We start from the raw sequence: 60716 nt of genomic DNA on the forward strand, positions 1-60716 counted from the left end.
TAGCCTAGTAGGTGATGTGCCCTCTATCTTTTTAGTCGTGCTCCTCCATCACTAATTTCTGATGTGAGACTAAATCCAACAATCCCATTAATTCAATCGACCGGCTATTAGTTCCAGTTCCAATTCCAATTATTCCGATTAATTCATCCATCTCCAGTGTTGCATTATATTACATTACATGCATCGTCCAGTGACAGACCCATAACAAAAATGATCGGGTATCCTGAGCTGGTCTGCTAGGGGTCCAGATATCGTACTTGTTAGGCTAGAGGATGTCCCACTTATTAGGGTAGACGATGTCCCACTTATTGATGCATAATCCCAATACCTCTTAATCTCCATTCCCCAATCCTCCCAGCCCAATCCTCCCAGCCCCACATGTCTTAGTGTGGAACAATGATGCTTGCTGTAGCCTCTAGGAACTTTGATGCAATGATGCTTGCTGACTGTTGTCGGAACTTTGATGAACAATATATTAGCTCGGGACTCGCCAGCTCGATTAAACCCTTTGATGCTTGCTGTGGCCTCTAGGAAACAATGATGCTTGCTAACTTGCTGTAGGGACTTTGTAGCGAACATGTCCTTAGGGAGATTGTAGCGAAACATCGTTAGAGCATATATGTGCTTTCAGTAATTAATGATAGCATAGCTAATGGGACTAACATGTTTATCAAGTATATATTTTAGTATGTCTCAGGGATGCAACAAAGAGAAGCCACTGAAGCCGGGATAAAGAGATGAATGAATTGGATTTGTCTTAGGACTTTTTACAGGATAAAATGGGATGGATTTCTGTACAATCATGTAGAGCACTTCACAAGCTTTCAAAAGAGCTTAAGATCATCAAAATCGGAGTTCGGAGCGGGAAGTTATGCTTGAAATACGAATCGTTTATCGGCTGAAAATTGTACATGCCGGACCTTCTGGCATTCACAATTAAAATACTCCGATGTCGGTGAATCAGGAACCAGGAGTCCCCGAATCCCGAGGCCAGGCCAGCAGTTTGCCACGTGGCACCCTCCCGCGGGGATCATCTCCGCGAGGTACGAAAAGACTAAGTCCCGGGAGGGGGTGCTCGGGGCCATGAACAGTGGTCCCCGAGTACCCAAGTTCCCCGATGATCTGCGAAGACCAAGTGTCGGGAAGGGAGTGCTTGGGGTCATGAACAGTAGCCCCCGAGCACCCAAGTCACCCGACGACCAGAAAAGCCGAGTACCGGGAAGGGTGTGCTCGGGGCTGCGAACAATTGCCCCCGAGCATCCGAGTACCCCGAGGACCCAAGGAAGTTAGTTCCAGGAGAGAGTGCTCGGAGCCGTGAACAGTGGCCCCTAAGCACTCGGTTCCCCGAAGACCAAGAGAGGGCGTTTCCGGGAGAGAGTACTCGGGGATATGAATAGTGACCCCCGAGCATTCGGTTCCCCGACGGCCCAAGAAGTCCTTCGTCGGTGGCCCCCTCAGGGGTCCAATGGTGAGGTGTCAGCCTGTGAAAGGCCCGATGCCGTATTTAAGAGGGCGCGTGGCCTGTCACCTCCAACTGCTCCTGCCACGCTCGGTGTCAGTCCCTGCAACATCCTGGCAGAAGGGCGTGGGGACATTTAATGCACGGGTCCCATCCTGCGTCATCCAACGCGCCTCGGGATAGCATCGCGAGGCCCAAGGTGCCCCGCCTGCCGCCCTGCTATGTCAGACAAACAAGACCAGGCGGGCACGCCGGGCCGCTCTGTGGCTGCCCAGTGGGCCCTCCCCACGGCGCCCGTTGCCAACGCCATCATGGCGATCGACACCAGGCGGGGGGGGGGGGCATTTTCAACCCCGCCGTTACTTGCGCAGTAGCCCATAATGACCGCTTTTCTATTTATGGCGCCTTTGAACTCGTGCCCTCCCTTTCAAGGCATGCTACCGCTGGCGGGTATTTAAGAGAGCCGGCGGGCACGGACAAAAAGAGGGATTTTTTAGGCTATCAGAGGCTCAGATACACATTCTCAGAGATTGAGGAACTCTGGAACACAGACTCTCAAGAGCACTCAGTACAAGCACAGAAGCTGAGACCACCGAAGAGTAAGGAGCCCGAAGCTCTAGGATAGACAAACATTCTTGTAACCAGCAACATCCCTGATGGACATTCCCAGGGCATTTATAGCATCCACACAGGAGTAGGGTATTACGCTCAGTGCGGCCCGAACCTGTCTAAAAATCCCTCCAGTGCATTTACTGCATTCTGCATTAGATCATTCCATCCCACCTGCCATCGCATTTACACCCATTTATTTCTCCCGCAAACATATTCAGAATCATCCCCCTGGCCGAATCTCAAAAAGGGGTCCCTCCGGATCCCTGCGATAGGAGTTCACCCTCCGACATCCGACGTTCATAAAAATGAACACGTCGGATGTTCCGGCGTTCACAAGAAGTTTTTAGCGGTTTGTTTTGTGTAGAGAGCTTCCAAATGGGGTCTAATACACGCCGGATGTTTCGGTGTTCACAAAATGAACACGGCGAACTATTTTGTGCAGAGAGGTTGCAGATGGCTCGGTTGGCATCGTATGCACGCCGGATATTTCAGCGTTCAAAGAGGACATTACGCTGGACCTTCCGGTGTTCATAAAAAAAGGTGGAGTTTCAACGGCTAGTTTTTAGGAAGTACATGCCGGATAGTCCAGCGCTTGTAATGTTGCACACGTCAGATCATCCGGTGAGTATAACAAAATATGATCATTGGAGCAATGGCTAGTCTGCGAGGTTGAGGCTATAAATACCCCTCCACTCAATCATATAATAAAGTCTGAGTGTGCTGGAGCCCTTGGACACTTGTGAAGACATCCAAGCCATAAAAGGTGCTTAAAGTCAGCATCCAAGGCAATTAAGCATAAGATTAGAGAGTGATAAGTGCTTATAGGCCTAGAGAGAGTTGTAGCTAGGTGCTGAGGCTTTGAGAGGGGATCAAAGAGTGATCCTAGCTTGTACTAAGAGGTACGTCGGCGTCTTGAAGTCTTAGTGACTCGCTGGCAACTTGAGTCGAAGTTGCTCAAGCTTGTTGACCCTCTCACTTGGTGTAGAGCGGCGGTAATGTACATGTACGGGAAAACAAAGACCCTTGCCTTGGTAGCTCAAGCTCCGAAATGATCACATCGGCAAGAGACCGGAAGAGAGGCTAGAAGTGAGATATTGTTTTGGTGGTTTGGTGGCTCATCCAGCTTAAGACCTTGTCTTGGTGGCTCAAGAGACATGATCGGGCATCGACCAGAAGCATATTGTTGATGAAGCTCTAACGTGAACTAAAGGTGGCATTCATGTCATTGATACCACAGAATATAAATCTCTTGTACCGAGTTTGCTCTTTGTACCGTCTTTATGCTTCTGTATTTACATGCTTGCAATTTACCTTTGCGCATTTATCTTCCTATAGTAGTTTGTTAGGATTGGTTATAGATTGTAAATATCTTTGTTCGGTAAAGTAGACGCACTAGAGAAATCTATAGCACATTTAGATAGAAATCAATATAAATTTATCTTGTAAAGTTTTTTAAGCCAATTAGTTTAGGTTAGTTTTTTAAGTATCCTAATTCATGCTACTCTCTTAGAACGTCACTGATCCCTTCAGCCTTTGATGGTTGCTAAGTGCTGTAGGAACTTTGATGAACAACAGAAATGTATAATTCTCAATTTCGATGTCAACTTTGAATCTTTGATGCTTGCTGTGGCCTGTAGGAAACAATGATGCTTGTTGACTTGTTGTAGGTACTTTGATGCTTGCTGACTGCTGTAGGAACTCTGATGAACAGCAGAAATGTATAATTCTCAATTTCGATGTCAACTTTGAATCTTTGATGCTTGCTGTAGGAGCTTCACAACAAAACGTAGCCATTGAATTTTTATTTTGGAATTGCTGTCTCTATGTCGTGTGCTATGTTTTTGATATTTTTTACCTATATCTTGTGAATTTAAATCTGATTTGAACCGTTACTTATGTTGAATGTTGAGTGCATCATGCGCTCTAATTTTTAAGTTAAAAAGTTCGCCGTCGATAACTTAAAATCTTGAATCCGCCACTCATGTCAAGCATGAAAGAAGATTAACATATGCCCCGGCCGGCCATTAATCGGTCGCTACTCACTAGCTACTAGTGCATGCAGTGGCGGAGCTTCAAGAAGATAGCAGGTGGCTAAGTTAATGGATAAACCCAAATTCACACAAGATTCGGTGCTTTTGTTACTATGTAGCTGATGAAGATTAGTATTTTCTAAAGAGAAGTTCCTAGCCTAGGGGGGGCCATGGCCACCTCTGGCCACAAGGAAGCTCCGTCCCTGAGTGCATGCCACCGCCGCTCTCCGCATAGACCAATTGAGGTAGGATTAAGTCCGAGCCATGCATGCAACGCATATGCTTACACATGTAATGGTCGATGCGCATGCACTAACTGAGACTCGATAGATATAGGCATGTAGTAGTAGATCGGATCGGAGACTTTTCTATCCTTCTTCTTTCTGAGTGGGAAACTGGTAGCGATAGACACAATAAGCTGTTCGATCGGATTGAAAGGTACCCGGCCGGCCTCTTTGCATGCAACAACTGCTGTTCATCAGCCTGTTGTAACCACTTAACTTTGGTATCGAAACCAAAACCAACTCCATCTCCTATACATGCTTGAAAAGGCTGTCGAGATGCCGGAAGCTTGACACGTGAAATAATTCGATCCCAACGTAACACGTCCGATCCTCTCCTTCTTGCTAGCTACTACAAAAAAGAAAGAAAGAAAAAAGAGAGAGAAACCATGCATGCATGATGGAGTAAATTGAAGGCCACTGCCTTCCTCAAGAGAAGTCGACTAATCAACGAGCTGAGGAAGCAAAGCAAGCAAGCAGCATCTCGGTGACGGTGATATATGCATGCACCGATGGATCGCACGGTCACGTCGTCGTCGTTCCGATTCCGATAGATGGATATATGGATAGGACTGTCGAATCGGTCGTTGTCTAGGATCATGCATGTATGCATGCATCAGTAGTGAGTGATTTCATGTATACTGCATGCGCGGCCATTGGCGAAACAAGGAAGCTAAGAGCCAAATGAACTGGCGTCCGGGACCCAGACACGCGCGCGTGGGCGTCCTTTCGTCTTGTGATCTTGTCGCCAAACCTCAGCGCCCCGCGCAGCACGACGGTAACGGGCCACCGTGAAGTCACACGGTAAGCCGTAAGCCGTTGGATCATATACGGATGAATAAGATTTGATGGTACAGAGCATTGTAAACAGTACATGCATGGTAGGATAGGAGTATATAGCTCTCCACTCCATTTGTGTTCTTTCGCATTAATATTGTATCTCCCTCCTCCTCCTTCTACATGCAAACTCTATCGTTTAGTGAACCATGCGAGATTACAAAGGCGCATTCTTTTTTGCAATCGAAAAAGAAAAAGAAAGAATTATGTGGGATTACATGCCAGAGGGGAAAATTAAAAGGGGTTGGCACCAAGAGGGCCCAAGAATCTGTCGCATGGATGGAGAGCCCAATCTGTAAAGACCAGAATGGCCCATGAATATAAGTCATGGTTGGGTCGATGGTGTGGCCGCACGGCGCAGGGAAGGCTCCGCTGCAATAATAGGAGCAATGGTTGGGCCTCTTTCCTCTTTCCCGTGTCCTCCCTCGTTCCTGAAGGCATACAAGTCGTGATCAACGTTCTCCAGCTGCTCCAGCGCCTCGTCCACCGCCAGCGGGGGCATTTCCAGCACCTTGGTGTGCACGATGGCCCCAACAAGGTCCTGCTCGGCCTCATCATCGGCTCTCTTCCTGCTCGGCATCCAAGGTCCACTCTTTCATGTGCCGCACCGCAACAGGGGGTTCCAGCTAGCACAACATCATCACCTTACTGGAGGTGTACTCCACACTTGTGGCTACTACAAGAAGATGCGCCAGTGAAAAGATTCATTATTCGCAAATTGCCACGCCACAACATCCAACCATCTCATCTACAGCAGTGAGCAGTTCGGAGCAGACGCTTGGGATTACATTTGGTCCGACAAAATGTTCGGAAACCTAAAATCGAATACCAAGGACCAAATTTCTCCTTCCATGCTGCCCACCGAATACGGTTGCCGACCTGTCCAAACCAACACACCTAATCCTACTGAATCAATTTTGGAACGTCCAGGTCCAATCCCCACCTCTGATTCTTCTTCTCTTTGATGCTAGCAAGTCTTTAGCAGCACTATATGTCGAGCTACCACCTTCTTCCTCGGGGGCTCAGAAACCGAGCAAGCATGGAAAACAATCCAATAAATAAAAATCACCGCATATTTGGGTAACAGAGGGACAGAAAGAAAAAAGGAACTTTACAGACCCTGAATGGCCATTATCTGCAAAGACAGCCACCAATCCTGTCTTACCCAAAAGCCAGAGAGATCCATGGCGGCTTGACACCTGTTTGCTACTGTTAACTCTGGCACTTGTCACAACAAAATAGAGATCATGATGACCACTTGGCATTCTCACAAGCTCAGCAAGAACTTGAAAATATCACTCAGTGATATTATGCCTTCCACACGTTTGCTACCAGCTTCCACAATGAAGACTCGCCGCACCCCTAGCAAAGAAAAAATAAAACAAAAGGTCAAGTTATTAACTGAGGACATATCCAGGCAGTAGTAGCATCTACGGTCACACAAACTTACCAGGATTAGCCAATCGCTCCATCACTTTCAGCAAAGGATCAGACCGGAGGCACATCTGGCATCTCTGCCCGTTAAAAAATCCAAAAGGTGTACTTGCATCTTGTCCAAGCTGCAATGCCTGAAATTGACAAAAGAAGAGGTTCAGACACAAATCAAACCATCTGGATTGTGAAGAAATAGGCATTATTCATGAGCCGGCCCAAATTGGAATCACATCGCAGAACCAGTTCTCTCCCTTCCATGTTATTTCACTAATCTGTTCAAATTTAGCTAGTTTAAATTTTACCAGCATTGGGCTGTTATCAATAAATCTGTTTAATACACACCAAAAAAAAAGAGAGAAAACAGCAATCGGACAAAGTGGTAGACGAATATTTTTAGATAGAACAGAAGAGGCTACATCCTACATGGTAGCACCTGTTGCTACAGGCTTCTGAGACTACAGTACTAAACGCTGAGGACAGTAGGACACTACAAACACGCATGTGTGTGCACACACAAAGTCTTTGGTCACCTATCAATCACAGAATTGCCTATCAGATCCCGAACTATTTTCAATGCCTGCTTACAGCATATATGCGTACTGCAAGTATTGACATGCATATTCTCATGCGTACACAGAACACTGAACTAAACATAGTTCCAAAGAAACATTCTAGTCAACAATTTTGTTCATCTTCCAAATTACCAACTCTTCCCAAAACAGTTCCTCTAACCAAGTGAACATATTATTGGACAAAGGCCAACTAACCCCAACTATAGGTTTCAGGCTTTCAACCAAAAACTTCATCAAGACAGGTATGATATGTACTAGCATACCTGATGAATGGTCATCTCATCCAGGCGAACATGTGTGTAGACCTTGTCTTTTGCTAGAGCTGTTATGTCACTACAAGATGGAATGAACTCAATGAATACATGGACAAAGGATCACAAACACAGACAAAGAAAAATATATATCTGTGCGGGTTAAAATGGCATACCTTCTGGAATATGTGTCAAGCAGTGAATCATCTTCATCCACAATCGGTATTGAGCTAACTCCAGCTGCAGGAGACAGTGAGTAGATAACAAGCGTAAGAGATTAGTTTCGCAACATAATAGAGCCAATAGTTTCAAGTAATACGGAGTTTCAGAGAACTGGTGTTGAACTTCAGTTGTTAAACGAGAGCTGTCTCGGGAAATGCAATTGCAAGAGCACCTTAATGACTTCTGCATTTTCCAGTTGTAGTTTTTAGTTACAAGAAAAATGAACAGAGAACATACCTTGTACCAACATGTTTAGGGCAGAGCTAAGTGATGCATTAGGTCGCAACATAGCCAACGGACGGCCATTCGGATCACCAATTTTTGGAACCCAGGAACCCAGCGGAATTGTACACACTGGTTGGTTTAGAATAGGCAAATTACCAGTAGAGTTTTTAAAATATCTGCAAATACCTGAAAAGATAAACGTTGTTAGGATATATTGCAACAAGTTGTTTAGAGTATTCCACTCTTCATACAGATACATGGGGGGGCTTACATTTCAAAATTCCAGAAAGGGATGCAAGATGCAACAGCTGAGGACACGATCCATCTGAAGATGGTGAATAAATAACTGGAACTGTCGAAATGCCGTTTTGCAATATCTTTAGAGCAATGTCCCTCAAGGACTCGTAAGGGGTGACCTAGACAACAGATCCAATCCAGCATTAGTACAGTAAAACTGACCTTGGCGTAGTGAATCAGGGATGGAAACAAGGGGGTGAGGGGAGGGGAAATGAACACTGGAAAAATTTCAAAGCAATAGGCATCATCAACAATTTGCGACGATGGCAGAAAACTCGACATTGAAGGAATTCACAACAAACTTCATATAAAAATGTTGACTTGTAATTCTGCAAATCAATTATGAGTAAGCATAAACGATGGAAATAGGAAAAGGGAAAAGGACCCCTAGACCTACTCAGCCCACTGCTCCCAGGCACTCAGCCCAATGCCCACCAGACATCAGCCCATATTTCCACCCTGTCCCTTCTCACTTACCCTATCCAACCAGAAGACCCACCATTGGTTCTCCTCCCACATGTTCACCCTTAGTGCATAATCCACTCCTGATCTCCTGCACTCCACCTCCCTCAAAGTCTCTCATAGTCTCATGCCAACTCATCTCAAGCTGCTGCTGCTGCTCTACTTCCTCAAGCTGCAATCAGCAACAACAGTGCACTAATGGCAAGGTCTGGCAGCAGCAGCCACCCTAACTGTCACCCACATCAATACCCTCCCTCCCCATTTGAGTTGAGGAGTGATTGCACCCATCCTGCAGCGTTGAGAAAATAAGCGACTAGGTGAAATCGTGACAACTAGAATATGTGAAACGATGGGTGGCAGAAACGGATCTCACACACTCGCACATCACTATTGTTAAACATGACCTGCCATACGCAATCAAATCATTGAGTGATATAATTTCATCCTTATATATGCAAAGGTCGGATTGCCAATTTCGTGATAATATAACTAGTTCTCAACTCAAGATGTAAGCCGTCTGATTCAAATTGCACACAGATTCATAATTCAATTGTCAACCACAAACGGTCACCAACTTACATGCACTAGATGCTGATGTGGATGCCACTGACCATCATTTCTTCCATAAGTTTGTCGCTTGGCCTCTTTCCACGCAGATATAGTGTGTGTTTCAAGCTGCTCCTCTGTCAAGTTCGAACCATGAGTTTCTAGCTGCAACAAAAACAAGATATTATAAAACAACGGAACTAAATCAACATCCAAAAATTATTTCAGAAGAATCTGACAGTTACAGTCTGTAACAGTTTCATAAAATGAATAATAACCAAACTATAATACAAATAAACCAAGCTAAGATTGGGACACTACTACATCTTGCACTGGCCCATATAAAACTAACATATATATTAGCAAAAGGATATGCCTTTTCTGTAACATACTTATTTTGCTGTCAAAAGGTTTGGCACCACAAACCCAAAACAATGATACTGGTTAATACACTATTGTCATGCATATCTTCGGTTTACCAGCATGCTCACTTCTGTCCTCCAAAGCCCACCTTTTAACAATGGTTGCCAACCTTTTTCACTAACTTTATTTCCATATTTGAGGTCTACCACCAACCATTTTGAATGTAAAAAAATGATTTTAGTATGCATGATGACAATCCAATCCGATTTAGCAAGTTCTGCAGCATATAACACATCATAAAATTCTAGAATTCCAGTATCCTATAAAATGAAAAAACATGCTCAAGTTTCCAACATCTCGAAATTGACATCCATATTTATATAGTTCATTTGAGTTCCTACAAAGCGGGCACATTTCTGTTCATTTCCCAAACTATATTTAATTAAAAATAGTGACAAAATCCTCTGAGCTGACCTGTGAGATCTTCTCAGCTATATATTTCTACATCTAGTTGAGTATACGGATGACAGAAGAAAACCAAGCACAAGTATAAATTTTTTTTGAAGAAAACTAAGAGCAAAGAGTGAGTTAAAATAAGGTACCTCTCTCAATATAAGTATGAAATCCAATGGACTCAGAAGGCCAACAAACTGACCTCTGAATGAATCCCACAGAGGAGCTACAGGAACTCCCTGCAAAGTGCACCACAAAATGAACATTTTTCCAACTTCACGAATATTGGTAGTGAGTATAATATACAACAAAATCAACAATGAAGTCGCCACTAATAGATACGCAGACAATAATAACTTAACTTTATTTGCATCTAAATGACAGCTAAGAAAGCATCATAAGTATGCTGTGCCTTTTGATAAGCTACACATATGGAAATTCTAAAATGCGAAAAGGTACAAATATCCTATAATGTCCAACCACTAGGGCCTGAACACAGCTCTCACCTAGGGAAACAAACAGAAATAAAAGCAGGAAGCGATAGGAGACACTAATAATTGAGATCACTTTCTTTGACTTGTACTACTGGCACAGGATAGCTGTACACCTAAGAATTGAACGGTACAATTTCCAGTTTCCATTCAATTCCAGTTGCATCTCAGCTTAGATGAATTAAAGCTGCCCATGAAACTAAATATGACGCTTCTCCTAAACTTAGAGCCGAAGCCAGCTAAGAACAGAGTCTAAAATGCAGGTTAAGCATCGTACGCTTATGAATGTTGTATTATAAGACACAGACAGAATAAATAATGGAAGTATTGCAAACTCCAGCCAAAAACACAGAAATAGAAGAGTGAAATCAGGTAAGATTGAATACCTGTTCATGCAGAATATGAAAAGATTGCTTCACGGGTAAATTGACGTCCAGAGCAATGACCTGAATTGGAAAACAATAATAAATCAATAAGAATAAACCTTACACCAATAAAAATCCGTACAAGAGCAGCTGGTTTTCCATACCTTGCCCGAGTCCGGAAGTAAATCATAGCCAGTATGCAAACTCAGATACTCAGAAACACGACACCTAGAGATCTGTATAGAAGCCTCTGAAACTCTCTGATGACCTTCCTGAAGGGCACCATCCGACAATGAAACCTGATTGTGAAAACAAGGAAGGACATTGTCACTAAGATGTTATCTCTCATTACGAAGTCGCCATTTTATTTACCTTCTAATAGAAATGTTGGAAGAATCACTAATAAGAGATTAAACATATGGGGACCACAACATACACACATGGACTTTAGGGTGCAGATAATAAAATATGCTGGAACAATATATGATTCTCCAGCAAAGAACAGAGTGTTTATCTCTTGCACAGAAGCACTGATTATTAAGACACCATCCTCCCCTTCCACAGAGAATATCACTTGTCAAGAGATCACAACGATGAGATGGTTATATGCGTCAAACATAGAATGTTTTAGAAATATGTCATGACAACTACCACTATTATCAGATGACAGCAAGAACAGCTAGACCACAGGATGCGGTCAATCACTCCATGTCGATAAGAGATTAGCAGCTATGTATCAAGTATCATGGAATATCCAGCAACGATAAGTGATCCTTACCGTACGTTGAGAATTTTCATTGTCCACGTCCATGTTCATCCTGCTTCCAGGTGTGCTTGGGCTCAATACTGTGCTTATTTGGTTAATGTCCCTTGTCAAGTATAGAGTGTTAACTACCCCATAGTCTCCTGTTATAGTAGGTTGCCGCTCATCATGCCGCCACTCCCCGTCCACAAAGAACTTGTACTGCATATCGATAATAAAAAGGCAGTTTATACAATAAAAAAACATTTATTGCATGCACACTCTATTAAAAAAGATAGAACTTTATACATGAGAGCATACAGATAAATTTGCATGGTATTCAAATGAGGTAATATATATTCATATAATGCTCCAATAGAGAAGGAAAACGGATATGTGAAATCCATGCAGCGCATAAAAATCACAATGGATAAGAAAAGCTACAGATAGTAGTATCATTACAAGATAAACGGATAAATGTTACACAAGAAAATAAATTAAAAAGTAAACATGATACGACAAAATTTATTAGATGGCACGGTGGGTACAGGACAACCGTAGAATAGCTAGGGATAGATAAAGAAGGGCACCTCGTAAATCCCAGGAGACAGGCTGCAGATAGCTTGAAATACGGTGGGACAGCCTTCAACAGGAGACATCGGCAAATGCTCCGACCACCTACGACAAAAGAGTGGCCGTTAAGTGCAGAGTAGTGACAATTCGCGGACGTTACAAGTCTGTGATTGGCGGGAAGACAGAAAATGAAAATCCATCTTTACAGCATCTGAACAAATAACTACGATAGCCCGCTATTTAAGGAGGCTGCATTGCTTGAGTAAGCCCTAGGGTCCTATCATGCATGGCATCAGGATAGATCACATATATCTATACTCTGACCAGAAATATATCGTGCAGCTTCCAGCAAGGGAGCAGAGAGGTAATAAATCCATCATTTACAGGAAACATAATATTTAACTTTAGAAGGACACCAACCATGTGTAACGACGTCCGGTTCATTTGGAAACTAAACCAGGCGATAGGGCGCCCATCAAACTAGTAGGCACAGTACATGACAGGGGTGAAGAGACTAATAAGCAAGTGCAATAACAAGCAATTACTCCTACAGTAGGTCGATAACAGGGAGGAGAATGATGGCAGTAATGCGTAGGAGCATAAGACATCACACAACCGTATAAATGAGCAGATAAATAAACCAACCTCGTAAAGGAGCCTGATAAGAAGACCCTCTTCCCGCCGTATGGCCAAACGAAGCGCGTTGGGACGGTGGCTCCACCGCTGCTGACGCCGACGCCCCCGGCGTCGTGGGCGGAATCAGCGCCGTGCGAAAACATGGCGGGTGGGCGGAGCAGGCGACGCGCACTGCGAGGGAGCAATCGGAGGGGAGGAGATCGAATCCCCCGAGCAGGAAGGAGCAAACCCTAGAATCGAGCGCGCGCACAGACACAGCGCGAAGGAAAGGGCACCAGCCGCGACGGGATCCTCCAGGTGGGGCGCGAGAGGGCTCCCCGCGAGAGAGAGAGAGAGAGAGAGAGAGAGAGAGAGAGAGAGAGAGATCACCCGCGCAGGCCCCGGCGGCCGCCGCCCCAAGCCATCCCAGCCGCGCGAGACGAATCGGCGGGAGGGGCGCGAGGAATCGAGGCGAGATCGAGGCGGGTGAGGGTCGGTGGCGGGAGGAGGAGGACGCGGAGAAGCGAGAGCGGCGGCGAGGTGAGCGACGGGGATCCGGAGATGCGAATGCGGTGGGCGTGGCGGAGACGCAGGCGAGGCGAGGCGAGGCGGAGACGCAGGAGAGGCGAGGCGAGGCGAGAAAAGAAAGGGGCCCGGCTCTCCCTCTCTCTCTCTCTCTCTCTTCCAATCCAAGGGTTGAAAACGAGTGAGGCCTGGCCACGGGATCTTCTGCGCCGGCCGCCACACGAGGGACAGACAGGTGGTAAAACAGGCAATCCATTTAAGTTGATGGAGCTACTGTTGGTAAAATATAGCCACGGAGATTGGGCGACACAACAAATACTATATTTATGTTTCGAGGACACATGCAAAACGGCTTTTCTAGCTTGTTCCAAAAATGTTTAACAATTCGAGTGAATAGCCCTGATATGTATGGTCAAGATATGTAAAAAAATTCTGACCAAACAAGTTGTGAATGATAATAATAATTTTGATCGGAATTTAGATAATAGAACCACACTTTAAGCCGGTGCATAAACTCCCTTGGTTGAACTTACCATTCTACCTATATATTCGTGAAAATTAAAGCCAAGACTCACATTCCATTTTTCTTAAAAGGCAAGCGTTATGCTCAACCGCCTCTTCTACCAAACGATGTTAGCTTGTTCACGTAACATTATCTCTGGAAGTCGTCTATCTCTGTCACTCTTAATGATTTCTCTTCTAATACTAACCCAACATTTAGGTGGAAGTCACTATCCTATATTAAAGGATATTAGAGGTGTACGAACACACAGTAGTAAGAGTTTGATTTACGCTTACAATTAATATGAAAGGAGCACTTAGATAAAAGGCAAACGAGAACAAGCTCTTATCAATAGTAGCGTATATATAGGACACAAGATATGCTCAATAGTATGTTTTATGTTTTATTAAAATCGTAAAAAGACCGATAACAATGATGATGTTTAGGAGACTTACACTACACGTATTGTACTATCAAGAAAATAATTTAATCTGGTACCTTTAGCAGTGATAATATTCTTATCTTCATTTTGAGCGGTATTTTACTACAACGGAAAAATTAAGTGGTATTTTTTAAAACCCGGTATCAATCTGATATCCTAGTTTTGGTCAAACCACTGTGAAAGCCTTTGCTCGAGTATGTAACGCATAATCCAGGGTTTTATCAGTGGTGCAATAAAAAGCCACTTTTTCCTAGTAAAAATGATATTTTTTCCAGGAGAAAATTCGACTTTGTTTAAGCCCATGACAGACAAGGAAGTGTTCGTCGTTTGCAACCCTTTTGTGAGAGATCTCCCATGATACGGCACAAATGGGGAAATGGTCGTCCCTAAGACGCATCGACACAGCACACTCCTCGCCGTCTCTCTCAGTCGTGCTCGCTTAGCTTGCTGCTGCCGCTGGACTGGAACATGGGAATGAATTCCATCGATACTAACGAGGCGACGCCGCCGCCTCCCGCAATAAAGCACCCGCACCTCCGCTCCCACCCATTCCTCTCTCTCTCGGCCCTTGAACTCATCGCTACTAGCTGGTAGTGTGATTCTTCTCGCTCTCTCCGCTGATCTCCCTTTCCGGTAGACCCCGCGTGCGCCCTTCTTGCAGCCATGGCTGCTCCCATCGCCGCCGCCGCCGCAAGATCGGCCGTCCTCGCCTGCTCCCCTGCCCGCTGGGTCCAGGTCGGGAGCTTTCTTCTAGTATTCCTTCTGTTGCATTTCTTGGTTGCTGCTGTAGAGCTTGGATCTTGATTCGGAGAAGCGGAAGCTTTGATTCCCTGTCACTGTAGGGAATGGATGCAGTGTCGTTTCGAGTATCAGCATCTTTCTCCGGGCAAAGAGCAAGCTTTCTATCACTTCGATTGCAGCGGATTCCAAAGCGCTTTCAGGCGCCATGCTCGGTACGTATTGTGTTATTCCATCCAATGTTCTGTGCAATTTTAGCTCATTCAGAAGCTCTTTAGATGGGTTATGCATTCAATGGTTCTAGACACTCCACCAACCTTCTAGTTTGCCATGCTAAAAGGTGTCTTGAAGTGAAATGCTAACTGCTCTTCCTAGATGCATGCTTGCTGAACACATAGCTCTTTTGCTCGCTGTGTTTTTCTTGCAACGCATTCAATATGTGTTTTGCATTATTCTTGCTACTCTAATCAAACAACAGATTGATTTGTCCATTTTACATGTTTTGAACGTTACGTGAGGAATGGTTTATTGGAAGCCACAAACATGACTTTCACACACACCAAATGGTATCGAGAATTTCAGCTATGCTTTGGTGAGTCATGCCAAGAATCTCGGCATATTTTTCCTTAGTGTAAAAAGGGAAGCAGAGAAGGACGTGAGATATGTACTTGAGTTGCTCCTAGGCTGACCTGATACACTGCTGAACAGTGCCATCATCTTACACCATTTGACCTGAGGCACACAATTACATCAACCTGTGCATTGTCTTCTTTCTTGCAAGGACTGTAATACCGCACAATGTCAGCATAATAAGCATTTTATGATGAACAACTTCATACAACCAGAAAGATGTCATTTGATGGAAATTTTCTTGTGCTGGTGTCCATGAAAGCTTGCCATCTTGATTGTAGACAAATTTAACTTTGGGCTACTATATAGGAGTGCACATAGCTGTACCTTTTACTTCAAACTACATTTAGATATTCTTTTTGAGAACAACTATTTGCAGATTTTCAGAATGTTATTCTGCTATCAGCAACCACATAGGCCTTGTTTTTTAGACACTAATATGATGTAGCTATAATTTAAAGATATTATTCTAGTAGCTTTGGCATTGCTGTTCAGATGGTAAAACAGATATGGCCATGGTGTCATGTAGTTCCCATCTTTAGGCACTTTGCTTGATGTTATCACGTTAGTGTATAGTCAATTTACTGGAGTGTAGTGGGTAGCAGACTACAGCACATGTCAAATGCTACATTTTTGCAAAATTGAAAGTACTTTGCTTGATGACATATTGTTGAACAGGCAAAACATGAAACTATTGATAAAGTTTGCAAAATAGTGAAGAATCAGTTAGCGTTAGCTGAAGACACCACTATAACAGGAGAGACAAAGTTTGGAGACCTTGGGGCTGATTCACTTGACACGGTAATTCCTTTTGACTCATGTGTGGTTGTTTGACATCATCTAACCACTTTGACTACTTGAAAAATGAGTAATCTGTGGTAACTTTTGTGGCCATAATTATCAGAATATGCATCTTCAATTACATATCAGTCCAGGCTTCTACGCCATGTTGATAGGAATACATTTTAACAGATCTGCAACCAAACAAAGTTTATTGTCATTTTGTAGTAGAGCTACCATTGCATAGTGGAATCATGGATCATTACATACCATGTTATTATCTTCTCCCAGAAACGTGGCCTTCTGATCTATGACCAGCACCGTACTTTTCTGGATTTAATGTAGGTTGAAATTGTGATGAGTCTTGAGGAGGCATTCCAAATCACCGTGGACGAATCAAGCGCTCAAGGGATCCAGACCGTGGAGGATGCCGCCGCTCTTATCGATAAGCTTGTGGCAGATAAGGATGCTTAAAACTACGTCAAGGTTTCCTGTATGATCAGTTCTGCGGGCACCGAGTTCACCTACATTGGTTCTGGATGGTGGTTGAGGGGCCATGGTTCCCTGCAATTAGTCAGAATTCTCTTATGCGTGCCTTTTGGGATTAAAATAAAAGAGGGAAATAGTCCTTTTTTCCCCATGAGACAGTTGTTTCCCGGAAATTTGTGACGGACAGAATCCCATTATGATTTCACTCGAAATGTGCTGCAGTCTGTCATAGTGTCATAAATAACTCTGAAGTTTCTATTTTCCTCCTACTCAGGGAGATGGTAAAATTTCTCTAAAACATGCCGTATCTCTTGTCTAAAAAATGCTGAATCTGACTGTGCCCCTAAACCCCAACAGGTGATTAGATCATCTACAACTATATTTTCTTCATTTCATTCCTTTTCTGATTCCTTTTTTCGTTTTTATTCTCTTTATTTTCTCTTATCTTTAACAGCTTCCCTTCGAGGAAATCGCGAAGGGAAAAATAAGATAATTTCGTTCTGAAGGGAATGACACTGAAAATCTTTTTTATAAGAATTACGAAGATAAATTGTTGAAACACTAAAAGAAAATAAATCTTTTTACGATAAGATTTTCACCCCCGACAGAAATCCTTAGGAGTCTTAGGATAGGCTGGTCCCTGACCGGCTGACCCTGAGCCCAGCAGCAAAGCAAAAAGAATTGTGTTGAGCTTGGGCCCTTTCAGTTATGTTAGGTGGGCCGAGGCCTCGTTTTGTTCTCGTCCAGACCGAATAATCTGTGACTCGTCTCCAGCTTCAAAGATATGCCAGATACATGCAGTCTAGAACAAGCAAGAGACGAAGCCACAATAGTTAAACCCATTGTCCAAAATGTTGGCTAAATCTAGACAGTTCAAGATTAGTTCCACCTCCATCCATGAACAAAGCCTCAAAACATGCCAGATACATGCAACGGGCTAAGCTAAGTTTTGTCATCCGGTTTGAGGATCTCCATGCCAAACCGCTTCCAGTTTCTTTCAGCTGCTACTGCGACGCCGCTTCTTGTTTCAGATAGAAACTTCTTGCCATCACGTCACTGCAGACGGATGGAGAAGATCAATGGGAAAGGTTCAAACGAAAACCATATTAAGCAGATTCGTTTTCTCATCTGCAATGAACGCAAGGAGAAAGCTTGCTAAACTTGTCAGGTGCTTCCTCTTTGCTGATAAGTGAAATATTTTTCGAGGAAAGAAGTTCGCAACATCACCCTTTTTCAACCTCTCGGAAATCTTGGTAAGGAATTGGTTAAATTCCTGTGGTTCCTGATCACTAATAACACCCACTGTAAACACTAAACAGAGATAACAAAGTGGGAAATGCAACAACTGTCAAATTTTAAGGGGCTACATTGCTGCCATGTCTATGCAATCAGAAAGCACTTATAAACGATTTACACTTACTGAAGTAAGCAAAACGTTCCAGGTCTACCAATAGTATATGTGTAATAGCTTTTTTTTTTTTAATCAAGTTTGGGTTGCACGGTTTTAATAGCTTACTGCAACAGATGACAAACATGTATGTTCAGTGTTCATATGCGTCAAACGAATGAAGGTAAATAAACAAAAAGGAGAGCAATACTGCGTATGAACAATTTACACCACCATGTAAGGAATACTATCATTTTCTTGCGCAGCATGACAGGTCTCTAAGCAGTGGATGTTTTTACAGATGATGAGAAACACCTGAACAAACATGCTAAACTACCTATGTGGCCTTAAAATGAATCTTAGGACATTGGCTCACCTAACTATTATGCCCTCACGAAAATTACTTTTAAAGTGATTACCTGTTCGATAATGCAGGCCTTCCGCAGAGCAACAAAACATTCAAGTGCCTTTTGGTAAGTATCCCCCTCACGAGAGTTTTCTAACTAGGCTTTTTTTTTCTGAATACGCAAAAGAGCTGCGTATCTTTACATTTAGAAGAAAAAACCCTAAGCAGGTCTTACCCCAAGCGCATCTTTCTAACAAAGCTGTTGTGTATTTCTTCATCTCTTCAATTGACTTCTGAACCCACGTTGAGCTAGATCTCTTTGCTAGCATGACTTCAAAATCTTGCACAGGATTTAAATCTCCGATCTCCCCAACGCTCTCTGTTGGAAGATATAAAACACCAAGAATCCCAACCTTCTCTACAGAAGGCTCTTCTACCGATTTAGCTTGATCATTTGCACCAGTATATGCAAGTCTGTCCCGTGTTCGTGCTTTCTTTTTCTGTAATCAATTAGACAGTTTAAATAATGCAGACGTTTGTCAAATTGAACCAAAGTCGATATAACAAATGTCTACATTTTACATTGGGGTTCTCCTTCAGTTCAAAGGCTTTGCCTAAATTTTGGATTAATGGTGTCTGATTATCAATGACATCAGGATCAGGTTCAGTTATCCTCCATAGGCATATCAAGTGGCAGGACATTTGCATCTGGCTGCTTTGCCTTTAGATTAAGGTAACTGTAGAATCTCTGAAAGGAGACAACAGACAATGTACCATAATAATCAACAAAACAAGCTACATACAAAAAAAAGAGCAGAATAAAAGCCAGAGGGGGAGGGAGAGCAACTGCCAAGTGGTGCATAATCGAATAGTACAACTACTTAGTGAATCAAACAGCTAAATAACCTCCAAACACCGCACAAGATTCAATGGTATTGCAAAAATGTTTGATTATTGTTAAACAAAATGGACTGTAAGTCCTTTTGTATGACAGATAATCCTCTATCCTTCTCAATGTTGTTTAGAGGGGTTGGATGCTGAACAATCAAGAGCTGTCCAGACCCCCTCTTATTCGGCTGGATATTTTGCTTAGGCGTGTAGCCAAAGAGCTTCGGCGTTGGAGCAGCTTGCACATTGGCAACATCAAAGACCAATTGCTCATTGCACGGGAGGTTGTCGGCTGGCTGGATGCTACCTAGGAGAGCCAGAACCTCACACCTGCTGAACATGAACTTCGCAAACACCTTAAATTCCTTTGTTTAGGCTTGGCATCGCTGGAGCGCACAATCGCTCGAAGTCGATCCAAACTGGCATGGATCCGAGATGGTGACACAAATATCAGGCTTTTCCACTCCTTTGCTAATTTCCGTGCGAGGAAGAACACCATCAGCATGTTAACCCCGCCAGACAGCCCGATCTCCACACACTCGGCTACGGAGATGGCATTGTTTGATCATTTCAGCTATGTCCTCGGTGTTGCCCCCTACAGGGACTCTTCCATTGACCTACTGAGCCTCGATATATCACTGTTAGACTTGCTGTCGCTTGAAGCTTCGTTCAGCGAGGAGGAGGTGCTCAGGGCAATCAAGAGTTTGCCTTTCAACAAGGTCCTAGGTCTCGATGGATTCACGGCGGAGTTTTATTGTGATGCTTGCCAATTATTAAGAAGGACGTGACCTTAGCAATTAATGCTTTTGGCAATGGCGACTGCAGGGGTCTTCATCGCCTCAACAATGCGCTCTTCACGCTGTTGCCCAAGAAGGAGGGAGGTCGTCAGAGTTCCGTCCGATTAGCCTTATTCACAGCTTTGGAAAGCTGATCACCAAGACCTTATCTCTACGGCTTGCACCTTGGTCAAGTTCACTAATCACAAACACTCAAAGTGCGTTCATCGCCGGCCGTTCAATCCATGATAGCTTCAAATTGGTCCATTCAATAGCAAGGCTGGTCAAGAGATGGAAGAAGCCTAAGATTCTTTTCAAATTGGACATTGCTAAGGCTTTTGACTCTGTGAATTGGGCTTTCCTCATGGAGATCTTGCGTGCTTGGGTATTTGGTCCCCGTTGGTGTGGTTGGATCGAGGTCATTCTCGGCTCAACTTCAACCTGAATTCTTCTCAACTCCATGCCCAGGCCTTCTCTCAACCACGCCCATGGGTTGCGTCAAGGGGATTCGCTCTCGCATTTCCTCTTTGTGTTTGTCATGAACATCCTTTCTCATATTTTTTCTAAGGCGGGTGAGGAAGGCATCATCGACTCTATGGGGTATGACTCAATCAAGCATCACTGCTCCCTTTACGCAGATGATGCGGTTGTTTTCTTATCTCCAACTCAGCAGGATATCCGATCACACCTTGCTATCCTCCATAGATATGGGGCGGCATCCGATCTCAAGACTAACCTGGACAAGTGTGCTGTTGTCCCTATATCTTGTTCAGAGGATGAAATTACGATTATAAATACCAATCTTCCATGTGCTATGTCTTCCTTCCCCATTCAATACTTAGAAGTACCACTCATGACTGGACGGCTCCGCAAATGCCACTTGCAACCGATTGTTGACAAAGTTACTGCTGAACTTCCAACTTGGCAAGACAAATTGATCTCCAAGCCAGGCCGTGCAACCCTGGTGAAATCCGTGTTGTCTTCGACGCCTCTGCATACACTAATCTCCATTTCTGTCCCCCCATGGGTTATCAAGGAAGTGGATAAGATCCGGAAAGCTTTCCTTTGGACCGGTGAAAAGGAGTTGTCTGGGGGTCACAACGCCCTCGCTTGGCATCGGGTGTGCCGTCCGATGATCTACGGTGGCCTAGGTATCCTGGACCTCCGGTTGACAGGTTTGGCTTTGCGTCTTCGGTGGCTATGGTGGCAACAAGCTAAAAGTCTTCTCTTGGTTGTTATTGATGGACAGACTAAACACAAGAAATCTATTCAAAAGGAAGAATTTCAAAGTAGAAAACGATAATTACAACTGTGTCCTGTGTAGACTCCAAGTTGAAGAAACGGCTCTTCATCTTTTCTTTGATTGTCTTTTCAGCAGAAGATGTTGGAATCATATTGGCATTGATTGGGATTTTACCAAACCCTTCTTTGGTATGATGGAAAAGGCCAAAGAAGACTTCATCCCTTCCTTTTTTATGGAAGTTTTCATTATTGAAACCTGGAAACTTTGGAAGCTACGAAATGCAGTCATCTTTGATCAAAATCTACCAAATTTCCAGTTTTGGCAAAAGAACTTCAAGGAAGAATCCCGGTTGCAATCCCACAGATTTAAAGAAGACAAAAGGCCTGAGTTTTTAGAATGGATATCTTTCTTGTAGCTAGTTCTCCTGTGCTCTTGTTCTTCTCTTGTTGTTTTCCTGTACAGTCAGATGGCTTTCCTACCCTTTCTTTTGGTTCTTTCTTTCTGCTCTTGTATAGTTCCCTCCTTTTAAATATATAATTTTCACAGTAGAGATTTCCTCTACTGTTAACCCCCTTAAAAAAAAGGTACGACCATTCTAGGCCGTGGGCCAATCTGTCCGTGCAGCACGACAAGAAAGTTATCGCACTCTTTGATGCTTCTACCAAATTCGAGGTAGGTAACAGGGAATCAATGATATTCTGGACTGATGCTTGGATTAGAGGCCGTTTTATTTGCTCATTGGCACTGGACCTGTTTGCCTGTGTACCTCCTTCAGCAAGGAGTAGAACTGTCAAGAATGCTTTGGCGGATCAGAGGTGGGTTCGGGATGTTACTGGCCCTTTCTTTGCCCCTGCACTCTGCCAATACTTGCAGTTGTGGCCATTGCTATAATCTTTCACCTTAAGCAGCGAACATAATCGAATAATTTGGAAATGATCCTCTTCTGGAGAGTATTTGGCTCGCTCGACTTATCATCTTTTGTTCCAAGGATCTATCAGATTCGGAGGCGCCAACCTAATTTGGAAGGCTTAGGCGACATCGAAGGTGAAATTTTTCGGTTGACTCATGCTCCATGGGCACCTCTGGACAGCGGCTAGATGGAAGAGGCACGGATTGCAACCGGATTATTAATGCACACACTGCACACAACCGCCTGAATCCATAGATCACCTTCTCCTTCACTACATCCTGGCACATGAAGTTTGGTGGCGAGTCTTGGGCATCCATGCGCCTAATGAGGACATCTCTATTTTACGCTGGTGGTCCGACCTGCTAGGGCGCGTCGCTAGTGACTTGTGCGACGGTCTAGACTCCCTAATCCTCCTTAAATGTTGATGCATTTGGTTGTCACGCAATGACGTTGTTTTCAACAACCTGCACATTTCGTCCGACGCTTTGGTGGCCCTTATCAAGGAGGAGGCCACACGTTGGTGCTCCACCGGAGCGAAGAAGCTTCCTACCCTGTTGGAGTGCCAACGTAGATACAGCTTGATTGTATAACTAGTGCCGATGTTAGCTCATCTCGGTTGTTCCTTTTCTAGCATAAGCACGAAATAGGATGCTCATATATTTGGACCTGCTTTTGATCGTTGTATAAATCTCCTTGATTTTTCTATCTTCGTATTACAAAAGTGCATAACTCTCTTGCGTATTGAGAAAAAAAATCTCCTATGATCCCATTTTGATCTAATTTAGGGAAGCGCCATATCTGCCTCACACGTCTATCAAACATCGCGCTGCAATAAATTAAACTGCAAATGGTTTTGTGCTCCTTATCTTATATACCTGCTGTCCCTGCAAAAACCTCATGTCATCTGACTAGCTGTGTTTGCAGGGTCTGCTCGAGAACACGGAGAAGGACAGAGTCCGGAGGTTGATTAGACTAAAGCCCCTTGTTAAGCCATGATTTTCATGTCTGTATCTTGTGTATTGATGTATTCCAAATCCAGTCTCACTTGGGCAAATGTTTCAGGTTGCTTCTGCCACTATCTGTACTGTATCTACAGTACTGTCACTTCGATCATCTGCTGATTGTGTACATGACATTGCAAAGGATATCACGATGATCTGTGAATTTGTTGTGCAGTTGCCTGACTGTCACTGCGTTGTATTTCTGCCACCCCGGGCATATCCCTAATGCAGATATCATCTTTCTACCTGACGCACTCTGGGTTGCAGATGGATGTCTGGAGTAACGGAGGTTTCAAGTATCATCCAAAGTCAACATAATTACCCGACAGGGCAAGTCTCGAATTTTCACCGTAAGTACTTTCAGTACCTCATCTATATTACTAACTCAATTGTCATCTATTCATCTCTGTGAAAAACAGCACAAACAAAATGAGTTTATTAGACAGACAAAAGTGCAGATAATACATCAACTAGGCATCAGTATGACGGAGTTGAAACACCCCCAATCCTTCAGCTCCTTGTCTACATTTGTTCTGCAGAGAAGAACAGACCAAGTGTGAATAAATAGTGAAAAATATAACACAGTCTGATGGAGATGAATAAGATCTTTGTGTAAGAAATTGTCTTTTGCCAATAAATCATTTCTAAAATTTCTACAGTTTCTAGGCAATATTTTACCAGCCAAATCAACACAATGTGTGCAAGAGAGAAAAACTTGTCCAAAAATATACAATGCCTCCGTCGAGATAATAGCATTCAAGATGTGCATTCAAATTTCAGATACAAAACCATTATTCCAAGCTTGGAGATCTGGACAATTATTTTCAGAGCACCTACTGCCTCCCTGCTAACTTTGTAATTCTTGGAAGAGTTAAGTAACGATATGCATTTCAGCTCTCTTCCTACAAACTATAATGTCAACTAATGAATGGGCATGGAGTGTGCAGAGTACATCATGAATCCAACATCATCCAGTTTGCTCGTTCATCCTTCTTTTGGAGCATTCTGCAACTAAACCCACAGAAACTCTGTTCAGTCATCCGGCAACAATCGCTGACAAACTGCTCATCTGCAACCATGAGACCAGATCATCCCTTGAACTGATGAAGCTGCCGACATGAGACTCGCTTGGATGGAATGGCACCGCCATTTGCTCAAGATGTGCGGCAAAAGCACTTGCCAGCCCCTGCGCGAACTTGTGGGTGCTGGACCCAGTGTACACGCTGAAGGACTCTGGCAAAGCCTTTTGCTGCACCAAGCGCTCCGAGACAGTCTTCATCCAATCGTCAAATGCTGTCTTGGCCGCACCAACTGAGAGCGAACGCAGGTCCAGCGACCACTCTTCATCCTTTCTGCTATGAAGCTTGGAGTACAAACCGTAGGTCTGGGCAAGATGGAACACTTCTCTTGGCCTATGAGGAGGGAAGCCATGGTTCTGGCATATGTCGATCAAACAGTTACAGTAAGGCCGGCGAACTTCAGGGCCTGCAGCGTTCAATACGCCCTTTAACTCCGCCTTAAGGTTGTCAACTGACACCTGGGCATCGCCGAGCATTCTGATCAGCTTCACCAAGTTCTTATTGACTTCTTCCAGGGAAGCAAGCACCATATCCATCTCCTGCCTGCTGCTCAGAGCCACAACGGAGAGCAAGCACCCACACAATCGGTCATCGGGTTTGAGACCTCTCTCCAGCCCTGTCTTAAGAACCTCCACTGCGTGTTGTATCCTCTGTACCTTCCCGAGGCATTGGATCACGATGGTGTAGCTCATTATGTTGGGCTCTATCCCGCTCTCTAGCATTTCCGCAAACAGCTGGAGCGCACGGTCAGCGTCCCCATTGCTCCCGTAGATGTTGATCAAGGCCGTGTAGCTCCACTTGTCTGGCTTCGGGACGTCATGGCATTCTGGATCCTTCATCTCGTTGAACAGCTGCTCGGCCTCGGCCACCAGCCCCACGTCGGCACACATGCTCAGCAGCGTGTTGCACAGGATGTTATCGGCGGGCAGCTTCTTCTCCCTCATCTGCTCCCAGAGCTGGAGAGCGTCACGCCCCCAGCGCGCCCTCCCATAGATCTTGGCTAGAGCGGTGAGCGTGCGAGCGTTGGGCTCGACGCCCTCGGCGGTCATTTCCTCGAACAGGTTGCGTGCGAGGCCGGGCTTGCTGGTTTTGCCCAGTGCCTCGAGCAGCGCGTTGTAGACGAAGATGTTGGGCTTGACCCCCACCTCCCGCATCTCCTTCAAGACGAACTGGATGCCCTCGTAGTCGCCGGCCTCGCCGAACATCTTGGCGAGGATGGCGAAGGCGACGTGGTCGGGCTTCCAGCCGCTGCCCCTCGCGCGGTCGAAGAGGGCGAGCACCTCCTCCTTCATTCCGAGCTGAGCGTATACGTCGAGCACGGCGGAGTAGGTGACCTCGTCGGGGAGGACGCCGTCGGAGGCATACATGCGCTCGAACCACTCGACGGCCTTGGTGAACTGGCGGCATCGGCGGGCAGCGGTGATGAGGGTGGAGTAGGTGATGTTGTCGAGTGGCACGCCGGCGTCGAGCATGTCGAGCGCGAGGCGCTCGGCGTGGGGCCATTGGCGCGCTGCGCGAAGGGACTTGAGGGCGACGTTGAAGAAGATGGTGTCGAGCGGGAAGGCGCCGTCAGGGAGCGCGCGGAGCCAGCGGAGGAGGGAGAGGGACTTGCGCCATGACGGGTGGAGGTAATTGAGGAGGAGGAGGGCGTCGGAGGGGGAGGGCGGGGAGCCCGCAGGGAAGAAGGTGTCGAGGGTGGCAGCGAGGTCGGCGTCCTCGGGGAGCGCGCGGATGGCGCGGATGAGCGGCTGGAGCGGGGCGGAGGAGGGGTGGGCAGAGGGCGAGCGGCGGCGGTGGCGGCGGAGGGAAAGGACGGTGGGCTTGGGCCTGGAGGGGTTGACCCAGGTGGGCTCCGGGGTGGGGCGGTCGTCGGCCGGTGTGGGCTTGTCGTGGAGGAGCGTGCGGGAGAGCGGTTCGAGCTGGTCGGAGAGGGACGGCGTGGAGGTGGGCGAGCCTGGGCCGGCGGTGGCGGAGGAGCAGAGGATGGTAGCGGTTGCCTTGAGCTTGGGCTTGAGGTGGCTACGCCTCCGCGGCGGAGAGAGGAAGAGGAAGGCGGAAGCGGCAGTTGGTGCCGGCAATGGCGCCATGGGCGAGGCGGATGGATAAGATCTCCCTCGCTGGCGGTGGCTGCAACGCAATTTTGGGTTGGAAGGGAGTAGAACACCACAGTCCAGTGCAGACCAGATACTCCGGGCGGCGCCATGTCCAAAATGGGCCCCCGCCCAAACTCGTTTTGTGTGTCCTGGCCTGTTTGTCTTTGGATTTGAATTTTTCAAATCCAAAAACAAAAACAAGTCAGATGGAGGATAACCAGTTTAGAGCTAAAAAACACAGACGACAAGGACCAAGTATCAGATTCTAACCAACCGACAGATAAAAGAACCGAGCACTATCACGAGCTAACGATAAAGCTTCAAAAACGTTCACAGAACAGCCAACATTAAGCCTTTATCAAGGTATCTTCAGCTTTGATCTTTATCCCTCTCAGGATCTTGTTCTTCATCATTGTCCTCTTTGGATTTGGATTTCAAATTGTCAGAGCAATCCGCTCTTTCAAACACCCCCCGAGATGGTGGTACAAAGCAATAAGATGACAAAATTTCACTCCTTTTTCTGAATCCAAATCTTCTTATGGAAGTAGTACTGCTGTTACAAGGTCCAACACACAACAAATGGGGATATGCATTACTTGTTTGTAGCTAAGAATCCGGCAGATTGTACATCGAACCAATGATAAAGAAAAACTGAAGCAGGGCAGCCGTCAGCGATGATCATGCCAGCGCCCGCGGCAAAGCACGCGCTCGCCTGCATGGGCATGGCTGCCAGCCAGCTCGTCGGCCTCCACGGCGCCCGTCTACTACTCGCAGCTCGCTGCAGCCTACCGTGCCCGCCCACGCGCTGTACCGTCGTGGACGGCGGCAGCTTGCAGGACGGCACTATCATCTGGGCCAGCAACCCGCCCTGGACATGACCTCAAGCCGCACCGCGAGTTCTCTGCATCGTCAGGAGCTCTTATCGGCGTCAATGGCGTCAATGGCGCCCTGGTCGGTATTTCAAATAACGTACGACCACCCTGGTCTGTGCGCCGTAAGATCGTTGGCCTGCATGGATATGGGCATATGGCTGCCAGCCAGCTCGCCGGCCTCCATGGCGCTGGTCTACCGCCTCGCTTCCCCTGTCTCCGGCGATGGACACACCCGCTCCTCGCGCGCGTTCACCACTGCCCTGTGCTCGATGCTCTTGTGCTTGCCATTCGTCAGCACCTTCCTCCTGATCTGCAGGCCGGCCACCGGGCTCACCTGCAGCAGCAGAGTCAGCCCGACGGTGTCCGAGTGCGGCGACTGGCCCAGCACCTTGTCGTGCGCCTGCGGGCACGGCGGCACTTGATGTCCCGGTACTCCAGCGGTTGCGTGGCAAGGAAGTACATGTCTGCCCACTCAATCTTCTGCTCCTCAGAGATGGCGAACTTCTGGCCATGTTGGAAATTAATCTTGTTTTATGATAGATTTAGTTTTGACGTGTAGGAAAGTTTATGTCAAAGTAGAGAATTGGAGTAGGATTAGAGTTCTAGTAGGAATATGATTGTATCGGAGTAAGATTAGGAGTCTAGTATTTGACCCTTGTATAATGAAAGGAGGGGCACCCTATAATGTGTCCTGAAGAAGAGGGAGATGCCGTGAAAAAAAAGAGTCATGTCCGTGAATTATAAAGTGTGCGTGCATGAGAAATAAAGTAGCAGCATGTGTTGAGAAAAATCTCGTCGTTCTTTGTGTGTTTGTGTTCTTCGTGGTTGTTCGATCCTAGTGAAAAAGCCAACAATTGATATCAGAGTCATGGCGAAGATCGGAGAGACGAAATCAAGCTCCATGTCATTGTAGTAACCCATACTCACGAAGACCAACTATGCAGCGTGGGCAATCAAGGTAAATGTTTTTTTGAAGGCGCAGGGGTTGTGGGAAGTTGTCGACAAGGATGGGGATAAGGATACGGTCGACACGAGCAAGGATCAGATGGCACTTGCGGCCATCTATCAAGGCATCGACGAGGAAACTCTCTTGCTAATTTCTGAGAAGGAGATGGCGAAAGAGGCTTGGAACACGCTCAAGACAAATGTACATGGTGCTGAACATATAATGGAGGCAAGGATTCAAACTCTCAAGAACGAGTTTGATATGATGCACATGAAAGAAGGGGACTCAATTGATGTTTTTGCCACATGTCATGGTCATCATCACCAAATTACGCGGACTCGGTGACAAAGGTGGAGGATAGCTACGTTGTTAAGAAAATTCTTTGGGCCATATCTTCGAAGTTTCTTTATATTGCTTCTACCATTGAGCAATTTTGTGACTTAAAGATCATGACTGTTGAGGAACTAACCGGTCGACTAAAAGCACATGAGGAGCGACTGCGTGGTTATGCAGGTGCTAATGAAGGTGGTAAACATCTCTTGCTAACAAAGGCCGAGTGGAAAGCAAGGGGGGCGAAGGCCGGTGGTCGAAAGAAGAAATTTGACAAGTCAAAGATACATTGCTATAATTGTCAGAAGTTTGGACATTTTTCTAATGAGTGTCCTGACAAAGAGAAGAAAGGAAAAGATGATGAGCAGGGGCTCCTTACGTATGAGACAGCTCTTTTGTGATCTTGTGTTAAGATGTGGTCGTGCATGTAGTGCCCATGCATGTCCAAAGTGCTGTGTGGTGAGTGTAGGGTGAAAGAGTTGTGCTCTCCATCCTCGGATGATGAAGTAGTGTTCGTCGTCCTAAAACAAGTGCAGGATGAAAGAGGTGTGCTCGCCATCCTAGGTTGATGAAGTTGTGTTAAAATCTTATGCTTGTGGAGCACTATTGCTTTATGAAATTAAGTTTTACTGTTGACATCCTGATTTGTTCTAATTGTGCGGGAGAAAAGATATTTTATGTGATTTTTAAGAACCGTTGCAACGTATGGGCAGTCAGGTTAAAGACTTGGTCGGATGGAATGATACCGAAGGCGGTTAAGGACTACGCATGCATGAGCACTTAATCAGTATGTCAGTGTTCTTCGCAAGGGGCTAGCGGTCGAGATACAAGTCTTAACATACATGTTATACATTTTGAATTCATTACACGTCAGGGGCGGGCCCAAGAAAGTCATAAGTGTACATATATACACCTAAATTCTGGTACAATTTATATATATATAGTATTTTGTATCAGATATTCAGATATGATGTATGTCTTAATGTCAAGTCAGTCTGGCGGCTGGTGAATACGTGGCCACGCATACAACCCAAGTGTCCAAGCAAGCGCACGCGGTCACGCACGATGCCTGACACCCCACAGCACAGTGCTCACTCCCCATACAAAACTTATTGACGCAGTGACACCCCACGCCCACGACGAGTCCAGAACACGTCGAGAGTCTCGAGAACGAAACCAGTGACCGCGTGAGATGGAGGTGGCGCGGGTGCGAGCGCGAGCCAAGGAGAGGTGGGAGGCGGCGCCGGCACGAGGCAGGCCCAGGCGCGAGCGTGGCTGGGATTGGGCACAATACAAGCTGCCTCCCACTTTGGATCTTGACGTTGTTTAATATTTATGGTCATCGAAAAAATTCAGCTACTTTATATTGTATGTACATCTAAGTTTAAAATCCTGGACTCGCCACTGTTACACGTAGGATAACTTAAAATTAGCAACAGTCATACGTATATGCATGCGTTAAGACGTAGGCGGGCGGTGGGCATTATATTGGACCCACTGCGCTCCGCTACATTCATGTGCAAGCTCAATGCTTCCATGTATACAAGTACGTACCAATCCACGTACGTAAGTACACACGAAGTATATATATACATCACACTTATTACTCGCTCGTACATACACACATAGACACACGAGTACATGCACGCACTAGCATGTCGTCATATATACGTACAGGTCGATAATATATATATAGCCGGCAGTGCAGATAGTTAGCCTCCCTTGCTCCATCATGTCTGGGGCCGATTGGCTCTGCAATATAATATAGCACGCAATTAATCTGCAGCTAAAGTTCAGTAAACGTACGCGCGAAATGGAAAGACTACTCCACTAGATTAATTAGATACCTGTTGTTGCTGCGGTTATTGCTGCTGCTGTTACGGTCGTCGTCGTCGTCGTTGTTGTTCCTGGCCGTGCCGTTAGCATTGGGGTGGCCGGCGGCATCGGCGTCGTCCTCGATGCGGCGGATGTCGTCGACGAGCTGGTCGTAGTGGCGCTTGACGTCGTCGGCCGTTTTGCCGCCGCCCACCGCGGCGGCGACGAGGTCCCAGCGGCCGGGCGTGTCGCGGTAGTACGTGGCCAGCGCGCGCTCGAACCTCTCGTTCTCGTTTAAGCTCCACGACATATTGTCTCGATCGATCGCTCCTGCTTATATATTTGGACTGATCAGTCTCGCTTGCTGATGCTTACAATTAAACCAGGTGTCTTGCTAGCTGGTATTTATACTACAGGGCTAGTGAAGGGTGAGCTTTACTTTGTTAGCAAGAACCAAAATAACGTACAAGAAATGCAAATGGGCGCGCAATGGCTATGGAATTTCTGATGTACGCATGGTCAGTAATAAACAAAGGGAAAAGGAGGAGAAGAAATAATGCAATTTGCAGGACACGGCCGGCGGGGGAACAAACTAAAGCAATTGCACTTGCAGCAAGCACTGAGATGATCGATCGAGAATTCGAGATGCACATGGGGATTCATCACTTACTTTCAAACACAAAGATAATTATTCAGTTGTCACTATCGGAAAATGATAATTATTACTGAAGATGATATACAGATCATCTTAAATATGTGCATGTAAGATAGAGTGATAAATAAGATACCACTCAAGAATTCGGTGACGAAAAAACGAATGTCGCTCAAACACGTACTACAACCTCTACCTGTCTAGCAAGTAGTAAGCGAGCAAGCAAAACTATTAGACGGCGGTTTATCCGATGGAGGACGACGTAACAAGTAGAAATAAAGGCTTGATTATAGAGTTGTTGACATCTGAAAGTTAAAACTATATATTAGTATACCATGCATGCATTGTGGATTCTCAAAAATTCATCTGTCCTTTTTTTGACAATTAACACAAGTACAGGAAAGAAACGGATCCAATGGTGCCACTCAAACTAATCTTTATGGCCTGCCTTACAATAGAAAAGAAGAGAGAAGCCAATAATTAATCATGTACAAACACTACTACAGAACGCTACATGACCATTGACTATAAAACTACATAATGACAATACGAGAAGCTAACGCATTACGTTTTAGATTACACTATGATTACAATTGTGTTTCATAGGTTGTTCATCATTAGCTAAAGAATTCGTTACGAGTTACGTTCATTCATAACACAATTATAACTCAAATTTCTTTTATTTATGTCTGATTGTAATTCTCTATCTTGCAAATTATAACTCTATTATTTTTTAATTGTAACTAAAGTGACACAACAGTAACGTGGCTGACATCCCCAATCCTAGAGTATGTACAACTCGGGCTGATATGTTGGTGTAACTCCAGATGTACAACTCCTTCTCTAATGGATATTTATGGGTATGTAAAAAGGAGTGTGTATATCTTAAAAATTAATATATATTTAAAAAATATTTCATTTTTAAAGAAATATATACATTAAAAAATAGTATATACATCTTAGAAACTAGTATATGCTTTATTTATAGCGGGATCAGCTATAGATCAAGCCACAAACAGACTAGTTTTCCTCAGTTGTACATCCAGAGTACAGAAAAGCATATGTATATAGATTGCTCTTCGGAGGATGATGAAGCAGATTGTTGGGGATCCATCTGACTGAAATAAGGTCCATTTGTTAAAAAAATTCTAAATGAGAATTTGTCAAACTAAAGTTCCATTAAACTATGATTCAAATATACTGAAATTTCTAATTGGTTGCTAACCAAAAATACCTAACTATTCTATCATCAATAAGTAGGCAGAGGCTAATGCCTTCATATCAGAAATTTGATCTAATTCTAACAAGCCATACAATCTAATTCTAACTGAAATTTCGCAAATGCACTGCTAACTCATATGCCAATTGCCACAACGGTCACACTAGACAATTAAACATTGCTAACTCAAATTCAAACTGAAAATCTAACTAAAATTGAAATTCATCTATTAAAATTGAGTGCTAAGTTTCTCCATTCATCCATCCATCCATCCATCATCCATGCTAAAATCCATACATTGCGTCGAGTGGGAGAGGGGAGGAAATAGCTAGGGTTTCATCACCTCACAACTAGGAACCGACTATGATCTTAGAAATTATAGTCGGCTGACAACTAGAACCAACTGTGATCATTGAAATCGTGCTCGGCTGACAACTAGAAACCAACTGGAATATTTGAAATCACACTTGGCTAATGACTAGAAACTGACCGGGATGTTAGAAATCACAAAATTCGAACATAAAACAGAATTGAGACATAAAACAGATAGCATACACTACTTCATAAGTCAACATACATAAATAAAGTCTAAAACTTATATATTACAATCAAAGTCATAGGTGGCAATACATGGATAAGTTTAAAAATGATTTATTATTACAATGGTGATTATTACATCATGTGACTTATCGATCTCCTTCAAAAACTAGCCCTTCAGTATAATCAAAGCACAAATAGGTGGATTCATTGGTTAGTGATGCCTCCATTGCAACAGGAGGCACCTCATCAAATTTGTCATAGTCATCCTCATCCATGACGTTCTCAACTCCAACTATCCTCCTTTTTCCATTGTGAACCACATGGCGCTCCTTGTTTGCCTAGTCGATTACATAAAAGGCATGGACAGGCTTTTCACTGCATTCTCCTAACCTCAATTGCTTTTTTCTCTATTTTTCCTGCAATATTCTATCAGATATATGATATTCTGTAGCAGTGAAATTTGGCATCGGCCATGACATGTACATAGGTTCCGTCCCATCTAGCAAAAAATGGTTAACACACTACCATAGAAATATTGAAAGCAAACAGTATGTCACAGACAGTTTCTTAGGAGCCGTCATCGATAAAATATCCTCAAACGGTTGCTAAGAAAGGTGTATTTGTAACAAGATTGACGTCTAGGTGTGAACGAATTCATAGACAGATTTTATAAATCTATCTGTTTCTATCATATAGATACAGACAATTTTTTTTAGAAAAATCCGTCTGTGATATTGTCACAAACGGTTTCTTATAAGATATGTCTGTGTCTATTCAGTAGATACAGACGGATTTTATAAATAGCTATCTGTATATAAAGACCCTTGAATATCTTAAAATTTGACCGTCCATCTCCCCCGGCTCTTTTAGCATCTACCACACACAAATCGCTCATCTCGCAAGGCTCTTTTGGCTTTTCACATACACAACCCCTCGTCTCGCCTTAATATAAAGCGATGAGGAGTGTTCTTCTTCCTCACTCGTCATATCAAAGTGTTAAACTACACTGAGAAGTGATGAGCATTTTGCGTTCTCACTCACCATCAGCATCGGAGAAGCGAGATGTCGGCGGGGCCCGAATCCCTGTACCGAGGTGAGTATCATATGGACCCCTTCACGATTTAGTTAGAGTTTGTTAGGTTTTCATTACTTCGATCTATGCAACTGATGGCATAACCTTATTTCCCTTGTAGATCTGTAATGATGCAATTCACGATAATTAGAAGGTGTCAGGATGAGGTTATCTCTATGATGGCTTTGACAGCATGGTTGCTTAGCGTCGACTTCGGCCTGGTGGATTTTGTCTTCTTCACTGCTGTGAAGGCCCCCTCTGTTGACTCTGTGTTTGCTGTCAAACGTGTTCTCCATTCGATTCTACCGGATAAAAATTTCTCTATTGATGTTTGTTAGAATGGAGAAATTTTCGTCAACTGCAAGACATACTTGAATGCCCATTTCTTGTTGAACCATGGCGGGTGGTTTGGCAGCAATGTAATTTGGTTCTAGCTAATGCGTGAGATCATCAAGGTACATTAAGATCTGGATGACTGCGAGTTGCTAATTAAAGATGATTCTTGAGTTAATATTGTACTGAAACGCAAGATACTGAGATGATGTCTATCATCTCATCTTTTTGAAAGACGGCGTCGATCGACCCAAGTTTGTTGATCGCTTTGCGTCCTTTTAGAAGATGGCATCGCTATAATTTCAATCATTTATCCTTTTGGAATACGGCGTCGATCGACCAATGGTGTATAGCTAGCTAGGTATATGTGTTCTGAACAATGTGCGATTTGCATCTGTGTGATGTTCTTAACTTTGTGATATATATATAATACGTGTTTTGTGTGTTGAACAATATATGATCGATGTTATAAACAATTGTGATCGTGTTCTAAACAATATATCAATGTGTTTTATTTGAGAATCATAAAGTGTGTATCTATGTGAACTTTTCTCTCTGTAAGCCAATTTGTTATAGGAGGGAATGGAAGACACAGACGGTTTTTACAAAAAATTTGTTTATGACAATAAACATAAACGGGTTCAAACAAAACTCATCTATAGCTCTTACTCTTCACAAATAGTTATCTAAAAATTCATCTATATATAAATATATTATAAACAGTTCTAAAATCACCTATAAGAAACTTGATATCAAAACACTTTTGAGATTCTAAGCTAGCTGCCGCCTGCTGTACGTAAATCCGGCCCCTCACTACTAGAACGCTCCATCAGGTCCACTGACCTCTTTTAGTACTATATATATATACTGACATTCGACAAACAACTTTGACGTACATGGCTGAGCTGCCTGTGGATCTATTCCCACCGTACGTCAGCATCGCAACTGCATGGTAGTCAAAGTGGTATTACTTGCATTGTTGGATGTCATGCACCAAAAGGAAAATTCGATTGATAAGGAAGGAAGAATGCGTTAGTGCTTTGTTGAAAGGGGCGGCCATATATAGATTCCACCATCTTTTGGGGTACATTATTGAGCAATAAGAGTGCTGGATGATTGGCTATCAGATTAGAGATTACCATGCATGCGGCGCATTCGCTCCTCTCTCTATATATTCTTCGATCCGTAACGAGAGCTATCGATCTTTTGATGATCTGCCGAGCTAGTCGCTACGATCCGATATGATCCTATTCCTGTATGATGCTTGCAGTGCTGTCGCCTAACGTACGGCAATCCATGCAGCGCCATTCATCTTTTCGTCCAATGGGTTCCAAATAGCATCATTCCATCGTAACTGTACGTCTGACTCTGCATCATTAATTAATCTATTCCTTCCTCCTGCCGGTGTCTGCAGCTACACTTTTCTCCGATTTGACTTGCCCCCTGCTCAAAGATCAGAATAATAGTACTATTATCTTGCAACCGCAGCGGATTCCGTCGCTTCTGAGTTCTGGATCAGACAAGACAATCGATCGAATAAGCCCGTCCAATTGTGAAATCAATTCAGTATGTCTGACGACTCAAATCTCTCCTATTTTATACTTATAAAAATACCAAATCGAAGTATCGTCAGCCAACCTCGGACGAATGGATGCACGCTCGCCGTCAGATCGCCCGCCGATCGAACGCATACCTCCCGCTCCCCTCCACCGGTCCAACCATCCCCTCCCCCTAGCAACCAGACCGCACCACGCCCCTCTCTCTTCACTGCTCCTCTATCGCTAAACCCTAGCCGCTACCGCCACCGAAATGGATCCTCTGGATCTCGACTCCGTCGGCCCGGGTCTCGACGACACGTTCGCCTTTGGTGAAGCGGTGTTTCCTTCGACAGTTGGCGAGTCACCCATTCCCCTCCCCAGTGCGGCCCTCCCCGGCTCGACACGTTCCGCCATGGCCCGTACTGGCACCCCGCCCCAGCTGCAGCTCAGCAGGTGCACCCCTCCCCGGCATGGGGGCCTGACCCGGCTCGGCGGCCATGACATATGTTCTCACATTTTTCTATTATTTTTTATCTTGCTGTGGATGACTCCTTACTTTCTTACATATATTCAGCACCACCTCTCAAGATACTTGAGTATTTCTTCTTTATACAATTTGATTCTCTCTTTTCTTAAAAAAAAGAATTCTCAGCAAATTGAAAGATACTCATAAAACTTCATCATAAATTTCAGCTCAAGCAGAATGCATGGATTGGGAACTTCACTTTGGGTGCGAGTTACATTAGCTTGCCCTGGTATGATGAAACATTATTGATGTTCTCTTCATATTGAGCAAATAGTGTTTGCTTCGATGTTGCCAACAGCTATAAATATTTTTGCAGGTGGGCTGGCCAGACTTATTTGGAACTCTTACTCCTGATATTGTTGTCCTGACTACTTTGTACAGCATAGCTGGGATATTTCTTCTCCATTTTATATTCACTTTTCTTTGATCATTCATATCTGTCATGATGATCGACTGTTTTCTTGATTTTGCAGCTAGGGTTTGCTATTGTGAATGATTTTAAAAGCATCAAAGGGGATAGAACTCTGGGGCTTCAGGTTATTCTCCTTTTTCCATAAAAAGTTTATCGTCAAAGTACTTCTCCATACCAGTTTACATTTTTTTCTGTAGTCACTTCCTGTTGCTTTTGGGATGGAAACTGCAAAATGGATATGCGTTGGAGCAATTGACATCACTCAGTTATCTGTTGCAGGTACTAAAGAATTTATTTATCTGTTGCTTTCTCCTTTTCTTTTCATATAATTTACCTTCAAGGCTTACTGTATTAGTTTCATGTTCATAACACATTCACGTTGTCATGTGGTACATGGCTTCATGCTGCTGTTTAGAGAACCATAATCCCTTGCATTTGTCATGATACTGCATCATATTTTATATTCCCATCTATCAATGAAACCTTTAAAGGAACTTTAGAGGGCAGTTGCTTTGAACACAGGATTTGCTTAGTGAAAATTTTGTTCACCTTAACTTCCGAAAATTTCACATGTCAGCAAACTATGCATGAAGTTCAACAGAGTTATAGCTATACTCTCTTCGAGTCTTTACTGGAATGGAGTGTTTCAACATGTTGCCATATTCTACCAGTAGAAAATAGGGGAAACGGCAAATTATGTTTGATTTACCATATATGCTGAATTTCTGTAGGAATTTATTCTAACATAAAAGTTCCATTTGTCACTTTTTCAGGCTACCTACTGAGCACTGGTAAGCTGTATTATGCCCTGGCGCTGCTTGGACTAACAATTCCTCAGGTGGTCTTTCAGGTAGCTGACCGTTCTAGATACTCCCTTGCTCTTTCTTTGAGGGGCTTTCCATATGTTTTTCGTGGTTCAAAATCTGTTTATCTCAACACATGTTTGGAAACTCAAATCGCTTTAGCTTCTGAACAATGGCTTTATTTGTAAGGGCTACCAAAACTGCACTTTAGTGCTTTTGTTCATCTCCAGAGACCAGAGCATAGTATTACATAGCTCCATTGCAGCACTGTATTAGACATTACTGATAAGAACATTTCATACACACCCTCTTCATGACCAAAACATGAAAATAAACTGCAAACCTTGGAAGAGAAAATTTTGCCTGCTTAAATTAGCAGCTCCACTTTTGTTGTCTGCATTCTGATGCTCCCTAATTATCTGGTGTAGTTCCAGTACTTCCTGAAGGATCCTGTGAAGTATGATGTCAAATACCAGGTGCACTTCAGTTGGTTCTCCCTATGTTTTTACTTCCACATTTATTTCACGTTCCAAAACTATACGGGAGTCGAACTGCTTTCAGATATCTTAATTTGCTGAACGCAGGCAAGTGCCCAACAGTTCTTCGTCTTGGGCCTGTTGGTGACCGCCCTGGCGACCAGCCACTGATGAAAGCATCCACGACCTGAACCGAAACCGCAAGGCTTCCATGTATCTTTCAGCAAGTGAAACGGAAATTGCTGGCAGGAACACCCTCTTTCCTTGATTTATGGTAAGGTGTGTTTACCCAGATTTATTTTGGATGTAGGATAAGAGCAGGGTTGGGGCTCCTTATAACTATGGGTGATCGGTTGCAGGTTTTCATTTACTCAAATCACTTTTTGTTCCTCCATTTCTCCTCTTCTCCCATACTTAAAAAATCCCTAATTTATGCATCGTTAGCCTGTCCCTTAATTCGTCTGCCCGTCCCTTTGTTCGCCCATCCCCCTAACACGTTGACAGGTGGGCTCACAGGATCGATCCTTCTCTCGTCCTCCTCCCTGCCCGCTGCCCTATTCGCTCCCCCTCTCATCCTTTCCCGTTGTGAGTCGTCGCATGTCCTCTGATGTGTCTGGGATGCCAATGTCTAGGAAGGGATCATCGTCGGCCTCCCGGCAGGCGCAGGAGTCAAGCAGCCACGTGAGGTCGCGCTGTTTTTCCCCAGCCTGGACACCGGTATCCGCTCGTCATTGCCTATTTAATTACCGCAACGTATATTATAGTGTGAAAATATTCGGCTCCACTTGCAACGCACGGGCACGTAACGCACGTAACTAGTAGTAATAATAATTAACTTGAGATGGAAATTGGAGGCAGGCCAACCATGCTGCATGTACAGCATGCAGGTAAAATGATACAGTGCCCCTGAAGCAAGTCAACTGCCAAGCTGACGAGTGAGTTGGTGTAGTATCACCATCCATTTTCCGTTCCCTTTTTGGACTTTCCAGGTTTTCTATAACCATGACCACTCGCCATATATTCCTTTCCTACACAAGCATATCGATGGATCAAGCGTCAATATGAGATGCGATGCCATGCGAACAGAGGATGGTGGTCTTGCCCCAGCATCAGGATCCGCGCCTCCTTGCTGGTGAACAGACGGCTCAGGCTGATCGATCAGCTACCGATCGAGCTCAAGAGTTTAGATACCCTCGCTTGTTGATTTCAGCACAGGCCCTCAACTGTGATGTACAGATTTGTAACTGATTATCCTTCTTCTCAAGCTAAGACCAACTCCAGCGGAGTCCTTATCCGCTCCGTAAACGACTGTAGCGCTCGATATTTCGCCCGAAGCCGGCCGTAACGCTCTCCAGCGGCTACCGTATCGCGTGGCACAGGGAAGCGGAGAGCGAAGGCCCGTCGGCAAATTTGCGGGGCGATGCGGGCGCCGCAACCCTGTGCGCGAGGGGAAGCGAGTCCAGGCCGTTGGTCCCGCGGAGACTCGAAAGTGGAGGTGGCGAGAGGGTGCGGCGGCGAGGCGGGGACGTCGGGGGGCCAGCGCAAGCGACGCGCCTCCGGTGAGGCGGAAGACGACGCGGATCCGGCGGGTTCCCCACCTTCGGTTAGCTCGGCCGCCGGCGCCCAAGGAACACGGAGGTCGACCCGAAGCCTGTGGTAAGTCCTCCGCTCCTCGATTCATGGATACGCGGCGAGGATGGGTGGTGGTGCAGGGGGTTGGCATCGCCACTGATGGGGATTGATCGATGTAGGTGGTGTAGGGAAGGTTCGGCCATTGTATGAAGCGATTTGCAGGGTGTTGGGTGCGATTGTGCCAGCGATTTTTGTTTTCCTCACGGATCTGAGGGTGTGGCACACATAGCATTTGGATATGGCAGGCAATGATGCGTAGTTGCAGTGATTTGGGGAGCAAAATGGTCGGATTGTAGGTTAAGGAGCGAATGAGCTCAATTTGATTACTGCGTGATCTGAACTGGAGTTCTCTTTCAGATTAGAAGGATTTAGGTTGAAATGGCGTGTTGTTCTGTGGCTGTGATAGGATGTTTGTTCGTCTGAAGGATTAGAATTTACCTCACAGTGTGAAATGGTTTGGCAATCAGCTGGATTACCAAGGAATAGAGGGTAGTTGTCTGGTTAATCCGGCCCAATCCATTTCTTCGTAGCAGGTCCTGTACAGAAAGAATTGAAATACATGAACACCTTGTCTGGTAGTTGAAGTACTCCTACTATGCATAATTTCAGTACACACCTGCTTTCATTTTTTGCTGTGCTTTAGCTTCGAAATGGGATGTGATAGGATGTTTGTTCCTCTGAAGGATTAGAATTTGTAGGAAAGTGTGAAATGGTTTTGCTGTTCTGGTGGCTGTACACAGGGTACCTTTGAACCAAATGATCTTACTGTTAATGGAATGCTGGGATGTTGAGAACACAATGGAGCAGGGAACAACTGGGTTAAGGCTACTGCAAATTTAGTCATGTGATATGTAATAGTGATCATAGTGAGTTCAGAATTGCTTTATGTGCCAATGATGAAGAAACCTGCATATGACAATTGTAGTTTGAGTGCAAGTGCTGACACTGATGTGGTTGGTATGTGTTTGTTTAGAGGTGAAGGTTTTGAAATCTGTATGGAGTAGTTACTGAAATGTAGGTTGAGTTATTATATGGATAATGTGACATTAGGGGTATGTTGTAGAATCTTCATGTAAAATAAGGTGGAACATTAGTGATAATGAGACATATACTAGAGGGAAGTACTGTGTACTTATGTATTGTGCATGAAACTTCATTGAAGTGATAATTGAAGTTTGAGTGCAAGTGCTGGCACTGATGTGGTTGGTTTGTGTTAGTTTTGAGGTGAAGGTTTTGAAATCTGTATGGAGTAGTTACTGAAACGTAGGTTGAGTTACTATATGGATAATGTGACATTAGGGGTATGTTGTAGAATCTTCATGTAAAATAAGGGGGAACATTAGTGATAATGGGACATATACTAGAGGGAAGTACTGTGTACTTATGTATTGTGCATGAAATTTCATTGAAGTGATTCCTAACATCCTCCAGTTTACTAAGGAAACGGGACAATTTATTGAACATAATACGTACTGCGCTTGATTACATATTACACATTATTGGACATAATACACACTACTCTACTCCGTGGAACTGCCACAGATGCTCGACAAGATCGTCACGCAGTTGGTGGTGCCCATGCCTGCTAGTTATCATCCCATACCAGTGTGCAAATGCTTCAAGTGTGGGTGTTAGGTTGCGTGATGCCTCAACAGGAACACCTGAACCGTCGTACACGTGTTCGACATCCCCATCGGGTCTCTCATCTTCGATTATCATGTTATGCATGATAATGTAGGCGGTCATGATATTGTGCAGTATTTCCTCGTCCCATATCCTCGTAGCCCCCCCTCACTATGGGGAACCTGACTTGGAGGACCCCAAAGGCACGTTCCACATCCTTCCTTAACGCCGCCTGCTGAACGACGAAGTGCTGGCGCTTCCTCCCAACTGGACAAGGAATAGGCTTCACGAAGGTGGCCCATTCCGGATAGATACCATCTGCAAGGTAGTACCCCATGGTGTAGTCATGTCCGTTAATGGAATATTGGACCTGGGGGGCCACTCCAGTGGCAAGATTGTCGAGAAGATGGGAGCGGTGAAGAACGTTGATGTCGTTTAGCGAACCAGGCATGCCGAAGAACGCATGCCAAATCCACAAGTCCTGTGACGCCACGGCCTCTAGGATAATTGTCGGTGAGTTCACGTGGCCCGAGAAGGAACCAGACCACGCTGTCGGACAGTTCTTCCACCTCCAATGCATACAATCTATGCTTCTGAGCATCCCGGGGAACCCTCTTCGCTCGTTCATAGTAATCAAGCGCACCGTATCCTCCTCATTTGGAGCACGGAGGTACTCGTCCCCGAATACCCCGACCACGGCTCATACAAACCGTCTCATACTCTCAATTATAGTGGACTCCCCTAGGCGGAGGCACTCATCGAGAGAATCGGCGGGAGCATCGTACGCGAGCATACGAAACGCCGCAGTGACTTTCTGCAACGCCGACAGGCCGAGCTCGCCAGCAGCATTCCTCCTCTGTTGGAACCACGGGTCATGGTCCGCAACTGCCTGTACAATCTTGAGGTATAGGTCCCGTTTCATCCTAAACCTGCAGGACCGACGAGCATAAGCCATTTCATCGTACAACTGCGATAAGATAGTACATTTTCGTAACATTACCTGCGACGGAAGATGTAATCTGGGTACACCGGGTGATCGGCGAAGTAGTCATTAAACAACCTATGATGCCCCTCCAGCCGGTTCCGCTCGATACGCCATCGGCCTGGCAATGAACCACCCCACGGTCCCCGCTGTGATGCCTCCGCCTGGTGCAACTCGCTCACAGTGGCTAGGAACAAATTATCTTCCTCATCGAAAGAGTCATTGCCAAAACACAACTCCCTCACAGTCTCCTTTCATGCTTCGCGACGGTCCATTTTTTCATGGCTTGGGAATTATGAGTACCATAGCCTCATATATATAGGGATATCATGAGCCTTGTGACGGAAGCCAACCCCGTTCCTTCCCCTGGAAGCCAGTCCCCGTGAGGCTTCGGCGGCAAGCCACTCGTACTTCTTACACATGATGGTGCCCAGTTCCTTCCGCTCCAAGCCAGACCTGGTCAATCACCCGCAGAGGTGATTCGGCCCTTCTAATGTACACGGTACATTGCATGGCTCCCATATCATCCTTCGGTACGTTTCAAACCAAAATTTTCGAGTGCGTCCTTACAGGTGCACAGACCATAAAAAATCACTCAAATATTTAATGCAACAATATCGTCCGCAAATAAAATTTCTAAGAAATTTTATTTCTTAGAAATATATTGTGTCCGTATTTTTCGATAGGCGCTGCAACAGGATCCTGCACAAAACCTTTGCTCCTGCGTCGGTTATGACGGTTGGGAAAAAATCAATTTAATATAGGGGAGAGAAGATAGTGGATGAGATTTAGAGTAGCTACTGAAGATAGAGGGATTGAGAGATGCTGTAATAGTGATAGGATATGCTGTAATAGTATTTTTGAGGATGAAAATTTGAGGTAGCTGCTAGAGATGGCCTAATTACCATCAGAATATACTTTCTTTTTTCTGAGCTGGACTCGACCCGTATCGCCATTCATTAGTCGATGCTAGGGCAAGTAGTTGCGAACTCATTTCCAAACTCCAAAGTCATTGCATTGGTCGCCAGTGAAAACTAAACTCTCATCGTATGACAGGCAAAAATGAACAACAGAACCGAATATAAATCATCATGGCGCACCCAAAAAGAATAGCTCCATAGTACGAGATACAATAAGCAGTATGAGAAGGGTGCTACAATTTTAGGAAGGAGCTGCCGGCTGCCCGAGGTAATCACATCAAATTTCATAATTCCAAGTGCTCTCCGCTATTAGCTTCGGTACTTTGCTTTGATCAGACAAATCAAACGATGTTGCAACCTGGAGAAAGGAAGCATGAGAATCAGGATCGAAAAATGCCAACAGATTTTTACAAATGGTACAGGCAAACAAACGTCTAAAGTGAAGATAATGCACTCGTTAACCACAACATAAGAAACACTGTCACCTTCATTAAATGATGACCGCTGACAGGCAAAACAAGAAATATCCAGCAGAATATTTGATCATCTTCACCACCAGTGCTTTCCTTAAACTTTAGTTGACAGGGCTATTTTCATGAAATATTTTGCTGCCTGGTGATCTTTTGAGTTGTCAACAATTACTGTAAACTAGTAACTCCTGTGAATTGCTTTGAATAAAGCAGGGCCAAGCCTTTGGTCTAAAAATATATTCACCACCAGTGCTTCAGTAGCATAGCAGAATTGCAAAATACAATATGCACGCAGCCACTCATTATAGCACACATACTCATATTTGGAGGTTCAGTCCCCTTGGATCGAGAGGGGAAATTAATTAATTTCCCTTCCAATCCAAGGGATTTGGTCAAATCCCTGTCTAAAGGGATAATTAACATCTTCACTACAAATGTTTATTTATTTACAAATCTAAACCATCTAAAACAAGAAATTACAAATTGATTGATTTCTCCCTGACAAACAGTTGCCGTTAGATCTATTAGTTAAAATACATCCGTAATTGAAAAGATCTAGTAACAAATTTATGCACCCAACCACAAAATTACAAATATATATACCACAGTACCTTGTGTCCTCTCTACTCCAAGCTTTCTTTTCTACTCAAGCAAATAGCAACCTTGGAACTGCAGAGTATCTTGAAATTCTAAAACGTAAGCCTCTCATACCAACTACCAGATTTGTTAAGCTCTTCACAAACTTTGCATTCTATCTATTTATGAGAGACAAACTTGGGACATTTGCTATTTTTTTCTTTCCTGAGGTTTTTTTTAGCTCAGTTGAACATGCATGATACCCTGGCTACCTCATCAAACTTGGGCAGTATAGTAATTTATGAGCTGGACCACCAAAATGCCTGGAGGACATAACCTTATCTTTTGACTGAATGACTCACTTTCCCCCATACAACAGGCTCTTCACCTAAAGTTAGTTTTTACCCATGTTTGAGAAGCGCAACCATTACACCCAATCTTGGAATTATCAAAACCTTAGGGATCTATCATACAACTCAGATGGGATCCTCGCCAACCGTTGCCATTTCCCAAATTAATAACAAACTTTGTATCGTGTTAACTTCATCATTCTTTTGAATGAATTTCTTAGAGGTGTTTCAGGGACTGGTACCAGATTTCTTGACAGATTAAGCTCTCCCCATGTTCTTTGCCTCATTTTGTAGGGTGAGCTCAGAAAGACAAAAGAAACCGAATTTAAGGAAATGCAGGTCTAATAATGTTGCTTGGACTACCTTGGGATCAATGAACCATGTAGGTCATATTTGCATAGGGTCATTTTGATTCAAATCCTTAGGATCTGGTCCAAATTTGAACTAAACCCTGAGATTTCCCACAATCCAAATAATCCAAAAACCCTCTATAGGGGCACAAAAATGTCACCACTATCTTTCCATCACTACTCTATTTTTACCCAGCCAGACACCAACATATCCGCTCTCCCCTACCAACAGAACAATCTGTAGTTCACACGGAACCTTCTTTCACCTCAAGCAACCAAAAACGGGATTACTTCCTTTGTAAGATGTTCTACAGAAAAGTGGTGCATATGGAATATTATTGACGGTAGGACTGCATGAAATCAAGAATTACATTCCAACAAAAGAAACAGGAAATTTCTTTTAACTGCAATTGCAAGTGACCTCAGCAGTGAGAAGCTACCAAGGGGTCTAAGGCATGTCCATTTTTAGCAATAATGAAGAGGTTCCGTTCCAAGTTCCAACCACATCTACCCACCACCCACCCCCGCACAACAAATGTGCATACATGTGCAAATGGGCCGTGCATATCCCATTTCAATTTTCACCCTCCCCAGGGTTGTCCTTGCACGGTTGTGTGTCCTCGAGTGGAAAGCAACAACCACCGGTACAATAGAACATGTTTGTAGCATACATTTTGTTATTGTCCTAGACAAGAAGACTAGTTCTATTCGATAAAAGTTCATCATTTCTGAATTACTACGATTCAGAATCCTAAGTGGAGCACAGACGATCAAGCATAAAGAAGTATAACCAAACAGTAATAACAGAGTGGAAGCACACGCAGAAACCTTGAAGGAGCCGCCGGCCTTGGAGTCCCTGCTCCACTCCAGGCCGAGCAGCTTAGTGGACGCGTGGTAGGTGCCCTTGACAGCGTCCCCACCCTGGAACTTTCTGGTGACGGCGAACTCCCAGGCGTTCTTATTGGCGTCGAAGAGGGGCTCGATGGTGGTGAGGCGGTCGGTCCCGTGCGCATAGGTGTACTTAACGCGGCATCCGCCGGAGCCGAGCGCGTGGGAGAAGTTGACCTTGTTGGCCGGATCGAAGGTGACGGTGCAGTCGAGCGCGGTGCGGGAGGGCGGCGCGGCGGCGGGGGCGAGGCTGGTGGAGTGCGTGTAGGTGAGGCTGACGCGCTTGTCGAGCACGAGCGCCGAATTCATGAACTGGAAGCGCACATCCTGCAGCACCCGCCCAATCGATTGGTGAGGTTGGTAGGTGGAGGAAGGAGACGAGCGAGCAGGAGGGAGAACTTACTCGGTTGTGTGGCTTGAGGTCGATGAGGAAGGAGCCGGGCTTCTCGAGGGTGAGGGTGAGGCCGAGGAGGGAGGGTCCGTTGGAGAAGGTGGCTTCGGTGGCGGAGGCCTTGAGGCGGAGGTCGCCGGCGGCGGGGACGACGAGGGTGGTGGCGGCCGTCGCCTTGTCGCCCACGAAGCGACCCGTCAACGTCGCCTTCATCTCGCCGCGCGCCGCCTTGTCTCTTGTCTTTCCTAGGAGTCTGCGCCTGCCGCCGCCGCCCTCTTGGTTTTTGTACCCGACCCCTATCTTCTTCTCCTCCTCCACCTCTACTCCAATCGCCGCCGATCCTTCCCTTGTCGTCCAAGGCTGCTCCTACCTACCCACGCCTCGGAAACTGGGCTCCGTCAATCAAGCCCATGGAGGCCCATTTCTGTGCTAGGACAGCATAGGCCTAAAATTTATGGACAACTTGCATGTTCTAGTTCCAGGTTGCGTCTGTCTAGGACAGCCTCGCCATTTTCTTACTGCAATTGCACATATGATGCAAACAGAATTTAACGCGAAAGCAGGACAAATTATAAACACAAGCAAAGTTTAACTACACGATTCATGTTGGACCCCTCTTTGGTCTCCCTATACAAACAGTATTAGTTTCTAGATCAGAAATTGATATGAATAATTTTAATAGATATAGGTTTCTGAATACACGTGATGTCGTCTAAAAGAGAGATGGGGTGAATAGTTGTTTCTTAAAAATTAAAACTTCACAGCAGATTAAAGATTCTGATACTCCATGTCAATCCAGAGACTCCGAGATTCAAAGGATCCGAGCTTAACTCGAACAGTCTGGATGGAACAGAAAGTCGAAAACTAAGAACACATAAGCAAATCTAGTTGAATCTAAGAATTACCACAGGTTTCAAAGGAAGTTTAAGGATATTTTCACCAATCACCTACAGCTACAAACTTGTAAACATATAGATCGAATAACTTTTCCCAAAGATCAACTAGAACGAGAAAGTATGTAAGAAGGTACATGAGATAAGAATTTGTTTATTGAAATTTGGATCAAACAATCATACGTCTCCGTTGAGGTGCTCACAAAAAGTCGGATATCTTTCAACCCTTATCCTCACTAAGAGACCACGAAGATCGAGCTTAGACTTACTCAAAGCTTTCTCTTCCCTTGCGGAGGCGAGAATGACATTCACAAACTTTTCGAGACACTCCACAAGCTTAGGTGCTCTCTGAGTCACGCCTAGCCGTCTAGGAGCTCCAAGCTCTAAGAGTAGTGAACGTGAATCGACGGTTTGATGACGAACTCATGTACTCAAAAGATGGATTTATACTCATTAGCACTCAATCTCACTTTCCTAACCTAACTTTTAAAATCTTGTAAGATGTGATGCACTAGGGGAGTCAAGAGGGCTATTGAATGGCTATGAATGTGTTTATCTCTAGTTGGTTCAGCAACAACAACACTTAAATGGAGAGAGAGATGGGGTATTTATACCCAAAAAAACTAGTCATTACAGTATTTTTTACTTACCCGGAGTATCCGGATTCAACCTGGAGACTCTAGGTTGGCACTTTAACGCATAACCGGGAGCCTTGTCCGGAACCCAACTCGGAGGGTTCGGATGACTGATAAATCCCGGAGTATCAGAGTCAACCTGGAGACTCCGGGTAAAACATAAAAGCCCTAACCGAACTCTCCACTGTCGGAGCTAGACTCAAAGACTCCGGCTAACACACTAGAATCTGGAATATCCGAGTCAACACAGAGACTCCGGGTAAAACATAAAAGCCCTAACTGAACCCCCACTGCCGAAGCTGGATTCGGAGACTCCGGCTGACACATCAGAATCCGGAGTATCCGGGTACAAACTAAGACTTAGAACTTTCCAGTGCTCGTGGGGTGATTTGTGTCTCTCTTCTTTGGTTTAAATGGGTACTTTGAGCACTGAGACATCTTTAATCTATCTATATGCATCCCTCTTGATAGTACGGTATACCTATACTCAAATTCGAAAATAAAATCAATTTAAATCTATTGAGTGACTACATGCCGCTTTTTTTTTTAGGGACGCCAACGTCATTTAACTTCTTTGATGGGACTAAAATCTGTTCATAACTTTAAAAACTTATTAGACTCTTAATCATTTATCATCAATTATCCAAAACGCACATAGGGGTCTAGATGTACTTTTAATCCCCCTTTTTGATGATTGATGACAATACGATTAAAGCTTACAAAAGATAATTGAATTAAAGATTTTTGAATTCTAAGATATATATGAGCTCCCCCTAAATATGTGCATTAGATAAATTTGAACTTAAGATCAAATGCATATATTTAAAAGAATTTTTTTTATTGAGGGCTCTATCTATATCTTAGCATTCGTAGGGTGCAAAGAGTGTGAGTAAACATGATAATACGTGATGCATATGACATGTTATATCACATAATAAAAGAAAGGGAGAAATAAAATATTACACCATAGAATGTTATAAAGATCTCACACTACTATAGATAAAGTCTTACAAATTTAAAGATCGATAACTATCACACCATAACATAGTTTATCACACATTATTACAATAAGTTTTACATGTTTAACAGAAACGATAAAGATTTTAACAGATAAAGAAGACATGATATTGTCCAGAACCCAAATACTCTGGATGAACCCGGAGACTCCGGATTCAAGCAGAGAACAGATAGCCAGAAGAGAAATGCATTCTCTCCCCCTTTAGCATCAAGCACCAAAAAGAAAAGAGAAGCAAAGATAAAGATCTAGTCGCTAACCTCTACATAGTTCTCATCTCCATTTGCATCTCCATTGCCGCTACCATCATCATCATCTTGGGAGCTTTCCTCGGCACCACCCAAAGCATGTTCCTCGGTTTATTTCTCATCAACCTCTTGAGCATGAGATGTTTTCGTACCCTCTGCAGTAGTTTGAGCCTCATCATACCAAGCTCATGGTTTCTCAAAAGCTCTAAGCTCGCTTACTTCTTTGGAGGCAATCGGAGAGCAAGGATGTTCAATCCTCAAATGTGTATGAATAGTTTTTTTTTGCCTCTCCTCGATCTTACTCAACCTTAAATTGGTCTTTTCTTTGTTCTTCTTTATCTTCATGGCATTGTGAGTGCAAATATTGAATATAGCTTTGAGGGCACTCTTGATAAAGGATGGAGAGTCACGTGAGGAAGATGCATGCCTTGGTGCTACCCTTTGTGCTACGCTAGGAGTTGATATTGGAGGAGAAGGTGGCATAGATGAAGATGATTTTGAACCCACCAACCTTACCCTATAAGGCTCATGCTTCAGTTCCTTGAAGAAATTCTTCTTTGTGACCTTCTCAATCATAAACATGATATATGACGCATAGTTACAACTCCTGCTAGGTGTGTGAGATGTGGTGTGTATCTCTTCCTGAAGAAAGTCCATAACACTAAAAGGATCGCCCTTATTAGACATCCTAGCGAGTAAATTTCTTGTGTTCCCTTGAACATTAGTGGAATCTCAATGAGACAGAACAAGGAGTTTAGACACTTGTAGAACGTCCTCATGCCTTTTGTTCTGCCAAAAGTCACTTCACCTTGATTCTCATACATGAAATCCATTTCTTTAGAGGAGAGTTGTTGCTCATTATGAATCTTGGTCTTGCTTGTGTCTCGGACATCAAATCCAATCAAGCGAGCAAAAGACCGATATTTGATCTTGTATTTATCTCCTTTGATCATCTAAAATATTGATTGGTTTTCTTCATGGTCATAGTAGAGAGTGGCATAAAATTGTGCTATGACCTCATTACTCCAATCATATTCAATGTCATGATATTCTTGATCCTTTTATTCTCACAAGCTGCAATGACCTCATTGAAGGTAGGATTATTTTTGTTAGCCATGTAGTCCCAATCAATCCATTGCATTAGCGTGATCGGCTTCTTCTTGAGGATCATGGGTCTTCGTATCCTTCCTTTTTTACATTACCAGACCTTCTCATATAATCAGTCACTCTTCTGCCTAGCTCACCGAATCTTATACCATTATATGGCTTGTGGAGCTTCAAAGGTTGCATAGAAGTTCTTTCTTCATCTTGCTCTTCCTCTATTTCCTCTTGCCCTTGAGCCCTAGAACCGGAGGCAACTGTTTTTCCCTTGCCTCTCCCTGCTGCTGCTCCCCTTCCTCCTCTAGATGGCAAAGCATCACCACGAGGCACATTGATGGTTTGAGCCGCCTCATCAATGTGAATGCCACCGGCACGTGAAGCCTTCACCTTACGAACCACCTTGCGGCTATGACTATGTCCACTACCATGTCCACTGCCACTGCCTTCGTCCTCTGAAGCAGGCTACTATGATGGAGAGTCGGTTTGAGCTAGTGAATCAAACTTAGCCTTTGTCCTCCTTTGATAAGCTTGACCAACATTTTTTGCATGAACCATCTTGAATTGCCCTGAGATAGACATGTATGACATGCTTGAGATATGAAAATGATTGCTCAAGAAATGAAATTGAGGAACAAAACTAGATGAATATGATCTGGATAACCCAGACTATCTGGGTTGCCTGATCAAGCAACATTAGAGATGAGTTTAATGGCTTACAATCATTGATTATGAGAGAAAACAACTCAGCATACTATGTTCATTGTTTTGCGCACAAGCTTCAATTGGTTGTTGTGGCTGTTGTAAGGAAGCATACAAGCATTGGTAATTTTTTTAATATGATTTCTGTCTTGTTGAATATAGTGGGTGCATCTTCCAAAAGAAAGGACATGATTCGAGATATCAATCAAGAACATGTAATAAAGGCATTAGGTTGTGGTTAGCTTAAAACTGGAATGGGTTTAAATCAAGAACTAAGTCTCAAAGACCCGGTGACACTCGTTGCAGTTCACACTATAAGACTCTTAAGAGCTTGGTTGATTTGTTCCCAACAATTATCAAGGTACTAGAATATGTTGAAAAAGAAGATAGAGATGACAAAAACAGAAGGCAAGCATTTGGTCTGCTAGTTTATTTCCAATCATTTGATTTTGTCTTCTATTTGCATCTTATGTTGGTAGTTTTAACAATCACAAACTCCTTGTTGTTAATTCTACAACGGAAAGATCAAGATATTGTAAATGACATTGCATGTGTCAACTCAATGAAAAGTCTTTTGGGTGAACTTAGGAGGGATGGTTGGGAATTTGTGTTAGGTGAAGCTTATGACTTCTGTGACAAGTATGACCTTTCCAAATTAGAAATGAGAGATGATTATGTGAGTCCAAAGAAGCCACTTCAAAAAACTGGAATACCAACCAACATCATTATGAAGTGGATTGTTTCAATGATGTCCTTGATTTGCTACTACAAGAGTTTGATACTCCCTTTAATGCGAAAACATCTAAGTTGCTTGTCTATACTGCTACTTTGAGTCCAAGAGCATCATTTAGTGAATTTAATTTGGAGCATTTGACGAGTCTTGCTAAACTTTATCCCAATAATTTTAATGATGGGGAATTGAGGGACCTTCAATATCATCTTTGCATCTACGTTCCCGATGTGCAAGCCAACGCAAGATTCTCTCACGTAGAATCTATTGGTGTGCTTTCTCAAAAATTGGTGGAAATAAGGAAACATATTTGCTATCCTTTGGTTTATCGGCTATTGAAGCTTGCATTAGTTTTACCTGTGGCAACTGCTATAGTAGAGAGACACTTTCAAGCCATGAAAATTGTGAAATCACATTTGCGCAAATCGCATTGGTGACAAAAACTTGAGTTAAAGCCTTATCTGCTATGTGGAGAAACACGAATTGGAGAGAGTTACCAATGATGCTCTAATCACTCGCTTCCAAAATTACAAAAAGCGTAGAGTTGAAGACTAAAATGTAATGTTTTACTAACCAGGATTACTTACTTGTTATAGACATGGAATATTTACTAACTAATTTATTCATTTTTTGTACGATATTATGGCTGGATATTAATTTTTTGCTAATAGAGATCATCTACTGTGTGCATTTTGAAACTTTATCTATCATCTGTTCACTTTGGTACAATTATTACTTGGGAAATCTTTGTTTACACAAGCACTTTTATCGCTACATATTATTATCAGATATAATATTATCTGATAATTCGAGTATTAGACATTTTATTGTACATAGTGATATATATATATGGGACATTCGGTCATTTTTGTTCTGGGTCTGCCACTGCTTATGTGTACATGCAGGTTTGGCGATCAAGGACGGTGCATGTGTAGCGCGGTGGTCAAAATTTGGTGGTGAGCAGGCCAGCAGGGATGAGGGAGCTGCACCGAGCAAGCGGCACACCAGATCTAGCTGGGACGACTGGTCAACGCTCGAGGGCATTGAGGTTGTGGAGCTACAAGACGATGGGTGGCAACTGTAGAGCGACACGATGACTGGAGTGCAGATTTAGAGTTGCGCGACAGAGGGCTTGCGGGCGGCAGCTGTTGAGTGGCACGACGGCGAAAAGCACTAGAGAGGGGCAAGCACCCGGAAGGCTGTAGCGTTCAATGTGGCAGTTGACCAGCCCCACCATGTCACTCTTCGCGCGGTGGCGAGTGTCCGTAAAGCTCCACGCGCAGGTGCGTGCATTGAAGGTGGTGGACCCCAGGTTGAGAAGAAGCCGGTTGTGTGGAGCCATATAGGTTAAAAAGAAAGTTATTTAGTTGGTTATATTTGTTTAAACATGTTATACTGATTTTCTATTTGGTTGATTGAATTTATGATCGTATGAGCGGATACAAGAGTTGAGATTGTGATTTGTTACTCGTATGAAGATAATTTTTTGATATTGACAAATAGATTCGTTTGCATAAGTGAATGTATAGCCTATATTTGCTCAATCAGGATGAGAAATGAAGCTTCAATCGAGCTTTATTTCTCAATTAGGATGAGCCCGTATATTTGCATTGCATTCGTTCGTACAGGCGGAAACAGTAGGTACAGGTAATAAGCACGCTTCTTTTTAACACTATACGTATCCACTTAACTGTATCCTTTTTTTTTTTTTTGCCTTCTGGGCTCCAATTTGGTGGCCCAGTCGTAGCACATAATCAGTAGTCAGGTACATCTGTGGGCAGGGCAGGGTGTGGGCTGGGATTTTCTTCTAAGCATGGACTGGGCTTGGCTTCCTCCTCCTCCATAGATGGACCTGGGAATCATATTCTTTCTCGCGGCTGATGAATTACGACCAGCCATTAAACAAGCACAGCATCCTCTCCCCAAAAAAAGAAGAAGCACAACATATGAGGACAGACTTATATGCTATACATTTTTAGATTAATTTGTCATGCCCCCCAAAAACCTAGAGGGGTAGTGTAGATTTATTTCTATACATTTGCTATACATTTTTTATAGCGATGGTGCAGTACAATTGCTATATTTTTTATATGTTGTTGATTTGTTTTCAGCATCGGAAATATCCAAATTACGCTAGGAATAACCCGGTCATTAGAGAGAAATTCTAAAGGATAACAATAATCATCGGCCATTCACAAAAGAGCCATCAAGGAAGATGGGAAATCTTGTAGTGGATCATATCTTTCGGGGAAAAAACAATAGGTTGCAGGTGTGCAACCAACCCATCAGGGTTCGAGTCTTAGGCTTGGTAATGGTGCCAATGTCCACTAGATTTTAGAGCACACACATGCACGTGCGTGAAAAAACACATACGCTCTTTGCATGAGGCCTTTGGTGGTGTGAGCATGGTATGTGTCTTCCATGTACTAAAAAAACCGTAAGTCTCATAATTTTTATTACCAACAGGAAAGGGCAACCGGACCGGACTTATGAAACATGGTAAGGTTCTGGGCCTTCTGGCTCATATGATACTGATCGGAGTAATGAATTTACTTCAGTTCAAGCTTTATTACTCATCTCTGCCTATTGTGCGGTATCTGATGAGAACACTGCAGCATCACCAATGGCGAACTGCGTGTGAAACTTGCATTGCGAGATACTCGTGATGCTGTCAACCATGGCAGCGCTCGCTCGCTGCGCCGATCGATAAAGCTAGCTTCCTCTCCGATCCTCGGAACGCATGCATGAAGCCATTATATTGGTGCATGCATGCATGCAGGTCGTTGCAGCTTTCAAAGCTACTGAAGTATAATATAGCTTGCTCCAACACACACACGCGCGCACAGTTGAGATGAAATGTACGGCTGGTCCATGCATGCATGGCATGCAGATGCAGTGCAGCCAAAATTGTCTTCATCTTGTGATGGCTCTCCTGTTCCTGCGCCTGTGTGCCCCACGGGAGCAACAGTACTTCTATTGCATGCATGACTGCATGAGAGATGAAGAATTCTTTCGTCAGGTGAGAGCTGATCAGCTGAGAAAAAGGTGCAAGTAAACTAGCATCGATCCTCTCTCCGATCCGGTCTTCACTGCCAGTTCTCCTGACCAAAAAGCATGGGCTGCATGCATGCAAAACAATGCAATCCTTGCAGCAGAAATGCATGGCCAGGAAAGAGAGAGATCAGAGGACACGCATGCATGCAGTACCATCTATCTAATCACTTTACAACAGTCTCGACCCCACTCTTCATCGATCTCTCTCATTCTCCTCCCCCTCACTCACCGTGCATGGCCATGGCTCCATTAGCCCAGTTATTATTCAATGCATGTATTCTTTAGCTCAACAGGTTTTGCTGGACCGTACGCATACACATTAGATTCCACTTCAATGTACAGTTGCATTTAGCTGGTGACCTATCTAGCTAATACTACGCTACTACCCCACACACACATATAGGAGGAATTTGGTGCATGGACAGCACGATATGCAGGTCAATGCATCTTTCACTTCAGTTATGATTTGGAACAGTTGCTTTGATGTGACTTGCTAAAAATACAGTATATACAGAAGTGACTTATCTGTCTGTTTCAACTTTCAACTGGAGGTTAATTGTCAGAGAGACTAGTGTAGCAGGTAGGTACAAAGTTAGGAATCTATATCCTTTCAGAATTAAACAGCCATGAAAGCATGGAAGCTACAAGTAAAGATAAGTTTATGTTTATGACTATGTATGTATGTATGTATGTATGTATGTATGTATGTATGTATGTATGTATGTATGTATGTATGTACTCCCTTTGATGATCACAAATATATGTCATTTTAGATTTATGCATAAAGGTTAAGAAAGTAACCCCAATAACCTTGCTGCTCTTTATTTATAGTTTATTTGGAAAGAGAGGTCATTTATTCATGAGAGTTGTATTATCGCTTATTTAGAACGGGCAATGATGAAAGAAAAGATTAAAAATTACATAGAAGTCCTATGATAGCATATATTTAGCAAAGAGTTGAAAAGACTAAAACGATATATATGTAATCGGAGGAGGTATGAACCTTGATGCATGATTGCTAATATAAAATGTACAGCTGGATCTCCTCGACAAGTAACACACCTTGTAGTATCAATTATAGATAGCTTGTTGATGTTTTTCTTTCGAAAACTGAATTCGTTATGAAAAAAACATGAGCTTAGTTTCAAAGAAACATATTAGGTCCATTTGGTTATCCTCATGACTCAGCCTGGCTCGTATCTATTAAAATAGGCTGGAAAGATACAATAAAATCTGTTTGTTTGGTTGTATATACTCGGTCTGGTTGAAAAAATATTATATTTGGCTATCCATATGAGTATATTAGCATAATGTTTATTTTACATAAATACACTCTATAATACTTAATTTATCATATGAAATTTTAATCTAATTTAAAATATACTAATATAAGTTAATATTTACTAATAACATACTAAAACCATCACTATTGCAGTCTGGCCCGGAAGAAACGACCGGCCTCGACATTTCAAGGGAGCCAGACTGCAACATTGTTTTTGCATCCTGTAAACCAAGCCCATTTACAGAGCCAGGCCGGCCCCACGTAAGCAGCCAAATAGGCCGTATTGTTGTTTAATTAGTTTGATCTGTTTCAGGATCGGATGCCATTTTCTACAGGGACAGGTCAAGAGTGGGACCGACCGATCGATTTCGTTCTCAGGGAACGGACAAAGCAGTTGCTCCGATCCCTGCTTTGCTGAACAAAAAGGATCCATGGAGTCGAAAATGAGTTGACGAGTGAGCAGGGTCAGGCCGATCAGAGTGTAGTGTGACTTACTATTTCGATACTGAACCACTATTTATTTATATATACTAGTTACGTACCTTTGTGTTGCAACGGGACTGAATATTTTCATGATACAGCATATGTCACCATCAGCTTAATTAGCCTAGTTCCACACATCATGAGTTTATCCTGTAGTATCACAAACTGAGACAATCTGTAGTACTATTTCACTGGGAGTTTATTGGTTTCATTCAGTTGAACTTTTCACATCAGCAATCAAATATATTTATTTTCAATTTTTTCAATCATAATTGTGTCAAACATGAGAGTAGGGACACTGGGAAACAATTGAAAGTAAAACAGGGAACTAATGTGAAGGTATTCTAAAACATTCAGATTCAGACATAGTGTAGCATATGGAAGAGGAACCACGCCAACCATTTGAGCCCAGCAATTGCTACCAGGCGCTAGAACACCAAATTTGTCTTGGCTTATCACTGCTTAGAGGAATTCAAAAACCATGAAAGTGATAAAAAAAAACTACCAATCAAATGATTAATCACTATTGTCGGTCGCAAGCTTATCAAAGTAGAGCTAATGTCTCACCTTAGTGTAAGCATTCTCGACAAAACATACCTTACTTGACAAATCCTTTCAGACATCCTCCTAATCTGACCAACAATACCAAATATAGTTAATGTAAAGCGACTACAGTATAAAACAGATGGAAAACAAGTATACAGTGAGAATCAGTGGATTTTTACACACAAAGTTGCATAATCATGAGATGCGGCATCAGAAACAATACTTGATTCTCATTTTAAAGACATAAATATATGCATTTTCAACTATTTTTTTATACGAACCAAATTATTCTTCACATGTTCTCTCTGGTTGGACGGTCTAATTGGCCAGTTCTTCCTGAAGATATCAAACCTGAAGACTTGGATTAGAAACTTGGAATGGCAAAGATGTCCCAGAAAGAAAGCCATGTAAGCAATTAAAGAGTATAAAGAAGCGAGTAAAAAGAAGTAAAAATTGCAAGGACAGAATTGGCAAAATCACATAATAGGTACTAGAAATCAGCATTCATTTTCTTTTATACTCAGTATATATTTCTCTGATTTTGCATTCATAGTGTTTTAAGGACAGAACTACAAAGACACTAATTTACTCCTCGTCCTTCTGGAGGACAAAGATCTGAGCATATGAAAGTCAAGTAAAAAGAGCACAAGACTGTTTGCGAAATTGTGATTTGCAAATAATTCATAAAGAAGAACTATTGCCTCACTAATATGCCTGCTCGTTTTAGGCGCATCTCAATCAATTCTTTTAATACCGTAATAATGTCTCAGAACAACCTCTTCAGAGGTAAATGGTACATAACTAAACACAAATAAACATCATGCCAGTATTTCACAATTTTATATAAGCACATAAAAAAGAAGAATGTTATTACATTTTTTTATCACCTATTAAAGAGAGGCCTGCCTTGAAAATTATAGACTAAGCAGCCAGATGAGCTTGATAGAAGCCAAATGCAAACTGGAAGATGTTCATCAAAGCGAACTCCATTCAAATTCTACACAACATCAGCATAGAACGGCAATTTTGGATTAGATGAGAAATGCTTAAGGGGAGACGTAAAGTGAGGGACAGAACCATTTATCATCTCTAATTCTTTTAGAGCCACACAACCACTGTAGCCTCTCCTCACAGACCTGTAAAACAAAAATGCACCCTCACATTATCATAATGTTTACAAACAAAGCATCCTCTAAAATAGAAGATCATAGTTATCTTTTATGAAAAACCATGAAAATACTACAGAATAATAGTAAAAGTAAACCGATGCATATTAAATTATATTCATACGCAAAACTTCATATGCTAAATCATATCAAATGCATAATAACATTTCACACATCAGGAATTATCAGTTCCCTCGTCAAACAATGTATTCCAGGAAATACAAAGTCAAAGGGTATAGTTAAAAGATGTGACAGGCAAATCATTTCCATTTAAATTGAAGCTATCTAATGAATGTAGTAACACTACAAACATATCATCCTAATTAGCTACCAGCAGCAATGCAAAAAACATACAGAGAAAAAGAGATTCCAGCCATGGTATGTTGCTGCTCATACCAGTCTTCGACGACGCCACAATCACCATATCCTGCTAACCCGCCCATCTCTTCCTCAGTGCGTTGTCTTTCTCAAATCACCAAGGCTCTTCTTTTTTCCACATAGGAAAGGAACAAAAAATAATAGTGTGTGTGAATCTGGAGAGGAGAAAAGGAGGAGGTCATGAAAGGAAGTTGCCACCCTTGTCTGGACGGCGAAGGACGATAGCGTCGGCGATGGACAGGGGCATCAGAGAAGAGGGCACCTTCCCCACCCATCCACTCTCACCCTCACCAGCGAAATCTGGGCCAACACCCCTCATATCCAAGCTGCGGCCCGCCTAGTGTTAGCTGCCGCTGCCCTGTGCTCCCCGAGGAGGAGGATGACGGCATCCACCCAGTGGATAACCTCGTCAGAGACCACTTTTTGGTCTTCGTATGCCTATGGGATGGGGCAAAAGAGATGAGCAGGATTAGAAAATGTGCAAGAGGGGAATGGAGCGAGGTAATCGAGAAAGGAGGGGGTGGCGATGAACTCAACATGTTGCATCCCTATTAGGTGGCGAAAGCATGTTTTCCCCTTCGTGAGGGCCTCCGTTGACCTCTCCATCTGCCTTCCCCATCACCATTGCTTCTGCTTCCCTTGCGTGCCCGCATTGTCCCCTAAGGCTCCCACATTGGCCTCAACTAGGATGCGGCCTCGACATAATCCTGCGATGCTCGCTGTGGCCCTGCACCTCGCACTCGACCCCGCGCTGGCATAGCGACGAAGCGGGGTGTGGAATGACCAAAGAGATGGGGGACGATGGGCGCGGTGCAGAAGGGAGAGCCGCCATGTTGCTTCCAATGCCTGTTGGTTTCATCGTTGTTGCCCATGCACGACCAAAGCGTGGGATTCACGTTGGCGCGGGATTTAGGTGGGCGTGGGATTCAGGTTAGATGTGAGATCAACACAGGAGTGCGAGACTCATTAGCTACACAGGGACCCATGTGAGCACGGGACTTATGAGTTTTGTGCAAGACTCATTATCTACTTTTTTTTAAATAGGAGAAATGCATCCTCCACTTTCCTTGACTTGTCACGTCATCGTTGTCCACGGCCGGCCCGGTCGGCGTGATGACTGCGTGTACTTTACTCAATTCACCTACACGGCAAAAGTGCAAATGCATGTGCGCGTGTATAGCACAATCGCGAGCTGGGTCTACCACAGATCTGCATGTCCGTTAGCGGCCAACTCAGTGTGGCAATACCTTCTTGCCATGATTTCTGCTCACAATTCTCTGGTCGCAGCAGAGAAAAGCTTGAGTGTGCCATGGCTAATTTAGGACAGCTGGGCACTGCAGCTCTAACTAGACACAAGCCACAAAGCTACAGATATAGTTTGTTTCCTTTTTCTGTTTAAGGATTTCTTAACCTTTAATTGCATGAGTGGCGATAACTATATACGTACTCACACATTCCAATCCATTCAAGTTTATGGCATTAATTCGGCTGAAATTCCATCGACTATTTGATACAACTTAACATTTCAAAATCAATTGAAGCCAAATACGACCTATTCTAATTTAACATTGGGCGGAGTTTTTCGTCTTATATAAATTACAAAAAAAAAGAGCGATTGGCAAAAAAAAATAGCGATTGGTTCTCAATGAAAGCAATTCAAGCTTTCCTCCCAACAAAAAAATATGGTGACAAATATAAGGCCACAATATAATTGAGTCATCATATATATAACTAACAGGTTCGTTCATCAAACGGTACAATATTTGACTGATCGTCTCATTTCGCTACTCAAGAAAGATATATTCTATGGACATGTACTTATAACAATCATATGACCGAATTCATATATAAGCTAGCACACCAGATTAGTGTGTACCACCAACGCCATCCCAGCTAGAGTTCAATTAATGATTGTATTTTATACGTGAACCACTCCTTACACCTTCCTAGTGGCTAAGACAAAATTATTACACAGATACAAAAAAAAAACCTACAGCAGTGGGCGTGCACATAATGTTTTTTCATTCTCAATTTGCTTTGGCATATGTGTTTCGCCTAGCAACGTTTGTATGATAAAATAATAATATGTTTCCTTGGATGCTTACATATAT

At 43.7% G+C, this 60716-nt stretch overlaps 5 protein-coding genes and 1 long non-coding RNA gene across 6 annotated transcripts; 2 read left to right on the forward strand and 4 right to left on the reverse strand.

Annotated features, from left to right (window-relative positions):
- Positions 1-6261: 6261 nt before the first annotated feature.
- On the reverse strand, positions 6262-13512 carry LOC133914961 (sucrose nonfermenting 4-like protein). The gene is made up of 13 exons (XM_062357931.1): positions 12861-13512; positions 12233-12320; positions 11679-11864; positions 11065-11199; positions 10922-10981; positions 10194-10283; positions 9262-9393; positions 8195-8339; positions 7936-8109; positions 7653-7716; positions 7489-7558; positions 6670-6787; positions 6262-6581 (listed from the first exon to the last, which is right to left on the reverse strand). Exons 1-13 carry the CDS (start codon positions 12992-12994, stop codon positions 6487-6489), a joined length of 1491 nt encoding a protein of 496 aa, XP_062213915.1. The 5' UTR covers positions 12995-13512; the 3' UTR covers positions 6262-6486.
- A 1112-nt stretch (positions 13513-14624) lies between these two features.
- Positions 14625-17087, forward strand: LOC133914962 (acyl carrier protein 2, chloroplastic-like). Its single transcript, XM_062357932.1, has 4 exons — positions 14625-15034; positions 15142-15252; positions 16346-16468; positions 16793-17087. The coding sequence occupies exons 1-4, from the start codon at positions 14963-14965 to the stop codon at positions 16919-16921; spliced, it is 435 nt and encodes a 144-aa protein (XP_062213916.1). The 5' UTR covers positions 14625-14962; the 3' UTR covers positions 16922-17087.
- A 7141-nt stretch (positions 17088-24228) lies between these two features.
- LOC133914963 (pentatricopeptide repeat-containing protein At5g46580, chloroplastic-like) lies at positions 24229-26731 on the reverse strand. The gene has a single exon (XM_062357934.1). It carries the CDS (start codon positions 26651-26653, stop codon positions 24524-24526), a length of 2130 nt encoding a protein of 709 aa, XP_062213918.1. The 5' UTR covers positions 26654-26731; the 3' UTR covers positions 24229-24523.
- A 3694-nt stretch (positions 26732-30425) lies between these two features.
- Positions 30426-30985, reverse strand: LOC133914047 (protein RADIALIS-like 3). The gene is made up of 2 exons (XM_062357206.1): positions 30655-30985; positions 30426-30559 (listed from the first exon to the last, which is right to left on the reverse strand). The coding sequence occupies exons 1-2, from the start codon at positions 30930-30932 to the stop codon at positions 30538-30540; spliced, it is 300 nt and encodes a 99-aa protein (XP_062213190.1). The 5' UTR covers positions 30933-30985; the 3' UTR covers positions 30426-30537.
- A 5676-nt stretch (positions 30986-36661) lies between these two features.
- On the forward strand, positions 36662-38278 carry LOC133914048 (uncharacterized). The gene is made up of 5 exons (XR_009909162.1): positions 36662-36731; positions 36819-37038; positions 37112-37193; positions 37688-37764; positions 38146-38278. It is a non-coding gene; the product is annotated as an uncharacterized LOC133914048 (long non-coding RNA).
- A 5215-nt stretch (positions 38279-43493) lies between these two features.
- Positions 43494-46714, reverse strand: LOC133914964 (outer envelope pore protein 24, chloroplastic-like). The gene is made up of 3 exons (XM_062357935.1): positions 46388-46714; positions 45925-46311; positions 43494-43708 (listed from the first exon to the last, which is right to left on the reverse strand). Exons 1-3 carry the CDS (start codon positions 46586-46588, stop codon positions 43628-43630), a joined length of 669 nt encoding a protein of 222 aa, XP_062213919.1. The 5' UTR covers positions 46589-46714; the 3' UTR covers positions 43494-43627.
- Between the last annotated feature and the right edge of the window lie 14002 nt (positions 46715-60716).

This window comes from Phragmites australis, chromosome 4 (assembly GCF_958298935.1).
Source record: "Phragmites australis chromosome 4, lpPhrAust1.1, whole genome shotgun sequence".
NCBI lineage: Eukaryota > Viridiplantae > Streptophyta > Magnoliopsida > Poales > Poaceae > Phragmites > Phragmites australis.

Excerpts from the sequence above, each read along its gene's own strand:
- LOC133914961 (XM_062357931.1), bottom strand. The coding sequence starts at position 12,994 with ATGTTTTCGCACGGCGCTGATTCCGCCCACGACGCCGGGGGCGTCGGC. Across the intron at positions 10,284-10,921 it reads TTCATATTCTGCATGAACAG|GGAGTTCCTGTAGCTCCTCT; the intron begins GTATTCAATCTT and ends TGCACTTTGCAG. Across the intron at positions 7,717-7,935 it reads CCTAAACATGTTGGTACAAG|CTGGAGTTAGCTCAATACCG; the intron begins GTATGTTCTCTG and ends TGTCTCCTGCAG.
- LOC133914962 (XM_062357932.1), top strand. The coding sequence starts at position 14,963 with ATGGCTGCTCCCATCGCCGCCGCCGCCGCAAGATCGGCCGTCCTCGCC. Across the intron at positions 15,253-16,345 it reads GCTTTCAGGCGCCATGCTCG|GCAAAACATGAAACTATTGA; the intron begins GTACGTATTGTG and ends ATTGTTGAACAG. Across the intron at positions 16,469-16,792 it reads GGGCTGATTCACTTGACACG|GTTGAAATTGTGATGAGTCT; the intron begins GTAATTCCTTTT and ends GATTTAATGTAG.
- LOC133914963 (XM_062357934.1), bottom strand. The coding sequence starts at position 26,653 with ATGGCGCCATTGCCGGCACCAACTGCCGCTTCCGCCTTCCTCTTCCTC.
- LOC133914047 (XM_062357206.1), bottom strand. The coding sequence starts at position 30,932 with ATGTCGTGGAGCTTAAACGAGAACGAGAGGTTCGAGCGCGCGCTGGCC. Across the intron at positions 30,560-30,654 it reads AATAACCGCAGCAACAACAG|AGCCAATCGGCCCCAGACAT; the intron begins GTATCTAATTAA and ends ATTATATTGCAG.
- LOC133914964 (XM_062357935.1), bottom strand. The coding sequence starts at position 46,588 with ATGAAGGCGACGTTGACGGGTCGCTTCGTGGGCGACAAGGCGACGGCC. Across the intron at positions 46,312-46,387 it reads ACCTCAAGCCACACAACCGA|GATGTGCGCTTCCAGTTCAT; the intron begins GTAAGTTCTCCC and ends CGGGTGCTGCAG. Across the intron at positions 43,709-45,924 it reads AGGCCGGCGGCTCCTTCAAG|GTTGCAACATCGTTTGATTT; the intron begins GTTTCTGCGTGT and ends TCCTTTCTCCAG.